We start from the raw sequence: 72,089 nt of genomic DNA, 5'->3' as shown, positions 1-72,089 counted from the left end.
GGGTTACAAATACCGAAATGGAAGAAGATCGGAAGAGCAGTGCAGATGCCACTGTTGCAAGCATGGTTGTCCAAAACCGATTTGCTGAGCTCGAAGGAAAGGAGGAGACGGCAGACCACCAGCAGAGAAGCAAGGGTTCCCCGCCACCAACTATCATGGTGAAATGGCCGGGCTCCTTAAAAGAAGTAGAACAGGCGATCCTAACGGTCGCCAAAAACAACTTTACTACAATGACTACAGAAGCGTTAATGACGTCATTGAAAGCCGTGGTCCAAACTGGTTCACGTAGTCGTCGGAACCTACAAAGACGCTGAACTTAGTCTTGCGCTGTCTGCCCTTCAGTATGGGCCCCAGTACCTCAAGGAGCTTCTTGAGGCCCGAGGGGTACACCATAAGGTCAGTATCCAGGATGATGTCTGCGAATAACGCAGACACATGGCTCTTCCAGGTCATACTGGGTGACACACCAGAGAATCTTTCATGAAACGAGAGTGGGAAGTGTCAGCGGGGCCACAGTTGAAAAACTGAGGAGGCATAGAGGCCTGCTTCAATGCTTCAACTGCCGGGGAATCCACAACCTGGCAAAATACTTCACAATGTCCCCACGTTGCCTAAAGTGTGGTGAGGAACACCTGAGCCGGAAATGTCCCTTCCCGATGAAGAAGACACCCACGTGCGGCAACTGCAATGAAGAACAATTCGCCAACCTCTGCGGCTACAAAGCCTTCAAAAAAGCTGCAAAAGGGTGGCAGGCACCAGCGATTTCAGCCGGGAAGAAAATACGTTACTGCAGCATCAGCGGCAACCGCAGCAGTGGCCGCATGGGAAACGCCTGCAATACGGCAAAACGCTGAGCAGGCGTGGTATGGGGAGCGGCCTACGCGGGTAGTGGAAGGCTTTCCCCGACCGCCACGAGAGGAGCAGAGACGCCGGGCAGGGTTAGTCGGATACGTGGGCGTGGAGGAGGGAGGCCGCCATAGCACCCCCCCCCCCCCCCAATACCACCACCTACGCCCGCCCCACCACCTCCGATCACTGTGAGTTCGCAGAACTACGAGAGATGCCACTGGATTTCAAACAGCTGCTACTCCAACTACCGCAGGTGAACGTGTCTGCACTGATGCGGCCAACCAGGGCAACATCACAAGAGAAGCCAACAACACCCAAGATGCCTAATCACTTCATAGATCTCACCGTCTTCGTATCGAACGCAAACAGCATAAGTCAGCAGGAGGGCGAATTTAGGCAGTTTTCACGCGATGAATCCGTGGATGAGTGCTTCGTGTGTGAGACACGGCTAAAGACTGGCGTAAACGAGAGGGCACCAAACTTTTTTTTTTCACTAGCTGCTTATTTTTTATGACCCACCGACTAATTTATTATGGTAGGTCGTATGTTGCCACTTAGCTTCTGTGACTGGATCCGAGGTCCTGAATGACTGAAAGTAACACCACCCCGGCTCCCGTCCCCACCCACATCGTTCCCCTTGGAGGCGGGCTCTGTTTGTTTACATCAATTTGGTATCTTTTTTGCAGCATTACAAAAACAAGTGAGATATAGATAAACAAAACGAAATTAAATATTTAGAAAGAAAGAAGGAAGGGAACTGAATAGAGAAGAGATAGGTATAATATTGCCCGTGACGTGGTTGTGGACGGCTAATGAAAGGGTACTTGCGGTAATGGTAATGACGCTAATGGTTTGTGTTGAGCCCACTAGTACAGTACATCAGGCGCAAGCACCTCCCGGCCATGCCGACAGCACGACCTGAACGGTGATTTTACCATAGGTATAGTTCGGGTTGGGCTCAAAAGAGAGGGACCACAGTTATGATACTTCCATCCAGATAGTGCGCTGCCACTTAACGGAAGGCGTAGGTCCTTTGAAGAGGTATTAGTCATGGAGGTACTGTTAACTATTTACATATTTACATATAAGGAGCAATCTGTTTTTAGGACTGTGTATGACTTGTGCACCTATTCTCTGTTGTTCCAGACTTCTTTGAAGTGGACTTGGTTGTCACTATGTATCATCCGGGCTGGACGCTTCAATATCTGTGTTGGTGCCCTGGTCTCTACCTGTTTCTTCTTCATCACTCATGGTGCTAATGATGTCTGTGTTCCCCTGAGCATCATGATGTCTGTTGCGCAAATGTTCTATTTGTTGGGTCTTCGAGAATTCGTCAGTTAGTTTGTTGAGTTCAGTCCACCTTTCCGGGGCGCGTATTATAGCATGTAGTTCGTTCAGGCGATTTATGTGTACTGTGTGTCTTGTGTTCGTGCGTTGTCCGCAGAAGAAGACAGTATGTTCAGGGGAACCTTCTCATCCGCATGTGCATCTATTACTCCGCTACAGACTCACGCGGTACTGGTGCGTGGGATAAGGGCTCCTAACTATAGGTTCCATCGTGACAATAGACAAACAGCATGCGGCGGAGCTGCGGCCTACGTAAGAAGAACTCTGCAACACCTCCAAATCCAGCTACCAAAGCCGACGCCACTAGATGAAACAGGCGTCGCAGTGAGCACGTAAGAGGGTCATGTGACATCGGCATCATCGGAGGGGTGACCTACGACGCAGTCGCAAAGACACATGTCGCCCTGTCCTCAGATCACCCGCCAGTGATCTTCGATCTGACCAGGGATGGGGCCGCACTACCTGAATGACGCAAGACCTATTTCAACACCGACTGGGAACACTTCCGAGTGCACCTGGCAGAGACGCTCTCCGCTGTGCCGGATCCTGATGTTGAAGGCGTGGACGCCACACTAGCAGCATTCGCGCATCTCGCGAACAGCGTTGCTGATGCAGCGGCGCAGCATAGACGTCAGAAGCCGCGGGATTTCTCCCGTCAGCTAGGGCCGGACATGCTGCAGATGATTCGGGAGAAGAACCAGCTGGTCCGAGAGTGGTACGTCACCCGCCAGGCGGCGACGAAAAATCGGATCAACCGAATGCGCCGCGCCATACATACAGTACGTGGTCGCAGAACAAAGGAACAGGGACTCGGCTGGGAGAATAGCGACCCTGAACACCGCAGGCAACACTGCTTGGCATGCAACCAAAGGGAGAGGAGGCAATGAGTCCCGCCGCTACAAGTAGGACAGCATGCAGTGGCCGAGACTAATGCCAAAGATGGGGTACTGGTCGATAACTTTGGGGCCAACTTCAAGCTAATTGAAGGAAAAGTCGATAACGACCATATGCGAATGGTGGAGGTTAGGTTCCGTATGTACCTCGTGGCAGAAGACCCTGAAGACTCCATCGAACCCACAACGGAAGAAGAAGTTCAACGGCAGCTACGGGACCATGACGCGCGCAAAGCGGTTTGGTACGACAACGTCGGCGGCGCAATCCCCAAGGAGCCGGCCGGTGTGGCCGTGCGGTTCTAGGCGCTTCAGTGTGGAACCGCTTGACCCCTACGGTCGTAGGTTCGAATCCTGCCTCAGGCATGGATGTCCTTAGGTTAGTTAGGTTTAAGTAGTTCTAACTTCAGGGGGACTGATGACCATAGATGTTAAGTCCCACAGCCATTTCAATCCCCAAGGACGTCGCCCTAGAGGCTGTGAAGCTACTCACGATTAAGTTCAACGGCAGCCTTAGGATCGACCATTGTGCCCCAGCCTGGAAACATGCGGAGGTGGTGGTGATCTCTAAGGTTGGCAAAGATAACAGACTGGCGCAAAATTACCAGCCCATCAGCCTACTACCTGCAGTCTCAAATGTATTTGAGCGAATGTATGTCAGGAGACTGCGCCATCACGACAGAGAAGAAGGCCTGCTTTCTAAAGAGCAGTTCGGCTTAAGGAGGGGGCACGGGACAACACACCAAATGCTGTGACTAGTGGAGCGGGCGATGGGAGCGCTGGAGAAGAGGGAGTGCCTTGAGGCGGTACTTCTAGAAGTCTCCCGTGTCTTCGACAGCGTACAGGACGGCGGACTCGTCTTGAAGTTACTAGTACAGAGAGTTCCGGTGTCACACGCCCACCTGATCCACTCCTACCTGGCGGTACGTAAATTCCATGTTAAGATAGAAGACGGGACCTCAACAGCACGTGAAATAGCCTCCGGAGTCCCGCAGGTTTCAGTATTGGGGCCCCTCTTTTATACCTTATTCACGGCAGACATGCCGCGAACATAACGGTTGAAGACAGGCCTGTATGCCGACGACACAGCCCTGTAAGCTAAGAGAATCAACCCACATCTGATGTGAGGAAGACTACAAATGGCCTGCAACGACGTGGGAGGTTGGGCCGCCAAGTCCGGCTGTGTTGTTCACGAGGAAACGTATACCTGAAGCTCTGGGACCAATCCACATCACGGGAGGACCCATCCCCTTGTCGAACACCGGCCGCTACCTGAGCGTCACACTTGATCGGCGCCTTACGTGGAAGACGGACGTCACCGAAATACGGGGTAAGGCGTTTGGCAGACTGTTCCTCCTCTACTCCTTCCTCAATCGTACGACAACACTGTCTCCACACTGTCACTTATCAGGCCCGTGCTGGAATACGCTGCCGTGGTGTGGGGGAATGCCACCGAGACTCATATCAGCAGTACAGAAACGAATGACACTATACACACATAAAATTTTATTTTTTATACCTCAAAAAACAGTTCTAAATCTACACTCCTGGAAATGGAAAAAAGAACACATTGACACCAGTGTGTCAGACCCACCATACTTGCTCCGGACACTGCGAGAGGGCTGTACAAGCAATGATCACACGCACGGCACAGCGGACACACCAGGAACCGCGGTGTTGGCAGTCGAATGGCGCTAGCTGCGCAGCATTTGTGCACCGCCGCCGTCAGTGTCAGCCAGTTTGCCGTGGCATACGGAGCTCCATCGCAGTCTTTAACACTGGTAGCATGCCGCGACAGCGTGGACGTGAACCGTATGTGCAGTTGACGGACTTTGAACGAGGGCGTATAGTGGGCATGCGGGAGGCCGGGTGGACGTACCGCCGAATTGCTCAACACGTGGGGCGTGAGGTCTCCACAGTACATCGATGTTGTCGCCAGTGGTCGGCGGAAGGTGAACGTGCCCTTCGACCTGGGACTAGACCGCAGCGATGCACGGATGCACGCCAAGACCGTAGGATCCTACGTAGTGCCGTAGGTGACCGCACCGCCACTTCCCAGCAAATTAGGGACACTGTTGCTCCTGGGGTATCGGCGAGGACCATTCGCAACCGTCTCCATGAAGCTGGGCTACGGTCCCGCACACCGTTAGGCCGTCTTCCGCTCACGCCCCTTCATCGTGCAGCCCGCCTCCAGTGGTGTCGCGACAGGCGTGAATGGAGGGACGAATGGAGACGTGTCGTCTTCAGCGATGAGAGTCGCTTCTGCCTTGGTGCCAATGATGGTCGTATGCGTGTTTGGCGCCGTGCAGGTGAGCGCCACAATCAGGACTGCATACGACCGAGGCACACACGGCCAACACCCGGCATCATTGTGTGGGGAGCGATCTCCTACACTGGCTGTACACCTCTGGTGATCGTCGAAGGGACACTGAATGGTGCACGGTACATCCAAACCGTCATCGAACCTATCGTTCTACCATTCCTAGACCGGCAAGGGAACTTGCTGTTCCAACAGGACAATGCACGTCCGCATGTATCCCGTGCCACCCAACGTGCTCTAGAAGGTGTAAGTCAACTACCCTGGCCAGCAAGATCTCCGGATCTGTCCCCCATTTGAGCATGTTTGGGATTGGATGAAGCGTCGTCTCACGCGGTCTGCACGTCCAGCACGAACGCTGGTCCAACTGAGGCGCCAGGTGGAAATGGCATGGCAAGCCGTTCCACAGGACTACATCCAGCATTTCTACGATCGTCTCCATGGGAGAATAGCAGCCTGCATTGCTGCGAAAGGTGGATATACACTGTACTAGTGCCGACATTGTGCATGCTCTGTTGCCTGTGTCTATGTGCCTGTGGTTCTGTCAGTGTGATGTATCTGACCCCAGGAATGTGTCAATAAAGTTTCCCCTTCCTGGGACAATGAATTCACGGTGTTCTTAATTCAGTTTCCAGGAGTGTATAACCGACAAGTGCAAACGGTAACCTGTATGCTGAAGATGCCTAGTAATTAAGGCAAAACGTGTCTGACTGCATAAGATAAATAAAAATACGTAATATCCAACATTCAAATGGCTTTATTATATTGAAGAACTGTAATTGAAAAATGATAGCACCCTATGCCATCACAGCCATGCGATGGACAACAGTACACCATAGTTTGGCACAACCAAAATCCTCACGTCCTTACCGTGTTTTCATAGAACAACAAACTGAATAAAGCCAGCTTCAACTACACAGGCGAACACCGCAGCGCTACAATCCACTTGATTAAACTCTGGCAACTACCTCTGTTTACCAGTACCAAATGTGCCACACAAAGGCATACGTCGCATTCTTCTTTGCACTGTCTTAATGTAAGAAGATATACTCGGTGTACCGAAGCAGCTTAAACCAATAAAGGCCAGATCTCCTGTCGACATTCTATACCAATCAGATTACTTTCAGCATATGCTGATACAATAACTCCATATTTAGCCATTGCATACAACCGCTCTCCAGTCGAAAGATCCGTACCTAAGGACTGAGAAGTTGGACAAGTCACGCTAATACTCAGGAAAGGAAGTAGGAACAATCCACCGAATTAGACCCATATCACTAACGTCGATTTGCAGTAGGATTTTGGAACATGTACTACGTTAGAACGTTATTAATTACCTCGAAGAAAACGATTTGCTGAAGAATAATCAGCACGTATGCATAAAATATCGTTCTTATTAAATCCAGCTAGCTCCTCCTTTTCAAGAAGTAATGAGTACTATCGACTGCGGATGTCAAACTGATTTCATATTTTCAGGGTTCCAGAAGGTCTTCTACACGATTCCTCACATGCGTTTTCGAATAAAATTGCGTGCCTACTAAGTTAAACGGCTGGTCTCGTGAATTCCTTTCACTAAGGTTCTTATAAGCGACCAAAAGTCATCGAGGTAAGGAGAAGAAGTATATATCTCCGCGTCTCATCTACATAAACGGCGTAGGAGACCATCTGAGCAGCGCTCTTTTTTTGTTTTTTTTTTCTTTTAATTGTTCGTTTCGTTTGGTCTAGGTGGACGTCACATGACATCTGTTCAAGTTGATCGTTGATACCTTCGCAGTTTTTTTTTTTTTTTTTTTTTTTTTTTTTTTTTTTTTTTTTTTACTACAGAGGACAATTTGCCCTATGACCGAACACGCTGTGCTACCGTGCCGGCGCCCTCTTAGATTGCCGAGCGAGTAGGCGCAGTGGTTAATACACTTGACTCGCATTTGGGAGGGCGACTGTTCAAAGCCGTGTCCGGGCTTCTGGTTTAGGTTTTCCGTGATTTCCCTAAATCGCTTCGGGTAAGTGCCAGGTTGGTTCCTTTGCAAGGGCACGGCCGTCTTCCTTCCTTTTCCTTCCCTAATTCTATGCGACTAATGACTTCGCGATTTCTGGATCCGAGCGACCGCTACGGTCGCAGGTTCGAATTCTGCCTCGGGCATGGATGTGTGTGATGTTCTTAGGTTCAAGCAGTTCTAAGTTCTCGGGGACTAATGACCTCAGATATTAAGTCCCATAGAGCCATTTGAACCATTTGATGAATTCACTGTTTTTCCCCTCCCACAAATCAATCAACTAACCCTCTTAGATATTTTCTAGTCTTCTAAGGTCAACTCTCACTGTCTTATAAGGTCATCAGAAGATCACAACCAAATGCAAAAAGATCTAGACAAGATATATGCGTAGTGCGAAAAGTGCCATTTGACTGAAAATACTTGCTTAAGTTTCGTTTAATTCACGTTTATGGTCAGAAACTTTTGTTAACAGATTAGCGATTTCGGCCGATAATGACCATCATCAGATCTGCCGCAAAATTTGGAAAAACAGAAACATACGAGCAGATTGTCTACAGCTTAAAAACAATACATACACCACAATCAAATGTACTAATGACTAATATATGCATTTGTGCGCTTTTAACTACGAAGAGGCTTACCTGTTTTATAAAATCAAACTCCTAATGTACTGCATCCATAGTGGCACCGTCAAATGTTAAATGCAGAATCAGCACCAGCATCGTCAAATATATATAAATTACGTCACATGCACGACTCATGTTGTGAGTAGCACTACTGTTCAAAACAAGCTGCCACAAGAGTAGCCACAAGATGTTTGTGTTGTAATTTCACCAGATGTTACTGATGTTGGCATACACTAGTTTTCAATAATTAACTGCACAGTGCAAATAAAAGGGGATACAATAGTTGATGTCTGTAATGAGCTTATAACGTATATAAGCCATTAAAGTAATAAAAAGCAATGAAAAAAACACGACAAGAGTAAGATTGTTAAAAACAGGAACAGTTAAGAAACAGTAGTTGACATATACTCTAGTGCCAATATTCTAGATAATGGCATAAATAATATACACCATTGATACTGCAGCGGATAAAATAAAACAACCATATAACAAATTGCTTGGTCTGTTCCTCCATAAGATTCACAGCGCCGTAGATAACGGCGCTCAGGTTGAAGCCGTGTTCGTTGACTTCAGGAACGCATCTAACACCGTCCCGCAGTGCAGTTAAGAGAAGAAGTACGAGGCTCTCGAGCATCGGAACAGATTTGTGAGTGGATTCAAGACTTTCTTGCAGATATAACTCAACACGTCGCATTTAACTGGAAAAAAAGTCGACAGATGTTAAGATAATTTCTGGAGTACCCCAACGAAGTTCGATAGGACCAATACTGTTTACAATATATATAAATGAACTTTGATTTTATCCATACTGGATGAGAGGTCGTGGTTGTGAATGTCAATGTTAAAAAATATGTCGGCTCTACCACTTGTTTATTGTGTAAAACACTAAGATAGATGCGTCTCGGAGGTCAAGCTTCCATCATCAGAATAATAAAAAGTAGAAGAACCTGTTAAAACTCGCTAAAGTGGGTAATTCACCAGGCACAATAAAATTGATAATAAAATTAAAACGTCGTGGCTACTTCCCTTGATGAAGCAGTGTCTTCCAAGGTTCATCTCTACATAGTCTTCAAAATATAACAAAAACTCTGAAAGGGTGTCGCCTATGGACGATCAAGTTAGAAGTAATCGTATTAAGAAGGGTGTAAGACAAGGCTGTAGCCTTTCGCCCCTACTCTTCAATCTGTACATCGAGGAAGCAATGATGGAAATAAAAGAAAGGTTCAGGAGTGGAATTAAAATACAAGGTGAAATGATATCAATGATACGATTCGCTGATGACATTGCTATCCTGAGTGAAAGTGAGGAAGAAATAAATGATCTGCTGAACGGAATGAACAGTCTAATGAGTAGACAGTATGGTTTGAGAGTAAATCGGAGAAAGACAAAGGTAATGAGAAGTAGTAGAAATGAGAACAGCGAGAAACTTAACATCAGGATTGATGATCACGAAGTCAATGAACTTAAGGAATTCTGCTACCTAGGCATTAAAATAACCAATGACGGACGGAGCAAGGAGGACATCAAAAACAGACTCGCTATGGCAAAAAAGCCATTTCTGGCCAAGAGAAGTCTACTAATATCAAATACCGGCCTTAATTTGAGGAAGAAATTTCTGAGGATGTACGTCTGGAGTATAGCATTGTATGGTAGGGAAACATGGACTGTAGGAAAACCGGAACAGAAGAGAATCGAAGCATTTGAGATGTGGTGCTATAGGCGAATGTTGAAAATTAGGTGGACTGATAAGATAAGGAATGAGGAGGTTCTACGCAGAATGGGAGAGGCAAGGAATATGTGGAAAACACTGATAAGGGGAAGGGACAGGGTGATAGGACTTCTGCTAAGACATGAAGGAATGACTTCCATGGTACTAGAGGGAGCTGTAGATGGCAAAAACTGTAGAGGATGACAGAGATTGGAATACGTCAAGCAAATAATTGAGGACGTAGGTTGCAAGTGCTACTCTGAGATGAAGAGGTTAGCACAGGAAAGGAATTCGTGGCGGGCCGCATCAAACCGGTCAGTAGACTGATGACCAAAAAAAAATTGTGTGCAACATCTAACCACATGAATCTCTCCTTTATCGTCGTAAACCGCCCGTGCGTCTTCGTTGATACCACACACCACGTAGCCAAAAACGACACTGAAACGCGAGTGAGCTCACGCGCAAGTATACAAGGAAGTCAAAGAGATGTCTATACCAACAGATAACGTATACAAGTTCGAATGACCTGATGAAATGATGGTATCCTGCCAATTGCTAAAAATATAATTACGGAAAGAAACCAGTTAAATGTTTGAAAAAGTTATGTGTATCACCAGCTAGCTGTTCAATCAGTGTGTTCTGATCATCCACGCTATGTATCGTAATTTACAGCTGTTCTGGTAGATCCAGCTTCTTGCCTTTGTCCTGTCCATTATAATAACGAGATCCTGATCTATTCCTAACATAGGATGTCCCGTTTCCCAAATATGCGTGGCTACACCTGACGTTTCGAAATTATTGAGCCGGAAAGCATCGCTATGTTCTTTGTAACATACTTTAAAGGACCTACCAGTTTGGCATACATAGCTTGCCTTGCACGTGTTACACTGAATTTTTTTGACCCCAGACCTCTTATATTTATCGCCTTCCTGCTGTAAATTATTTCTTAGTTTAAACCGCAGCGTATTATTGGTCTGAAAGGGGTATCAACTTTAAAATGTTTGAATATATTAGCCACGTTTTTCGAAATATCACCGAGCTATGGTATTGTGACTCTCGTAATATTATTTGCGGTATTCTTACTTCCATCCGCGCGCTGTTTCTGTCGTATTAATTTGTTGGCAACGTTTTGGTCATATCCTTAAGCTGTGGCTAGTTGTTTCACGATGTTCACCTCAGTCATTCTCTCTTCTTCATTCATAGGGACTCTAAAATTTCTATCTATCAAAGATCTAACAGCAAAAAGTTTTTGGCTTTTAGGATGGCAGGAATTGTTTTGTATCAACACATCAGATGTGGTTGCTTTCCTAAATATTTTAAAAACATGCCTACCATTTTGTATCCTAATACTCAGGTCGATAAATTGCCGTTCACCATTTTTCTCTTCTTCCATAGTGATTTCAATTTTACCGCGTAACTCGTTAAGTTTATTTACTATTTCTGCAACTCAATAAGAAGCAGCGTAGCATCTACATATCGTTTGTAATATACAACATTTTCCACGGGATGTTGCGGGTTAACGAGGAGTCTTTTTTCCAAATGATTTATAAAGATGTCTGGTATGGTTCCAGATATACTGGAACCCATAGGCAGTCCACCTTTTTGGGTATAAAATTTATTGTTAAAAGAAAAATAATTATATTACAGAACGAATTCCAACAGTTCGATGAATTCGACTATTTCTTGCTGAGACAGTCTTTTGTACTTAACCAAATTTTCTTTGATGACCTTAACGGCCTCATGCTAGAAAGCGTAGGATGCTCGTTACAGCTGTTGATGCCGTTGTCTATAACAAAGTAACAATTCCTGAAGATTGTAATGATTTCCTGAATGACCTCCAGAGAACTGATGAGTGGTACAGGCTCTGGCAGTTGACCATGAACGAAAATAAACTTAACATGTTACGCATACATAGGAAAAGAAATCCATTACTGTACAGATACACTGCTGATGACAAACAACTGGCAAACGCAACAGGTCCAGTAAAGAGACTGCTCATACCACACTTTTCCTTAATGGTCTGGATAATTATCTATTGGTGTGAAATACGTATCACAGGCGGCTAACGGAGACATCAAGAACTTCCAAGAAGGGAATATCATTTTGTGCTATCGCAAAATAGGGTAGAGAGTGCGTCGGACATGGTACGTGATCTGTGTATTAAAGTAAAGGTCTTTTGTTGCGGCTGTTTTTCCCATGAAATTTTAATTACCAACTATCTCCTCCAATTGCGAAAATATTCTGTTGGCGTCCACCTACGTATATACGGGGATAAATGCGATGCTTGCACAGAAAGATTTCAGTGCTCGTTTTTCCCACTCGTCGTTCGAGAGTGAAGCGATTGAAGAACAGCTTGACGGTGTTTCGTCGAACAGACACTTAATAATGGAGATGCAGATGTAACCAACTTTTACAGAGTTCGTCTTCACTGACTGTGACATGCTGTCTTCTCCTGGACACCAACAGGATGACACCATCCACTACCTCAGATCAATATGTCCATATTAAAGTTGAAGCTTTCCTCCACCCGCGCTGCACATTTCAGCAATCCTCTGCTGCTGTCGCGCTCCTCGCAATTACTCAACGCTCTCTTCCTCAGGGTTTGTCTATTTTTGGTGCCCTTCTGAGGGCTCAGCCACGGTGGCACTTTCACGAAATGACTGCGGCCAGCGCCTTTGCCACCCACGCCGATCCAAAGACAAGACGGTCCAGCGTGCCAGCAGCACCCCATGAACAGTCGGTCTCCGACGACAGCGGCATCATTCAGGTGGTGGCACAAGACGATGCGGCCGGGCCCGCTCGTTACCGCTGACTATCACTTTTACTGTTGACTGTCTCAGGCACGACAGCTTGTACCGACCACGTCAGCGGCCGAGTGCCCTACAGGACTAAGGCGCCGCTAAGCAAGTTGTCAGTCAGCCGCTGCCCACTGCGGCGTCCGGCCCTGGCCCAAATCCATGCCGCCGCTTAATTTCGGCACCGCAGACCTTCCACTCTGTCCCCTGTTGTGTCATATCACCACATTACGTCTCTTTGCGGTGCTGCCTCTACCACCAGTCCCCACGCGCGTTTCACAGCAAGATTTGAGTGCCAGACTCACGATGACGTGACTGCCAGGACGCGAGGGAAGAGAATCATGCTACGATATTTCATTTTCATGGCACAGTATGAGATAAACCGCTTCACATAATTACGGTGTACTCTAACGTTAATATGGAGTCACATATTTTCTCAAAAGACTGTTCCGTAACGTACTGATAATCAGAACATAGAGCAGAGACAAGTGCTTCGAAAGATGAGACCGGTAACATGACTGAAGTGCCAAATAAACTAACAAGTTTCCTAAATGGGATGATTTCCAGTCATTTCCACTTTTCTTTCTATTTTACATGCAATGGACAGAAGGAAGTTACCTTACTTAACCGTTGATTCACTTACACGCTGTCCAGTCTCATTAATGGGATCATCTCTCAAAAGCCTGAGTAACCACGTTTGCAAGAAGAGTCACAGATGTTCTGCAAGGTACCGGATGGATGTGAACCAATACGGACTACAGCTTTTGTCGTTATGTAGATATATCGATACTTTTCCCAAAGGATGTCGATAACATAAGCGATATTTTTCCCCATATATGTCTGTATCAGAATGACAATATCGGGTACCGATATTTTTTCTTTATATTGTATATTATCACAGTTATCCATAAATATTTGAAGTAGTTCTTTTGAAATTTTAGTAGAACACAATTTTATTTTCGGTTTGTGAAGAAGTTTTACTAAATTTGGAGCTTTGAAGCGGGAAAACGAGTACTGAAAACTTTCTGTGCAAGCTTTGATTTTAACAAAATGATTGTATCTCCTTGTATATGTAGATGGGCGCCAACAGAATATTTTTCACCATCGTAGGAGATAGTTGGGGACTAAAATTTCATGGAAAGTAACTGCATCAACAGAAAGCACCTTTGTTTTAATGCACAGGTCACGTATCATGTCCGACGCACTCTCTATCCTTTATTTCGACGGTACAAAAGGATCTGCCAGTCTTTCTCTTTGAATAGCACACCATTTGCGTTAATAAACAACTTTTAACGCAACTAGTGTGCTGTTTCTTCACATCGTCAATCCTCAAAAACAGTTACGGAAAATTATGAACAAAAGTCTAAATGAGAAGGTTGTTTTTTGCGGTGGACGGAAGGAAAATGCAGACGTAATTGGCGCTCAGGTTTACGAACAGAAACTGCAAGGTTTAACTTCACCATGCAAATTTGACACTACTGCTGCTATGTCACTGGCATTGGCAAAAATTAAAAAAAGAACAGGGAAATCGACATGAAGTGTTTCGTATGAATCCGATATGATACGAAACCGAACGACAGACTTATCGGAAACCTCTTATTATGCCACTTTGATGCAGTTTGCAATGTTAGCAAAGTTGTTATCGACAAGTTGGAATGTGAGTCGTTTTACCATCAACTGTTGCTCTGAGCTGGATAGGCAGGCTACTAGCTTACTCTTAGAACCAAGCATGAGCGCTGCGGGGTGTGTTTTATGTTGCACTGTCCTGCTGGAAGAGTACAACCTGCCGAGGAGCAACAAACTGTATGTAGGGGTGGACATGGTCCCCAAGGGCAGATGCATACTTGTGTTGACCCACTGTGCCTTCCACAATGAGGAGATCACCCGAGGGATTCCACGAAGACCAAAACGCTCCCTCCCGATTGCTGGATGGCTGCTTTCAGGCGTTTCACGCCGTACACGGCAACGTCCATCTCTCCGATAGCTCGTAAAACAAGGTTCATCTGAAAAGCCCATCGGTCGCCACTCAGAGGACGTCGGTTTGTGGTCCACGAAACTGGGACTTGCTACGTACGCCCATGCACACCAACATTCGCGGAATAGTCACTGAGGATATATTGTTGGTATTCTAGCCTCTTGGTCAATTTGGGGGTATCAGCTGCTCAACAGCCGCACGTCTTTTCGCCCGTACACATCTCCGCAACCGTCCTTGTCCCCTGATATCAACGGCCTGCGATGCACCACAACTGTCTCGTCACAGGGTTTTCGACAGCCCCTTTTTGCAACGCGAGGCATATTTTAAAAGTGGCGGGATGCATTTAGTTTACGAACTTGGCCGTTTCGGAAATGCTTCCACCCTTGACCCGAAATACAGTGATCATCCCCTTTTGGTTGTCGGATAAAGTGCTAGGTTTCCCCATGATGATTAACGTCTGCATTGTTTTCCGCGTTTCCCAGCACACTTTATATATCATGCATTGCTGGTGCTGCCACCTGCCGATTGTCAGTTGTTATGGTGATCTGAAGTCGAATATAGGCGGTGGTTACATTAGCGTTACTGATCTTCTACACCATTTTAATGGGCACCTGTCTTTTACTGACCTACTGAAAGAGGTTTTCCTGCTAGATCCTTTACAAATATTGAATCAGTGCCCTACCGAAAATCTTGCTAATAGTTTTCATGAAGTGATTCGCCTGAACTCATTTATTTCAGTGACCTTAGAAGGATGTCTGTTTCACGACATCGTCAAGGATGTTCTAGGCAATCTGTCACTTCTGTAAGTGTGCAAATTCCTGGCACTCTTGCTTCCTCAACGCGATCATTGACGCTTATTAACCAATCTAGAATCGGTTAACTTTTTACTGTCACTGCAGAATCTCTTTCTTGACAATCTAAAGGTATGTGAAGTTACTGACGCTAATTGAACACTGCTTTTGAGTTTAATTTGGTCGCAGTTACACCAATTTCGAGAGCTTCAGTGCTTCATCCTCTCCATCATATTTGCTTGCTTGTTAACCAATCTGCAATCTGTTAACTTAACATTGTCACTGCAGAATTTCATTCTTAACAATTTAAAGGTACGTGAAATTATTGAGACTAATAGAACACTACTTGTGTATTAAATCTTGTTGCCATTGTACCAGTTACGATAACTTAAATGCTTCATCTCTCCAATATATTCGCTTTGTTTTCAATGTCCTAGTAAACAACACGACAGTTCATTAAAAATTGCGACGGTTCCCAAAGGTTACGTTTGGCGCATGGCCAGCTGTACTTGCATGTAAAGTCTCATCTGTATATTCTTATCTCGTAGAGTATCTACGTTTCGCACAACATGTCCTTGTAATTATTGGTTCAGAATATTTTCATGCTCGACAATGGCAATGCAAGGATGTCCCTTCGCCACATGATACGTTTGCTTCTATTAACGCTAGCAACATCAAGGCCTTTTCCATAACGCGGATGACGTAGGGGGGACGGTTTAATTTAGGCGCACCTCCAAAAAAATTTAAAACAAAATATCATTCATTTTTGTTGCATTATATTAACAACTTCTTTTTAAATAGGTACTTGTGCGTACGTAGGTTCCAGAATCTAAAAATACCTTTTAGCACACTCTTAGCAATATCAACCCGCTTTTAGTAAGATGTACTACCTCTTTTATGACCACCACAAAAAAATTAAAAATGCAAATATCTTTCTTTGTTGTTGACTTTTACTACTAACATACCTTTTTAAGAGACACTGATGTGCAGGTAATACTGAATGCGACATTCCGTGGGGAAAGTGACGTCTACTACTGAGACTTAAATGTTTTGGTAGGATTTAATAAGGAATTTAAATAATGAAACATGGTAGAAGACGTCATACAAACAATAAATATTATTCCATAAGTTTAAAATATATACAAACCAGTTAATTTATAATAGTTTCAGAAGGGTGGCGTAAGTACCACCCGGTATTAGGAAGATTGTCTTATACGCGGATCTTGCAAAATGAAATTTTGCTGCCGCCTATAAATCATGCCACTAGTGCGACAAACCACCATGCTTACTAGGGGAACCGTTGGCCACGAAAACAGCTTTGAGTCGCCTCGGAATGGGTAGATACAGCTCATTGCATGGTTTTCAAGGGAATCTTATACCATTCTTCCTGCCAAACGGTGGCATTGTATCAGGTAACGGTTACTGAGGCCGATAGCGATCTCGTACTCTTCCCTCCAAAGTAGACCACATAGATTCAATAATACTGAGATGTAGTCACTGTAGTGGCCGGGCTAAAAGCGATAGTTCATCCTCGTGCTCACGAAACGAGTCATGGACGATCTCAGCTGCGAGAAACTGGGTCATGTCATCTTGGAACCAACCAACACAAATATTGCAGAGCAACTGTTGGACTGGATCCCACGGAACACAACGATATTGCTACCAAAAACTGTTCCGAAGTCCGCCAAGTTTCACTTTTAGGACATGAAGCTTGAAAATGTGTATACGAGACTCATCCGACCAAATGACATTCTACTTTTGCTCCACATTTCAGTTTTCATGGCTTCGTCTCCTCGTTTTCCTGTTACGGGAATCTGCATCAAAGATGAGTAGATTTGGAATTCCAGATCCCCTTAAATTGTCAATATTTACAGCTAACTTTGTGTTCTTTTGGCAGCGACAGGGTTCGCCAATGCGACATTCAGTTCTGCAGTGACATTTGCAGCCTTAATCCTCTTTCGTTTCGTCACAATCCTCCCCAACGACAGTTCGCCACGATCAACCAACACAAAATTTCGTCCGCGTTTTGACTTAGCGGATTACGTTTATTCGCTTTCCCTGTTGCAGTATAAAGGTCCGATACGATGTCTCTTGAATCACCAAACACCTCGACTAGCTTTGTTATAGAAACGCCCAGCATATGAACACCAACATTTTGCCCACATTCAAATTCACTTAGCTCCGACGTACTGCGCTCACAGCTACACAGAACACTGTTCCGATCACAAGTGGTTCTTGCAGCGCATTGAGGAAAATAAGCAGTTCCATTCGTGGTGAAATACAACAGGACAACCTAGAGGCTGCGCTACCGCCTGCGTTTGCGTTTAAGCGTGCATTTCTCCCGGTGTTTTCCCCGTAAACTATCGGACCAAATGTTTGCTGTTCGTTTCCTCATATGGCGAGAATTGGGAAAACTGAAGCACCCAGGAACACTGACGAACATGACTGTTTCGGAAGTCCAGGTGCTGCATGCGCATAGCGAAAAATATTTTTAAGACAGTAACCTCACCAGTCAGCGTTATTGTACGCTGTCCTTGTTTTGCAAGAGCGACTCTTCAGGGATACACTTGGCCCTGACTTCACTCTTGTGAATGCAAATGCTCGACAACATCGAACAGAGCACGTGGAAGAGCTCTTGGAACGAGAGAATATTTGGCCAATGTGGCGACTTCACGTTCAACTGATTTAGGTCCCACCGAGCATGTATGCGCTGCATTGGGCAGACGTATCGCATCACGTTCACATGCAGAAACGACCGCCCATCAATTGCCACTCGCGCTAATGAAGGAATGGAACATCCTACCACGAGAACACTCTCCCAACCTTTTAGCCATCTCTGCAGTACGTCGTAGAGCCTGATTCTGAAATAGTCAGGGGATCACCATGAATCTCGGTGACTTTAGTGTCATAATTGTTTTTGAATAAGAGTGTCATTTCTATTCATCTCACTGTGCATTGAGAGGTGGTAAAAATTGCTGTCTTGAAGAGCGCGCCGTAGCGCGTAGTTTGAAGCAGTCGTCGTCCGTTTCTGGCGGTGGCGCCGCTGTGTCAACCGTGGCATTGGTGTCTCCCTCTCGTAGGAAAGGGGAAAGGTTCCCTGTTCGCTTGTATTTAAGGAGCTTGATGAGCTCGCCAGTAAGTCTGGAGTCAGTCTGAGCCAGTGAGCCTTGGTCAGTCTCTCGTCCCCCAGCTTGCTTGTCTGTCTCTCGTCCGCATTTGTTAGGCAGTTAGTGTCTGTCTGTCGGTTGGAGTGCTAGTATGTCTCTCGTTCGGATCAACCTTTAAGGTCCGCAAAATGAGAGTCTTTCCGCTTCGCCTGTAAGAGAACTCAGCGAGTGGTCGCCCGGTCGGTGCTGAGTTCCTGCATCTGAGTCTGCGCGTTAGGCCGCCAGTCTTCTCGAGTTTGCTCAGGCAATGGTCATTGCCGGTTGGATCGATCGGTTGGTCGGTCGCGCACTGAGACATAAGATCGTCCTCGGCCGCAGCATATAGCGACATGTCGACACGAGAGTAGCCCACGACATCAGTCTGGCAGGTGCGAACTGCGACGCCGTGAGACGGGAGATCGGCGCGCCTTCCTGCGTCAATTGAAGCGGCTGGTAGCGGACGGTTCGGGAGAGCGATTTGGGGTGATGCGCGAAGCCTTCTCGAGAAACCGCAGTTTATTAGTGATTTACTCTTGTTACATTCTACTTGTTTTCTTGGCCAGTCTCTCGTCCCCAGCTTGCTCGTTTGTCTCTCATCCACATTTGTTAGGCAATTAGTGTCTCTCTGTCGTTCGGAGCTGCCTCTGTCATGCTTGTCGTATTCGGTGTATTAACGAATTTATTGTTTGGAGTGTAACGGCCTAATTCCTGAAATATGTTTTTAACTTGCTTATCGTCTTGAGAGGCGGTATCTGTGGACTGTAGAGCATGTTAACTTGTTTAAATTTATTTATGGTTGCATTTCATGGGTTTTTATTGAAATGAAATTTCAATTTTATTGAATCATTTTAGTATATATATAGTTGCCGCCCTTCCACCTTAATACTTTTCTTAGAAGTTAAAATCAAGTTGCACCTTCGGTGGTTCAAATGGTTCAAATGGCTCTGAGCACTATGCGACTTAACATCTGTGGTCATCAGTCGCCTAGAGCTTAGAACTAATTAAACCTAACTAATCTAAGGACATCACACACATCCATGCCCGAGGCAGGATTCGAACCTGCGACCGTAGCAGTCGCGCCGATCCGGACTGAGCGCCTAGGACCGCGAGACCACCGCGGCCGGCGCACCTTCGGTGGCAAAGTTAATATTTTAATTTTAGTGTTTTGTACCATTTTCATCCCTCCTACGGTGGTGCATAGTTTGCGTGCTTGTGTAAATTGCTAAAAACTTTTAGTTTAAATTAATCTGGTGTGTTGCAGATTTGCACCAGTGTAGTCTTTCAGAGGCTGTTGTGAGCGGTCGTACCTACAGCCGTGTGAAAAGCGAGCGGCAAGGCTCTCAGCCCAAAATCTCATACAGTAAAAAATTTGTTTCTTTCTGCCTCTGAATAAATTGTTACTTGTTTTTTAGAGGATGCTTTCTGATTACAATTTTAAATCAGTTTCTTTCAAGAAATGCTTTAGGCACCATTAAAGTGAATAAATTACCATTTGTAAAAAAGGAATTTGCTTACGATTTCGTCAGTTACTCTCTGGCAACTACTTCCACGCTCACATAGTGTGATTAAATGTGTTAATGTTATTGATGAATCGCTAGTAAATGAAATAAATTCTTAAGAACATTTATGAATATAAATTCACGGTTGATGTATGTTTTTCAATTACCTTTAGCTCTATATCGTAGTTGTTATTTCTGTGTATCATCCTACATTCATCGAGCTTTGTGAATGTACCTCTGCGAAATTTACTTTTGTCCGTAAGTTTTGCACAGCAGTTTATCACGCCAGTACCAGCGAGAATTTGTTCTTCTTGTCAATGTTATAAATAATTCCTACTAAAGGAGTAATTATCAAAAGGAAGTCTAATTAAGTTCTTCCCCCTATCTGCGACACCACGTTCCCTCTCTTGCCTTTTTGTTCTCGGTTGAGCACTCTGGCACTAAAAATAAACCTTACAAGTCTAAAAGGATGGATAGTGATGGTAACAGAATTTTATTAGGAAATTTTAAATCTAGCTTATCCTATGAGTATGCTTAAATCAAGGGGGCTATTTCTAAAGAATAGTATTATCCATAAATCTGGCAGCACCAGTCAAACCAGTTAGCACACCCCATACATATGTACAAAAAATTCCTTACATTTCACGTAAATACGAAGCGTCAGGCACGCGTCTCTTTTGCGCATTGCTGCAGTGCAGACGGAACGAGGTGTCTGCCTCAGGACTTTCCGCAAGCACTACACAGAATTGCTTTCGCCTGCTAAGGTGCGGCGGATGCAGTTGAATAGGCTGCGCGCGGCTTTGGCGCACTTCACCTCGCTCGTGGCAGCTCCTTTCCGCAGCTCGGAGAAATGTCACAAGGTCAGAATCCTCCGGAGAAGGGCAGCTCCATCTGGAAATGCCGCACAGGGCAGGGCTTAACATCGGCTGGGGCTTGTTACCCCGGGGACGTGTAAAGCGCATGCCGAGGGAGTGGAAAGTAGGAAAACGTTTCTGTAGTATCTCTATACTATGTCGATGCTGCTCTAAACTTATGCTTTTCAGCTGACAATGTATTGGGTAGATGATATCAGCGATGGTCGCAATAACACGGTAATACCTAAAGGAAACCAAAGGAGACTGCACAAGATGGTCAGGAATGTTTCACAAGTTATATATGAGACCTGGTACCAAGAAAGGCAGGATTAAGTTACGATTGTGGACGGGGCCGTAATCAATTACTGTTGGTTAGTTTATTTTTCAATCACGTACATTTTATTAGGAAACAACAGCAAATAAAAGGTGACAATAAATTAAGAAGTGCTCCACGACTGAAGGCCTTAGTGACAACAAATTCAAACTATTTCTCTGCTGAAGGCCCCAATAGTGATAATTTAAAAACTGGTTCATGGCTGACGCCCTGAATAGCAACCTTAAGAAGCATTTAAGCTACTTCAAGCTGCAATTACAGTTGTTAAAATATTTTTGAAAGAACAAACATCAAAAGCTCACTGCTAGAATACAATTGTCTTATTACAATTTGAGGACAAGTAACACCTACGGCTGAAGGCCTTAATGACAACAAATTGAAACCATTTCTCGACTGAAGGCCCCAGTAGTAATAATTTAACAGCTGTTTCGCGGCTGAAGGCCTGAATACCAATCCTTTAAGAACCACTTAACTTCTTCTATTTTCAATTATAGTTGTTAAAATATTTTTAAAAGGACAATTATCGAAGTAACACTGCTAGAATACAATTAAAATAATCAAATTAAAATCTTAAGACTAGTAACACTCACGGCTTAAGGCCTTAATGACAGCCAATTCAACTATTTCTCGGCTGAAGGCGGCAATAGTAATAATTTAAGAAACTGTTTTACGGCTGAACCAGTTAAACATCTTCAAAATTGAAATTAGAGTTATTAAAATATTATTTTAAAAAAATCATCAAATCTGGGCGAACCAAGGGGGAGGAGTGGGACGCAGATGTTGCTCCAACGATCGACCATGGAAAGTCCCTCAAAACTTTGCAAGCGATGAGATAGGCAGTCGAGACTTGCAATCACTTCACGAGAGGATAACTCAGACTAGTGGCAGTTTAAACACATGATCAATAATCATTTACCAAATCTGCCTGACGTCCGATGACCAATGCAGCGATGTAATAACACCCAAGCAGGAACCGAAGGTCAACAATACGTCTTCAGACTCCAGTGTTTAGAGCATCCAGAAGCAGCAAGGAACCTCAACTACCAGAGTAGGGAAGAAAAGAAACACCACCCGGCCCACAAATGAAGCAAGCTATCGAAATACACGCCCTACCGGACAGCAGCGACAAGACGAGAGAAAGTACGCTCCGTAACATACACTAAGCTCCAGGGCAGGTAACTGAGGCGTTAGCGGCCACTAGGCAGGAAAAATACCACTGGTTGAACATCACAAATAATAACACTGCGAGCAGCAACACGAAAGCAAATGGAGAGGTGGAGGTACCACTATTTGAATTAAGGTCCACTCAACTTAAACTTCCTGGGTCCGGTTGTCAACGAGGTTGTACCCCTCGCGACTACAGCCCCTCCATACGGCACTGCATGCGGGCCACCAGTGGTCCCGGACCTGGCTGCTCGTCCGTCCCCAACCGCACTGCAGACTCAAACGGCACGGGAACACCACCACGTACCCCAAGGATAACACCACCGTGACTTCATATCGATAACCGCCGCCACTGCCACTAGCGGTCAGACAATGCTTGCAAACGGAGTGGCGACAACGAACACAGGAAGAAGACGACAACCCTAACTATACGAAATAAACGATGCCAACCTATCAACGCCACCAACGCGAGCTGCAGCACGGCTCAATATATGACATGTTTCTTCTCTGACACAGGTCCAAAAGAACAGACTCCAATTTGATTCCTCAGTCTCTATGCATCAAGGCACCGTGGGAATTAATTTTTATTAATATGGCAAGTTGAAGGAGTGGGATTCGAACCAGGGTCTTTTGCTTACTAGGCAGTTGAGCTGACCACTATGCCGTCCAGACTCAGTGGTCAACACAACCACACAGACTACCCCAGCACGTCTGCTCAGAGATCCGAATCCTCAACTGATATCACACACTGCTGATGTAGTGCCACGCTCATTAGCCTCATTTCTCGTGACATGTGGAAAAGAACAGACACCACGTATACACTATTAGCCATTAAAATTGCTACATCCCGAAGATGACGTGCTACAGACGCGAAATTTAACCGACTGGAAGAAGATGCTGCGAAATGCAAATGATTAACTCTTTAGAGCATTCTCACGAAGTTGGCGCCGGTGGATATACCTACAACGTGCTGACATGAGGAAAGTGTCCCACCGATTTCTCATACACAAACAGCAGTTGACCGGCGTGGCCTGGAGAAACATTGTTACGGTGACTCTTGTAAGGAGGAGAAATGCGTACCATCACGTTTCCAACTTTCATAAAGCTCGGATTGTTGCCTGTCGCGATTGCGGTTAATCTTATCGCGACATTGCTGCTCGCGTTGGTCGAGATTCAATGACTGTTAAAAGAATATGGAATCGGTGAGTTCAGGACGGTAATACGGAAAGCCGTGCTGGACCCCAACGGCCTCGTATCACTAGCAGTCGAGATGACAGACGTCTTATCCGCATGGGTGTAAGTGATGGTCTCGATCCCTGAGTCAACAGATGGGGACGTTTGCAAGACAATAACAATCTGCACATACAGTTCAACGACGTTTGCAGCAGCATGAACTATCAGCTCGGAGACCATGGTTGCGGTTACCCTTGACGCTGCATCACAGTCAGGAGCGCCTGCAATGGGTACTCAACGACGAACCTGGGTGCACGAATGGCAAAACGTCATTTTTTCGGATGAATCCAGGTTCTATTTACAGTATCACAACGGTCGTGGAAGCGTGTATTAGTCATAGCTATTCTGGCGTATCAGTCAGCGTGATGGTATGGGGTGCCATTGCTTACACGTGTCAGTCACCTCTTGTTGCATTGACGGTACTTTGAACAGTGAACGTTACATTTCAGATGTGTTACGACCCGTAGCTCTACCCTTCATACGATCCCTACGAACCCCACTTTTCCGCAAGATAATGCACGACCGCATGTCGTAGGACCGGTACTGGCCTTTCTGGATATAGAAAATGTTCGACTGCTGCCATGACCAGCACATTCTCCAGATGTCTCACCAAATTAAATCGTGTGGTCAATGGTGGCCGAGCAACTAACTCGTCACAATACGGCAGTCACTATTCTTGATGAACTGTGGTATCGTGTTGAAGCTGCATGGACAGCTGTACCTGTACACGCCGTCCAAGCTCTGTTTGACTCAATGCCCAGGCGTATCAAGGCCGTTATTACGGCCATAGGTGGTTGTTTGAGGTAGTGATTTCTCAGGATCTATGCACCCAAACTGCGTGAAAATGTAATCAGATGTCAGTTCTAGTATGATATAGTTGCCGAACGAATACCCGTTTATCATCTGCCTTTCTTCTTGGAGTAGCAATTTTAATGGCCAGTAGTGTATAATTAAGGCGATGACAACCAGTGAACCTCTCAGTGCAGATGCAAACCAGACTCTAACTCTAATTCTTACGGGAATCAGCGAGATGTCGCGAGTTGTGAGGGTAATGAGCAGCACTACTATATCAGTAGTGTGTGGTACTATTTGAGAATTTGGGTCTGACACGAGACGTTCCAGGGTATAAGTACGGTTTCGATGACCACTCTGTCTGGATGGCGTAGTAGTCAGAGCAGTGGTCTAGTGAGTAAGACACCCAGGTTCGAATCCTGGTGCGGCACAAATTTTCAACTCATCCCGTTGATATACGTCAGTGCCCACAGGTCAATGTCTTCAGTTCCTTCGTGTCTTGATTCATAATGCCTGCAAGATCAAATTGGTTTCTGTTCTTTTGGAAATGACCGAATGAACAGACACCACATATATAATTAAGGTGATGATGGCCAGTTATATCTTCAGTGCAGATACCCACTAAGCTCGATCTCTTATGGGAATCGGCCAGATGTCGCTACTAATGAGGCTAAGAAGCAGTAATGAGTGTGCTACCAGTCGAAGATTTGCGTCTGACAGGAGGCGTACCGAGGTAGGCCGTGTGGTTGTGCTCACCGCTGCTTCCAGCCGGCCTAGTGTGAGCGCAGCTGCCTAGTAAGCATGGCACCTGCATTCGAATCCCAGTCGGAACAAATTTTCAGTTTGTCCCATTTATAGAAATCAATGATCGCTGCAGGTGATGTCATTGACATAACTGAGGTCTGTTCATGTAGCTTAATGTGCAGGTTGAGAGACAGGGAGGTGAGAGAGATCCGGATGGAAACGGCCCGGCGGATTAATGAGTGGTTTTTAGCTTGTGTTCCACGCTGGCTTAAGCGAATACTGGGCTGCTGTGAAATTAATGCCTAATAAAGTATGACACACAACAAGTTAAAATACGATAGCAAACAGAACAAAGGGTATACAGTTTGCAAACAAATGGTGCACTCGACTTCATTGCTTTAAGTGACGATTGTTGCCATAGGAAGGGTATGCTGTGAAAGCCTTGAAATAAAAGTAAAATTAAGCAAAAGATAAGCTGTATCCCTATGCTGGGACAAACAATTGGTAACGATATTTACAATACTGTGCAATACGTCACATGTCCTACTGTATGGGCAGGATGATTATCTGGCGTTTCCAGCGTTGCGTTTTGCTGACTTATCTACATCTACATCTGTACACCTTAAGCCACCTGACGGAGTGTGGTGGAGGGTAACTTCAGTACCTCTATCTGTTCTCCCTTCTATTCCAGTCTCGTATTGTTCGTGAAAAGAAATATTGTCGGTATGCCGCCGTGTGGGCTCTAATCTGCCTGGTTTTATCGTCATGATCTCTTCGCGAGATATACGTAGAAGGGAAAAACACACTGCTCGACTCCTCAGTGAAGGTATGTCCTCGAAACTTCAAGAAAAGTAGTACTGAGCTACTGAGCATCTCTCTTGCAGAGTCTTCCGGTGCAGTCTGTCAATCATCTCCGTAACGCCTTCGCGATTACTAAATGATCCTGTCACGAAGCGCGCTGCTCTCCGTTGGATCTTCTCTATCTCTTCTATCAACAATATCTGGTATGTACCCACAACAGGTGAGTACTATTCAACCAGTGGGTGAGCAAGTGTACTGTAACCTACTTCGTTTTTTTTTTCAAACTGCATTTCCTTAGGGTCCCTCCAGACACTCTCAGTCTGGCATCTGCTTTAGCGATGATTAATTTTATATTGTCAACTATCATTGTGTCTCTCACCTGGTACCAGCGTCCTCGAATAATATTGGCTAAGCAAAGCACCACCAAATAGAGCGTCTCTGTTTTAACTTTGAACTAGTAAATACCTCGAAAAATACGTATGGTACGAAGAAAATGTTTCAGATGAAAATTCAGTACTTTTAAAGGGGGAACTGTGATCTAAAATTGGCCACCCCCAAGCCCTCCCTACATGGAATGGGCCAACATTTTATTTAGAATGGGAACCAAGATACAGGTCTACGCCAAAAACTACCTATGGCTTACCGAAAACGTTTTTTCCATTCCTGGCTGATGCCGCTGTAATCGATGAAATGCAATTTTCCCTCTGTGTTTACCATTAAGAACCAACTACTTTCACTCTAAATTACATTTACGATAAAATGTAAACTTTTTTGTACTAAACAGTTTATATTCATGTTAAAAACTGAATTTACTTTGACGGATTTTATTGTACAGAACCGTACAGCAATTTGTTGCTGTTTCCAGTAACCGGTGCTCCATGAGTTCTTTTTCTAGACGCAAGACTTCCTTTAGTAGTAGCTTGTTTTCCAACACAATAAGCAGTTCTACTCATAAGTGTAACCAGGATTTTGTCAAAGGGGTGGGGGTCCGCTTTATTAAAAATTGCTTTGAAAAACCTAATCAGCTGATATTTTTATTCTATTGTGGAAAGACATTTATTTATTTATTTTGTGTACATAATTTGCTTTCGGGGAACGGTCATAGAAAGAGCATTTGCTCCATTAAATTAAGCTGGAAAATATTTTCTTAAAAAAGGTATAACATATAAAGAAGTATCCAACTGCGCAATTAAATATTTCTTTCTTAAAATAAAGAACAACCGCCTTTAGTCACAATGGCGATTTTATTTCAATGCCAATGCATTTCGAGTCCTGAGGTCTTATCTCGAGGTGTTTTAACACTCCACATTACTTTTTTTCGTTTCTGAGATTTATGTTAAATCTGATCCTGATAAGATTACAGTGGTATATTACAGTGTGGCATATTGTGAATCCAAATTTAGAAAACAAAGACAAATCGAAAGATACCTTATTATTTCCATTAATGGATACATGGTTTTTAACCGCAGTGTGCGTAAACATATTTATGTGTAAATATACGCATATATACTTGAGTGTGTTAATGCATTTAAACATGTGTACTCATACTGTGCTTCAAATCCATATATCCACTACTGGAAACAGGAAGTTATTTCCCGATTTATCTTAGTTTTGGAAACGTACATTCACATTGTGCCACTTTGAAATAAACTACTGTAATCTTACAAGAACCAGAATTAACCTAAGTCAGAGAAAATAAAAAAAATCTATGTAGCCTGTTATACAACCTGAAGATAAAACCTCAGGACTCGAATGGATTCTGCATTGTAATGAAATCGCGATTGTGACTGAACCTAAACGGATTGGTCCTTTTCTCTACGACTTTCATTACGCGGACAGGGGGTTACGCGTGGCTACACCTTATTTGTATTAGATCGTAGCCGTCAGCAAAACGTTCGATATAAGGAGAAACTGCAGCGTCCAGTTTCCCTTGCGGCTTTAGATAAAATAAAATAATTTCCATTTCCTCTTCTAAATATAAAACATGCATTATTTCAAACGTGCCAGAAATGTCTTCGGAAATGAGTGGTGCCTATTCGCTTGGCGTTCGACGCTATAAATTGTCCGGCGTTACAGGCGGGTGCACTAATCGGTTGGATATGATAGTCACTCGATCTGGTGCCCCTGGTAGATGTCCCTCTCACTATTATTATCGATATTTTTCCTTACAGTGCTTGCGGATTGTATTCCTTCGATAGGCGCGTACTCACCAACGCGAGATTTATGGAAGAAGAACACACCGAAATCAGTCAGCCTGATGGTGAGATTCGAGACGACTAGCCAAAATAAAGCTTTCGGATGTTTTGAAGACTCATAAAACTTGCATCGAAAGTAACAGAAAATGAATTTATGTTAAAAAGTAAATGATTTGTCGGATTTTGAAATGCCTACACGTGGAAGTTTTACTGTACAGTCTAAAGTGCAAACTAAATTAAACTTTTATCGAAAATATCTGCTATCTAGGACAAAAATGTTCACATTTTTTTCGTAATTACAATGTAGAAGGAACTGAGTCGGTCCTTAAATGAAAAACGTAGGAAGAACTAATTTTGTCGATTATAGAGCCATCTACTAGGAATAAAAAGGAATGATCCTGATAAAGCGTAGGTATTTTTGGACTTAGAATCAGGATCTGCGGCAAAATATTGGTGAGAAGAGAGGAAAATGAGAAGTTGTCAACCCGCAAGGTGTGTTAAGGCGTGTCCTGTTTTAACCCAGACAGATTTCCATTTCGAAAGTATTAACTTTTCATCTGGAATAGGTTTGTCGTACGGTGCGTATTTTTCGAGATATCCAGTCGTTCCCAGTTAAAACAAACTCGCTGTGTAGCATCACGAAACTTCCTTTGCTGTGAATGTCCACGACTCTTGAGGCCGAATCTCGCTTATGTCTTCAATACCAGTAGCGAGTGCTAAGGCAGCCACAGTGATCAGTCCTAAGTAGCAAGCTATGTTGTAAGTATGTACATTTGCTGCAAAAATACCATTAAACGTTGGTTAAGGAGAATGTCGGGGTGACAAACAAATTAAACTGTCGCGGTTGTGACGGCAACGGCCAGTTGTTACGGTATGTCACATTATTAAACGGTGAAGATTGTAGCGCAGTAGTCATTTGTTATGATATATCATATTCACGTTATTAAACATGTTGCGATTGAAAACGAATGTTGTGGCCAAAGTTAAACGCCGCCTCGCAGAATGAATTCTGACTGAAGTATAGCGAAGGTGAATCTTATTAGTACAAAGTGCTGTTATGCTTTGTTGTATTGATGTAGCAGCAGATGATGCGACAGAGTGTAATGAAAGAACGCAGAAATAACGTGGTGCTGTTGCAAGAGTTATTGATAATAATATAACATGGCATATCTTAATATAAATTATGTGCACTTAATTGCAGATTAGTTCCTAACTTCCGTAGAATTTTTTACTTAACAGCACTACAATATCTCGACGAGACCACGAAGTGGTGTTGTCATCTGTTGCGAGAGGAACAGTCTTAGAAGACGTGAAATGTATTCGTAGTTGAGAAGAGAGACCACCTACAGCTGTATAGTGGAAGGACGACAGTGAAAATCTGTGACTCACCGGGACTTCAACACGGCTTTCCCCGTTATCACGGAGCGGTTTCTTTACCATTAGGCTACTTTGTTGTGACTAACGGGCAGGCCCAACCTTCCATATGTCGCGAACCATGTGTCTAAAATCTGCACTCTTAGAGTCATTATGTATATGTTCTTGCAGGGGAGACACTTTTCAGTTGTAAGTCAGTTGCCCAGTGTCGGCGGATAAATACGATGCTGCAGTGCATAGTTTGTTCAGAAGTGAGATGCAATGTTCCTTCGGACACGCATGCACGTGGAACGCAGTATCGTACTAACGTCCATATATCCTCATCTACGTATCGTACCTGTATTCGTACATCCAGCAAATGTTACTAGTACCGCCTGGTGTCGAAAGTCGATCAGTGGACATCATCCGTGTGTGATATGATCCACTTAAAAATTTTTAGGAAATTTTAGAGGTGTATTGACACATAGCAAATGCTGCATTGTTACTTTGAATATCGTTGAATTAACTCTTGGATTTCTCCTTTATTGTTCCATTATTTGAAGTAAGTCTTTGATACAGTGCGCTGAAAAAATAAATGTGACAACGGAAAGTGAATGCCATTGTACTGCATAAAGTAATCTCAGATGCGAAATGATTTGCTTTAGGAAATCTGTACAGTAAATTCATCAAACCACAATTATAACTTTCAAAATCATTTCGAATTACGTGCAGTGCACATTGAAAAATGTGAACGTCCACATTGTTGCTATCATTTTGTCTGCACAAAAATTATGTCTCTCTAGCTCCTTGTCTTTTAGTACGACCCGTTATTGCAGAAATGCAGGCGAAATAACGAGGGCAATATACAACGCTATTTACAGACATTGTTACCACTATATTTTCATTTTCACTCCTGAATACATCGTTGACGTAGCTAAAAAAAGGCTCAGATGGCTCTGAAAACTAAGGGACAACATCTGAGGTCATCAGTCCCCTAGAACGTAGAACTTCTTAAACCTATCTAACCTAAGGACATCACACACATCAATGCCCGAGGCAGGCTTCGAACCTGCGACCGTAGCGGCGTGCGGTTACAGACTCAAGCACCTAGAAACGCTCGGCCACAGCGGCCGGCTTGTTGACGTAGTTGTTGTCGCATTGTAAATGCTTGTATGCGTGTGTTACTGCACGTGAACAATGAAAGCGTGAAAGTCTTTCGAATGTGTCATAACTAGACGTTGTTACTGTTTTGTGTCATTTCTACCACAGCATCTGATCGCTACGCACGGTAGCACTTCAATTTTCAATGACCGCTATTTCGAGATATTAATGCGCGATAGAGAAGGTATCATCAGAGTTATGAACATGAAAGCATCTACGTCCTTTTACCACTCTTAACGGCTACGTACACAGATGACTTCTTTTGTGCACATATGTGACTAAATATCGGTACTTCAATATTCGTTTTCACATATAAGTATTGTCATTCCTGTACAAGGGAGACATTTTATTTGTAAGTCGCTCGCCCGATATCGACCGATCAATAAGAAATTGCATAGCCTGGGTCGTTCATACCGTATCGTTCTCAGAAAATTCAACATAGGAGTCTTCTAGAGAATCTTTGTGAGATGTGACAGGTGCACTCATCTCAAAACACAGCTCTTGTCTTTACAGTCTGTCTGTCTGTTGCAAACGACAAGGTGAGTGTTGTAAGGAGACGCGGAGCCACTGACTTATTGAACGACTAAAGATGTTTTCTAAATGTCAAGTTATATCACTCTTCCTTTAATCGTGGTAGACAATCGGATATCATTACAAACTGTCAGTGGCTGGAACGAAGGTTATAGAAATCAAAGTTATGCCTAACGTGGCTCTACAAAATAAGGAAAGAAGTTGTCACACCTTCGTCACACGTAATTCGCAACTCTTTGCTCCAGCCTTTCAGCTGGACAGCATTTTCGGTTAGGAGTACGAATTCAAAAGCAATATCTGTCTAGGCATCTGTGAAATTAGCATATGTGGTAGGCTTGAGCTGAGTTCCGCCCTCGGTAAAACACAGTGAGGACTCCGAGAACAGGGACAACGAAACGAGTTATCGTTTTAGTGGTGAATTCCTTTGGCAATCGTCAGTTTCATTTTCCTCGCGGTTACACGGAGTATACAGTAATTGGTAAAATACATGGCTTCAAGTGTAAGGTAAAGTCAGTAAAACCATTGTACTAAACATGCGCCACGGTCTAGTCGTTGGAGAGATAGTAGACAATGTGTGGTTACGGGTCTGCACTACACCTACATCTGCATCTACTTCTGTATGACTCCTGTGCCCCACTTCGCGCTTAACTGGCAAGCAGAGGGTTCGCTGAACCACTTTCACATTATTCCCGTATCGGTCCACTCTCGAACAGTGCGCGCGAAAAACGAACACTTAAATAGCTCCGTGCGAGGTTACATTTCTCTCATTACGATGATCATTTCTCCCTATGTAGATGGGTGGCAAAAAAGTATTGTACGGAGGAGGAAATTGATGATTAATATTTCGTGAAACATAATCGTCGAAAAATACCTTTGTTTTAATGATTTCCACTCGTACTCGCTTGTCGTATCCGTGGCACTCTATTTGGTAATCATAAAAAAGAGATACCCTTCTTTGATTTTTTCGATGTTGTCTGTCAGTCACACCTGATACAGCTCCCATACCATACAGCAATACTCCAGAAGAGGATGGACAAGTTTAGTGTAGGCGTTCTTTGTTGCATCTTCCAAGTGTTCTGCTATCAAAACGCAGTCTGTGGTTCGCCTTCCCAAGGACATTTTCTCTATGATAACTCGGAGTTGAGTTGTTCGTTATTGTAATTCCTAAATATTCAGTTCAACTGCCAGCTTTCAGATCTATGTGATTTTTTTGTGTAATCGAAACTTTATTACTCATTTGGCTGACCTAACGCTCTCTATTGTTTGTAGTCAATCCTTGCTTTCCGTACCATACAGATAGGTTCTCCAAATTATATTGAAACTGGTTTTGAACTTCCGATAGGATTACTAGATGGGAAACGACAGAATCATCTGCAAATAATCTAGAGAGGTTGGTATGATTGTCTCCCAAATCGCCTGCATAGATTGAGAACAACAGAGACTCTACATCAATTCTTTGGGGAACGACAGGTATGACTTGTGTTTCACTCGATTACTTTCCATCGATCCATCGATTACTACCCACTGTATTACCTTTCTAAAAAATGGTTAAAATGGCTCTGAGCACTATGGGACTTAACTTCTGAGGTCGTCAGTCCCCTAGAACTTAGAACTACTTAAACCTAACCAACCTAAGGACATCACACACATCCATGCCCGAGGCAGGATTCGAACCTGCGACCATAGCGGTCGCGCGGGGCGAGACTCTAGCGCCTAGAACCGCTCGGCCATTCCGGCCGGCGTATTACGTTTCTAATAGGATATCAAATATCTAATTGTGCAACTGAAACAATACGTAAAAGGCACGCAATTTGTTTAGGAGCAGCTTGCGAAAACCGGTGTCAACAGCTTCCAAAAAATCAAGAAATATCGAATCACGTTCAAGTCTCCCATAGACAGTACACATTACTTCCTCAGAATAAACACGTTGTTGTGTTTAACAAAATCTGTATCTTCTGAGTCTGTCCTGAATATGTGTCAATGGATTACTTCTATTTCCTTTCTTGAGCACATTTTTCATCGAGCAAGCGGTTACATACGGTTGCTAGCAATACGGTAAACAGGAGACACCCACAAATGAATTCGACAGATCAGGAATATATAATCTCACATGCAATACTTGCCAGTCACTATGCATAGGACAAACGCGCAGGAGCTTCGAAATAAGATACTCAGAACATCTCAGAGATCTAAGAAGTAACAGCAGTCATATCATATTTGCTGACCACCTAATAGCCCATAACCACCGTCCAACTACAATAGCAACAGATTTAAAAACACAGAAATCCAGCCACAGCGTACATCATCAACTTACAATAGATGAGACCTTCCACGTACAGAAGGCAATAGCAGCAGGCAAACAAGTTTTAAATGAAAACACTACACTCAGTAAAGGTACATTATTTAAGATCATAAAGGAACTTTACATAAAAGGCAACACAATCAGCTAAAAGAAGCTCTCTTTCTCTCTCTCTCTCTCTCTCTCTCTCTCTCACACACACACACACACACTGTCACACACACACACACACACTCACTCACACACACACACACACACACACACACGCACACACACACACACACACACACACACAGGAGCACAAACGCACACACATAGAAAGAGAGGAAAAGTAAACAAAGTTAATATTATTTGCCAAATGCTCTCTCAAACAAATCAACCCCCTAGGGGCTAGCAAACACAACAACATAGAGCTAACAGCTTTTTTCGAAGTAAAAAAGACGTTTGTGTGAACGAAATTAATGAAAGTACATTAATATGTGTGTACAGTGCCCTAAGAACGCAAAAGAAGAAGGATAACTCTCATTAAAACAAGAGTAATAAGCAGTATACATGCAAAACCTTTTGCCACACCTCTTTCAAAAATCCAGGTAAATGTTAAGTTGGCGATTATATTCATATTAACACCGTTTGGTTTGCAGACAACAAGCTATGAGTGCAGGACACTATACAGATAGTCCTGGAAAACCATGTAACGTAAAATCACGGTAAGAAGAAAAACTAACAAAAACTTTCTTTACGTCTCATGCTCTTATGATCAGTTACCACCTATATTTCATTCACCTTTTACAGTTTTCAATAAACAAAACATAACTATGATGGGACAGAGCACCGAAACATATTTCGCTAACACTATAGAAAATAAGCAGTGTTTTTACTTAAAAGGTAGAAACAATATCCAATATTTTAAGCAATATTATGAATTTTCTAGAGAATTTAGTCGTTATAGAAAAATTGAGTCGAATATGCTTTTCTGGCAGTCGTTAATTTTTAAGTGACTTATTCAAGACTGAGGAAATATTTGCTGAACTGGGTAAACCAATTTGCATGCACATATGCTTTAATTTTCTAAATTCATGGTTCAAATATTGTCCTCACCTTTTTAATAAATGAAATCAGTGGCTAAGTCTATAAGGAAGCATTGCAGTCTTGACATTGCTGTCGACGCCCGCAGCCTATATGAACACGTTTCCACCTCCATCCAGCTGCCCCCCCAACCTCACCACCAATGAGCCGTTTTAATGTGAATCCCCCCCACCACCACCACCATTCCTGCAGCCTTCATTCGCTGCCAAACTACAGAACGGCTGACAGTGAAGCTGCCACCACACCTCTTTCATCACCGGTTTACTGTTCAGCGTCTCGCACGCCACACTCTGCTGTAGTTGAGCGCCGCATAGTAGCAATGACTTCTTCATCTCGACAGCACTTAATTACTTGTAGAATTATTACTTTTTAATATTTAGCAATATATTTTCGCCCCTCACACAAAAGAAGAGAATAAAAACTGATTGGACTCTACATTCTCTTCTTATATTAAATTGGTTCAATTCTGCTCGTTCGAACTCACACTGAACCTGTCTGTAACCTCATGATCTGCTGTGGATTCCACGAGTGTCAAGCAGTCCCTTCTGTGTAGGCCCTGGGGTTGTTGTGAACTGAGCTGACTAGTATCTGTAAGGACTGCACTATTTCTACAACCTTGCATCATGTAATTGTAACCGTAGGCTTCCGCGGCCGTTGTCAATGTCAATAAAATTCTTCTGGGTTAGAGACCGCATTGTCATTTATAAAATTCAAACGTTTCGACGTCTGTTGCAAGACGCCGAAACGTTGGAATTTTATAAATGACAATGTGGTCTCTAACCCACAAGAATTTTATTGACCTTGCATCATGTAATCCACGTGACTAACCTACTTGTGACGTCACAATCCAAAATGGTGGTAGTCAGTGCCCCTAGTTTGTCACATGACAAGCCAAGTCCCTTGTTCTATACGACTACGAGAGAAGCCCCTCCGCCTCCTCCTTTCCATACACCCTTCTATCTCTCACCAATCAAAATCTAATATTGTGGAACTAATCCTGTGGTGCTAGTGGAAAACTGAAGTAAATCCAAGGTAGTAGAACTGGCCAGCTATGGTTTGCAAACCCTCCATTATTCCATACCCATGCCCTTCTCATCCCAACATGTTCCAGCACTTTACCTCCGTTAAAATGGAACAACGAATCACAAAGTATGGCTTTGCTCAAAAGTATCTGAACAAGCTGAACTTCTTCATCACACTCAAAAGTATCCAGAGGTTCTGATATTTTTTATGTGAACTGTCTAGGCAGTTACATCTATGAATTTAGATAAAAACTATTTAGAGTTCATGACAGAGTGTGAGAACACGTATAAAATACTCTCTCCATAAACTGTTAAAAATCAACATTTCGCTATGCAACGTAATTAACAAATTAACGATACATAGTTGCCAGAACCTAGTTTCACTTTGGCTGCTGTTCTCCGAAACTTCCACCTGAGACATGAAATCAACTGCTGCCTTATAGTACTGTTACTTGTCACTAACAGATGGGAGCACCTGCAAACGCTAATACTTTGATTAACTTACTGTACGGTGGACGGTACAGCACATCACCAAATAAACAATTTTCCACATGTATGATGCTTGACAAGTGTCTCAAAATTCTTCATAAGCTTAAAATGTCTGCAAAAATACGTCAGCAACGCAAAAATGTTCAATGTTCACGTCAAGTCTCTCAAAATATATTTTCTCCGGTGTCGTCTAGTACTGAGAGCGGCACAAAAAGTACTGACCACCGCAGAGGTACCGCACAGCAAAGCGGTATCAAGAGGTGCCAACGAGGGGTTAGGAAGAAGCCGTGCCTCTCGAAGTTGTGAGGCGCCACCGCCGCACCTCTGCCCTGAAACAGCATTTCCAGAGGCCAGGACGGTTGTTATGTTTAAGGTCGGACCCTGCCCACTTCGCAGGAAGTTCCTCTCGGAGTGATGTCTTTGCTCTGTCTACTGGCCGTGGCACAGCCAGTGTCAACCGTCGGGGAGTGATCTGTGAACTGTGCCTGCACTCCAACGCTGTCAGAACTGTGTCAAAACTGTCTACCGAATTATTACTAACCACGGAACATTTTCCACACTCATATCTGTCAAATGGTGCCTAAGATATTAATTGTGAACACTAAAGTACGTACCATAGAGCTACTTCCAAGCCTAAATTGTTACAAGTAACAGACAGGTGACATTCCCAGTTAGGTCTAAAGGATCGATAATAACTTGAGCAAAATATTCAATGAATACATTAACAAAAAGACAGTCAGAATTACTAGAAGAATTTAATTATTTAGGCCAGTATTTGGTCTAAGTCACAACAGACCATCAAACTGAGTATTTCCATTCCTTAATTGTAACAGTGGTGTCTAAATATGTAAAGGTTCTTGACATTTCAGTCTGATATTGTGTTACAGAATGTAGTGTCTTCACTTAACGTTTTTCGGTAATGTCCCACCACCAGTTTAGGAGAGAAGAACGTAGCGTATCCACAGAAAATGCAATCGATGTTTAAAACTGCTGTTTAACTAGCCATAGTAGAACTTAAGAACGAAACAAGCTGCTGCACTATTTACCAAAGGCTCTGAAAATCTGCAGTTCCTACAGCCAACTATTAAAAAACATCAACATAAATAAAAATGTATTTAAAAACAACATCCTCACATGAATACCATTTTGAGAAGAAAGTGGGAAGGTGTTTTTACTTCAGTGCCTCACTTACACTGGTTTACACCAAAAACATCTGCTTTGGCTAGAGATAACACCAACACAGATGCTGATACAGGCGGAAGATAATCAACGCGATGCTGCATCGAGTCAGAGGTCTAGAAAATTCTGAATCTGTGGCGAAAGAATATGGTATTACCTCGAGGACAAAACACACTTTGTAAGCACAGTGTACCTTAAAATTAAATAGTTCTGCACTTCGTTTGTCAGTATTACTTATTAAAATACACTCAGTGTGCGTATTGGCAATACTCATAAACCTGTTTGGTTTAGCAGCACTTGTTATCACACAAAGCTCGATAGTTGTAACACACTTTGCAAACTCTAAAGAACGCCATATATTTCAGTACTTAAATTACCCGAATAACGTACTGAAATACACACAGCTCGCCTATTGTCGCTATTGAAATGAATTATGTGTTCGACAACGGCTGTAACCAACGACCTTGCAGCGGTGATAGTACCGGTTCCCGTCAGATCACTGACGTTAAACCACGTCGGGGTATGACTCGCACTTGGATGAGTGACCGTCTGGGACTTCTGACTGTTGTTGGCAAGTCGGGTGCGCTCAGCGCTTCTGAGGCGAAATGAAGAGCTACTTAACGGAATAATACCGGTCCCGGTCACGAAAACTGACAGCGACCGCGAGAGCGGTGTGCTGACCACACGACCCTACACATCCCCATCCACTGGCGACTACTGGCTGAGTAGGACACGGCGATCGGTCGGTACTGTTGGGACTTCCGTTTCCTATTGCGACGGAGTTTAGTTTTTTTATAAGACAACTGTAGCTCAGTTTCTGTAAAATGCATTAATTTAATCTAAATACTTAAAATCTGGTTGAGAAACACACATATCTGTTGCAGATGTAACTTACAGCTTAAATTGCACTGAGAATTAGTTAAGTAAACAACGACATATCTTTAGCTTGTAAGCAGTTCAGAATTAATTGTGCTCATATACAAATAGTTATTGAGGCTTTCACTTTGTTTCCCGCAACTTTATGCAATAACTTATGTTCCTCGAAGCCTCTATTCGACAGATATACTTCCACATCATGTGAATAATTGCCCGCAGCTTTCGAACACAGCAAGGAAATTAACTGCTCCATGAATTCATTCCGGTATTCCGGTCACTATTTGCTGACCATTTGTAGTAGACAGTATTTCAGTCGGTAATGTCACTTTCTCTTCATATACATCTTTTCCTTCTATTTCCCCATTATACCTGCCATCATAATCATATCATCATTTTGCTCTCCTTCTTCTTGTTCCTCACCATCTGCTTCCATAAATACATCGTTTTCTTTGGCTTTAACGTCTTGTTCTCTGTCCGCCTTTCACAAGAGCTACCTTAATCTCATTAGCAGTTGAGTAATGGTTCTGAGGGGAAGTTGATGTGTATGATTCTTGAATCCTATATTCTCATTTGCGAAAACCTGGTGAGAGTTAGCCGCATCTGGATCAGGGTCCAAAGCTGAAAATTACATAATGTCTCCATAAGTAATGGTATTTCTAAGGGAATACATAAATGTAGTATTTAACACTCTGTTATATAACGCTTCTTATGTTCGGAATGATTCGAAATTGTTTGACTTTAAAATATTCACTTAATTACTTTAAATCAAGTAATGTTTTCTTAGCTGTAGAGCTATGTGTAACTACAAACGGAAAGTTGAATTTTATTTTTGCCATCGTCCAATATATCGTGTTTTACACATCTGGTAACTTTTCAGCAACAGTTGCTGTTACATCTGTGCCCATTAGTTGATATCTGTGTAATCATTCCTAGCTCTGCCATGGTGGTAAGTTTTAATCATGGTCTTTGACCGAGTGGTGGGTCCATCAACGTCATCCTGATGTGCTCTGAACAGAATGCAAATCCTGTGCCTTTCAACACTAATAAGGATTCCTGTTCCACTCTGCCTTTCGTTCTGTTCAGTTAATGGGTGTTGCGTGTTGTGATAAGAGACGTGGCTTGTCTGAAATATATTGAGAAGGAATCAGAGCGAAGTGTGAGTGCAGAGTGGATTTGTTCATGTGAAATTATAAAGATAATTTATAACGGCATATTTCCCAGCTTACGAGCGGCAAAAATGTAAGATAATATTTGTTGCAAATGTCTGCTTGGTGACCCGCATGCAAGTAAATGATCTTGTCTGGATTTAGCCTTTTGTAATCAGGTGGAACTTGGAGTTTCGATTAATGTAGATCAGTTCTCGTTTTTCTATATTCACTATATACATATTTCTATGTTGTTGTTGTTGTCTTCAGTCCTGGGACTGGTTTGATGCAGCTCTCCATGCTACTCTGTCCTGTGCAAGCCTCTTCATCTCCCAGTACCTACTGCAACATACATCCTTCTGAATCTCCTAAGTGTATTCATCTCTTGGTCTCCCTCTACGATTTTTACCCTCCACGCAGCCCTCCAATGCTAAATATGTGATCCCTTGATGCCTCAGGACATGTCCTACCAACCGATCCCTTCTTCTAGTCAAGTTGTGCTACAAACTTATCTTCTCCCGTATCCTATTCAATACCTCCTCATTAGTTACGTGATCTATCCACCTTATCTCCAGCATTCTTCTGTAGCACCACATTTCGAAAGCTTCTATTCTCTTCTTGTCCAAACTACAGACCGTCCATGTTTCACTTCCATACATGGCTACACTCCATACAAATACTTTCAGAAACGACTTCCTGATATATAAATCTATATTCGATGTTAACAAATTTCTCTTCTTCAGAAACGCTTTCCTTGCCATTGCCAGTCTACATTTTATATCCCCTCTACTTCGACCATCATCAGTTATTTTACCTCCTAAATATCAAAATTCCATTACTACTTTAAGTGTCTCATTTCCTAATCTAATTCCCTTAGCATCACCCGATTTAATTTGACTACATTCCATTATCCTCGTTTTGCTTTTGTTGATGTTCATCTTATATCCGCCTTTCAAGACACTGTCCATTCCGTTCAACTGCTCTTCCAGGTCGTTTGCTGTCTCTGACAGAACTACAATGTCATCGGCGAACCTCTAAGTTTTTACTTCTTCTCCATGAATTTTAATACCTACTCCGAATTTTTCTTTTGTTTCCTATACTTCTTGCTCAATATACAGATTGAATAACATCGGGGAGAGGCTACAACCCTGTCCCACTCCTTTCCCAACCACTGCTTCCCTTTCATGCCCCTCAACTCTTTTAACTGCCATCTGGTTTCTGTACAAATTGTAAATAGCATTTCGCTCCCTGTATTTTACCCCTGCTACCTTCAGAATTTGAAATAGAGTATTCCAGTCAACATTGTCAAAAGCTTTCTCCAAGTCTACAAATGCTAAAAACGTAGGTTTGCCATTTCTTAATCTTTCTTCTAAGATAAGTCGTAAGGTCAGTATTGCCTCACGTGTTCCAACATTTCTACGGAATCAAAACTGATCCTCCCGAGGTCCGCATCTACCAGTTTTTCCATTCGTCTGTAAGGAATTCGCGTTAGTATTTTGCAGCTGTGACTTTTTAAACTCATAGATCGGTAATTTTCACATCTGTCAACACCTGCTTTCTTTGGGATTGGAATTATTATATTCTTCTTGAAGTCTGAGGGTATTTCGCCTGTTACGTACATCTTGTTCACCAGATGGTAGAATTTTGTCAGGACTGGCTCTCCCAAGGCCGTCAGTAGTTCCGATAGAATGTTGTCTACTCCGGTGCCCTTGTTTCGACTCAGGTCTTTCAGTGATCTGTCAAACTCTTCACGCAGTATCTTATCTCCCATTTCGTCTTCATCTACATCCTCTTCCATTTCCATAATATTGTCCTCAGGTACATCGCCCTTCTATAGACCCTCTATATACTCCTTCCACCTTTCTGCTTTCCCTACTTTGTTTAGAACTGGGTTTCCATCTGAGCTCTTGATATTCATACAAGAGGTTCTCTTTTCTCCAAATGTCTCTTTAATTTTCCTGTAGGCAGTATCTATCTTATCCCTAGTGAGATAAGCTTCTACATCCTTACATTTGTCCTCTAGCCATCCCCGCTTAGCCATTTTGCACTTCCTGTCGATCTCATTTTTGAGACATTTGTATTCCTTTTTGCCTGCTTCATTTACTGCATTTTTATATTTTCTCCTTTCATCAATTAAATTCAATATTTCTTCTGTTACCCAAGGATTTCTTCTAGCCTTCGTCTTTTTACCTACTTTATCCTCTGCTGCCTTCACTACTTCATCCCTCAGAGCTACCCATTCTTCTTCTACTGTGTTTCTTTCCCCCATTCCTGTCAATTGTTCCTTTATGCTCTCCCTGAAACTCTGTACAACCTCTGGTTCTTTCAGCTTATCCAGATCCCATGTCCTTAAATTCCCACTTTTTTGCAGTTTATTCAGTTTTAATCTACAGTTCACATAACCAATATATTGTGGTCAGAGGCCACATCTGCCCCTAGAAATGTCCTACAATTTAAAACCTGATTCCTAAATCTCTGTCTTACCATTATATAATCTATCTGATACCTTTCAGTATCTCCAGGATCCTTCCATGTATACAATCATCTTTTATTATTCTTGAACCAAGTGTTAGCTATGATTAAGTTGTGCTCTGTGCAAAATTCTACCAGTCGGCGTCCTCTTTCATTCCTCAGCCCTAATCCATATTCACCCACAATGTTTCCTTCTGTCCCTTTTCCTACTGACGAATCCCATTCACCCATGGCTATTTAATTTTCGTCTCCCTTCACAACCTGAATAATTTATTTTATCTCATCATACATTTCATCAATTTCTTCATCATCTGCGGAGCTAGTTGCCATATAAACTTGTACTACTGTAGTAGGCATGGGCTTTGTGTCTATCTTGGCCACAATAATGCGTTCACTATGCTGTTTGTAGTAGCTTACCCGCACTCCTATTTTTTTTTATTCATTATTAAACCTACTCCTGCATTACCCCTATTTGCTTTTGTATTTATAACCCTGTATTCACCTGACCAAAAGTCTTGTTCCTCCTAGTTTTACAATAATCAAGTGGTGCGAACTCTAGTACGTTTATGTGCCTATCATCACATTATTAAGTTGAGAACACATATTTTTATAACTGTTACTTCTGAGAAGGCGAAGTCCATAGTAACAAGGGGTTACTTGTAAAAGCCTCTCTTGCCAATAAAATCTAAAAATGAGTTACAGGCATTATCATGTACTTCAGCATTATGCATGTGATTACCAAACTGATTTTACAAAAACACGTCAAGTCGTACTGCATAAACCTCTAAAAATATGGCGATTCTGCAAAAACCACACAAGTCTGAACTGTTGCTAGCAAGAGCTCACTAGTCAATGGTGGTTTAGGCAGCTGCCGCGAGAGCGCTCTGCTCAACTCCCAATGAACCACAGATACGCTACACTTCGTTTACAGCCGCCATCGCGCTTCTATGTTATACTCTTGTCCCCAAGTTTTTATATTAATATGGACAAAAGTGGTCCAGGGTGACCTCGAAAGAGAGCAAGAAATGCGAAAAGTGAGGATAATATTCGTGACACCCAAGTTCGTGGTTAAGAGGACATTAATCGCGTCTGGGAGCTGGTACGAGCTCGCATGACTGGAGTGGACTGCATTTTCGTAGCATTATACAGGGTGTAACAAAAAGGTACGGCCAAACTTTCAGGAAACATTCCTCACACACAAAGAAAGAAAATATGTTATGTGGACATGTGTCCGGAAACGCTTACTTTCCATGTTAGAGCTCATTTTATTACTTCTCTTCAAATCACATTAATCATGGAATGGAAACACACAGCAACAAAGCGTACCAGCGTGACTTAAAACACTTTGTTACAGGAAATGTTCAAAATGTCCTCCGTTAGCGAGAATACATGCATCCACACTCCGTCGCATGGATACCCTGATGCAGCCCTGGAGAATACAAGCACGAAGAGTCTCTACATTTGGTACCGGGGTTGCGTAGACAAGAGCTTTCAAATGCCCCTATAAATAAAAATCAAGAGAGTTGAGGTCAGGAGAGCGTGGAGGCCATGGAACTGGTCCGCCTCAACCAATCATCAGTCACCGAATCTGTTGTTGAGAAGCGTACAAACACTTCGACTGAAATGTGCAGGAGCTCCATCGTGCATGAACCACATGTTGTGTCGTACTTGTAAAGGCAGATGTTCTAGCAGCACAGGTAGCGTATCGCGTATGAAACCATGATAACGTGCTCCATTAATCGTAGGTGGAAGAACATACTGACTAAACTAAAATGAGATCTTACATGGAAATTAAGCGTTTCAGGGCACATGTCTGCATAACATCTTTTCTTTATTTGTGTGTGAGGAATGTTTCCTGAAAGTTTGGCCGTACCTTTTTGCAACACCCTGTATATTTGTTGTACTGTCGTTATTCACTGGACTTTTAAAATTCTCAAATTAAGTTGTTGTTGTGGTCTTCAGTCCTGAGACTGGTTTAATGCAGCAATCCATGCTACTCTAACTTCTGCAAGCTTCTTCATCTCCCAGTACCTACTGCAACCTACATCCTTCCGAATCTCCTTAGCGTATTCATCTCTTGGTCTCCCTCTACGATTTTTACCCTCCACGCTGCCCTCTAATACTAAATTGGTGATCCCTTGATGCCTCAGAACATGTCCCACCCACCGATCCCTTCTTCTTGTCAAGTTGTGCCACAAACTTCTCTTCTCTCCAATCCTATTCAATACTTCCTCATTAGTTATGTGAGCTACCAATCTAAACTTCAGCATTCATCTGTAGCACCACATTTCAAAAGCTTCTATTCTCTTCTTGTCCAAACTAGTTATCGTCTATGTTTCACTTCCATACATGGCTACACTCCATACAAATACTTTCAGAAATGACTTCCTGACACTAAAATCTATACTCGATGTTAACAAATTTCTCTTCTTCAGAAACGCTTACCTTGCCATTGCCAGTCTACATTTTATATCCTCTCTACTTCGACCACCATCAGTTATTTTGCTCCCCATATAGCAAAACTCCTTTACTACTTTAATTCTCTCATTTCCTAACGTAATTCCCTCAGCATCACCCGACTTAATTCGACTACATTCTATTATCCTCGTTTTGCTTTTGTTCATATTCATCTTATATCCTCCTTTCAAGACACTATCCATTCTGTTCAACTGCTCTTCCAAGTCCTTTGCTGTCTCTGACAGAATTACGATATCATCGGCGAACCTCAACATTTTTGTTTCTTCTCCATGGATTTTAATACCTACTCCGAATTTTTCTTTTGTCTCCTTCACTGCTTGCTCAATATACAGATTGAATAACATCAGGGAGAGACTGCAACCCTGTCTCACTCCCTTCCCACCACTGCTTCCCTTTCATGACCCTCGACTCTTATACCAGCAATCTGGTTTCTGTACAAATTGTAAATAGCCTTTCGCTCTCTGTATTTTACCCCTGCCACCTTCAGAATTTGAAAGAGAGTATTCCAATCAACATTGTCAAAAGCTTTCTCTAAGTCTACAAATACTAAAAACGTAGGTTTGTCTTTCCTTAATCTAGCTTCTAAGATAAGTCGTAGGGTCAGTATTGCCTCTCGTGTTCCAATATTCCTACGGAATCCAAACTGATCTCCCCGAGGTCGGCTTCTACTAGTTTTTCCATTCGTCTGTAAAGAATTCACGTTAGTATCTTGCAGCTGTGACTTATTAAACAGTTCGGTAATTTTCACATCTGTCAACACCTGCTTTCTTTGGGATTGGTATTACTATATTCTTCTTGAAGTCTGAGGGTATTACGCCTGTCTCATTCATCTTGCTCACCAGGTGGTAGAGTTTTGTCAGGACTGGTTCTCCCAAGGCCGTCAGTAGTTCCAATGGAATGTTGTCTTGTTTCGACTCAGGTCTTTCAGTGCTCTGTTAAACTCTTCACTCAGTATCGTATCTCCCATTTCATCTTCATCTACGTCCTCTTCCATTTCCATAATATTGTCCTCAAGTACATTGCCCTTGTATAGACCCTCTATATACTCCTTCCACCTTTCTGCCTTCCCTTGATATTCATAGAAGTGGTTCTCTTATCTCCAAAGGTCTCTTTAATTTTCCTGTAGGCAGTATCTATCTTACCCCGAGTGAGATAAGCCTCTACATCCTTACATTTGTCCTCTAGCCATCCCTGCTTAGCCATTTTGCACTTCCTGTCGATCTCATTTTTGAGACGTTTGTATTCCTTTTTGCCTGCTTCTTTTACTGCATTTTTATATTGTTTCCTTTCATCAATTAAATTCAATATTTCTTCTCTTACCCAATGATTTCTACAAGCCTTCATCTTTTTTCCTACTTGATCCTCTGCTGTCTTCACTACTTCATCCCTCAAAGCTACCCATTCTTCTTCTACCGTATTTCTTTCCCCCATTCCTGTCAATTGCTCTCTTATGCTCTCCCTGAAACTCTGTACAACATCTAGTTTTTTTTAGTTTATCCAGGTCCCATCTCCTTAAATTCCCACCTTTTTCAGTTTCTTTAGTTTTACTCTACAGGTCATAACCAATAGATTGTGGTCAGAGACCACATCTGCCCCTGGAAATGTCTCACAATTTAAAACCTGGTTCCTAAATCTCTGTCTTACCATCATATAATCTATCTGAAACCTGTCAGTATGCCCAGGCTTCTTTCATGTATACAGTATTCTTTTATGGTTCTTGAACCAAGTGTTAACTACGATTAAGTTGTGCTCTGTGGAAAATTCTACCAGACGGCAGACGGCATTTGGGAAACATCAGCTGGAGGGTAAATGGACGCATTTCTACAGCGCACGGGATAGATGCAATAGTGCAAACAGCACGAAACGTCTGTGGCTGCAGAATGTCGCAGTTTGCCAGCCGCATCGCCCACAGCGAGACAGAAATCGGATGGCTGCATCCGCAGTGCTATGAGCCTAGAGAATCAACGGGGCAGTTCACACGGGCTGTTCCGGAGGCGTGCGAAGAGGGGCCAGCTGACGACAATCTGTACTGGGAACGGAGTGGCCAAATGACAGACAGCAAGCAATGTTGCGTCCTCCGTTCAGTGTCTGTGACCGCAGTGTGACTTCTACAATGTGTCTTCCGGACACGGAGAAAAATGACACAGAAATTTTAATAACGGATGTGGAGAAGAGACCTAGAATTTGGAGCGTAACACTCGAGGAATGCGAAGATAAACACAAGGAAGAAATTATTTCCTGATTTCACAGAGCATTCAAGTAAAGGGACAAAATCCGTCAGTAACTTTTTATTTCTTTTCATTCTTTTAATAATACTTTTAGTTAAAGGACCGGTCGGAAATGCAACAGAATTAGCGAATTAGATTTCCCATACTCCTTACGAAGTATTGTTGAGAGATTCGTCAACAGTGATAAGTTTCGAGAAACTCCTACATTTCTCATGTTGATGGCACATTACAACTTGTTTCTTCTGACACAAGGTGGCATAGAGCCTGTTTCAGTTGCAATTATTAAGAAAGCCAACACAGAATTTTTTTAACAAAAACGTGCAACTAAGGACAAGGCAGATCAAATTATTAAGAGAATTTGCCACATTATGATGTATGAATTATTTCCGGTGCGACTGATCGAAGGTTAGATATCGGGAAAATATTTAACAGATCCATTGTCGGTATAAAGGTGAATATTATGTAACCTATAAATCATTTTATTATAAAGCTGGAGAACAAATGCAATGAATGACCAATTAGAATGATATAATTTGCCACCGGATATACTTAAGGATACTCTTCTCATGCTCGTTTCATAAAGAATCGAAAATAATGGTATATATAGTTTCGTATCGCTTGAATTAAGTCACGTGGTCGTCTTGGGATATTACATCTGTAGCAAGACATATACGTACATAACTCCCGGTATATTTAGTCATTCTTTAATGTCGTTAATGGTTTAGAAGTAGATTCTAATTTTCCGTTTCGTGTTCATCTGTTTTAGGCTAAAAGACTCAACCAACGGGGCGCAACTTTAGGGACTGTTATAGGAAATGTACAAAGAACGCTAAAACACCTTGGCACCTGTTCAGTCGTTCAGTCTCAAAATTACAGGAAGACAAAATGTGACACTTGCACTGTTCTTTGGAATTATCCCTGGCAGATGACGACGTTGGAAATCCAGTAACGCCAGATGACGCCGTAACACATCGGAGGATTTCAATAGGCTGATCAGTTTGACAAATGAAAGTGATAGTGAGAAATGGAAACTAAATCGTGCAAATTTCTGGATATTCCTCTAATATATTTCCCGTTCTCTGAGCAAGAAGACAAATTACTTTTCATTTCCTTGTTACCCAGTTTGCGTAAATCTGATACAGATAAGAAACTGAATTCTGTATCAACTTTTTACGTTTACTTCATCGTATCCGAAACGCAATATCACCACCACTTCTTGGTTATTATCACGTGTACGACGTATACCAATGCTTACAGCAAGCGCAGAACATCTATCTTCGAATGTTCCCTACACCAGGAAATATTTACAGGCTTGGTGCAGCTACTCAATCGGGGCAGATGCTATCTCTGAAAAAACTCTCATTTCTATAGAGCAATCGCCTTCTGAGCTGCATAATTTTTGGTTGAGATGATTTTCACCTTAACGTCATGGCCAACATTTCCATTGGAGGTAGAGCTAGTCTCAGAATCGTAAGTTGCTTCTGTAATACGTTTCTAACCATCTGATGTAATTCGTCGAAGTTGTCGAAAAATTTCGATTAACCATCTGACAGCTCATTAAACAAATGAGTAAAAGTTTTTTGTAGTAACCAGGACACTCACTACTGGATGCACACAATACTTTTGCTGTGTTTTTCTCTTTTTCAAAACCATCAACCTTAGGTACGCCACAATTCCACAGTGCCCATCATTGGCGCTACCAGCTGAGTAGACAGAATCGAAAATAAAAATATAGTTCAGTGTACTTGTATGGACCCTTGCAGCTGCGAAGCGAACCATCTTCCTTCTAAGAATATTTCTCACAGTACGAAAATGAACAGTGTATTTTTTTTTTCTTTCGTGCTTTGAATTTATATTGTCACTTGGACGCAAGGCGAACTGTTGTAAGTTCGGCTTTGATTATCGTTTTCTTTTTTTTTTTTTTTTACTTTGTTAACAGCAGTAGTTACTAAATATTTCGTGAATAAAACAGTGCAGATAAGGAAAAGCATACAGCATTCAGACATTGCCCCTGGATATGAGAATGGCTATCACTAGTTTTAAAATGAAATCCACTCTTACTGCAATGTTAACTTAAACAGCGACTGCAACTAGCTTCATGAACCACACACAAAATCACGAGGCATAAGTCAACACACTGGTGGGCCATAGTCACTAGTGTGGCACGTTATGGTCCCGTGCAGCCAAATGCTCTAGTGTTCCGGTGACCTCCTTTGAAAATCTTAGGCTTCCAGAGAGATCCGTAACTGGGCACTGTGCTGTGTCTGTTCTTCCTAATACTCACTTCAAAAATGGTTCAAATGGCTCTGAGCACTATGGGACTTAACGTATGAGGTCATAAGTACCCTAGAACGTAGAACTACTTGAACCTAACTACCCTACGAACATCACACATATCCATACCCGAGGCAGGATTCGAGTCTGCGACCGTAGCGATCGCGCTCTTCCAGATTTAAGTGCCTGGAACTAATTGGCCACACTGGCCAGCTATACTCGCTTCAAACACCATCGTCAGTATGTGATCTATGTGTGTCGAGATAGCGCGCATGCTCCCAGTACTTACGAAGTTCTTCAACAGTTTTCGGCTCAGGTTAGGTTGCGTGTGTAGTGTACTCTTCAGAATGTCATCATATTCATGTTATCTGACATGAAAAATGGATGGTACGAACCTGTCCATGGTGGTGAAATATTAGAAAAAATATATGTGAAACTTTCTTCATAAGCCAATATCTACCAATATAACATTCTATTTCCCAACATCTTGATCTTGTCCAAAGTCTGCCCGTTTTAGTAGACACTTTTAGCCAATTTAGAGTCTTCTGAGTTCCGAGTTGAGGCTCAAGAGCTTAGGCAAGAAGAGCATTCGTAGTGGTTCACCGCAGAACAGCCAAATAACACCTTATCACTTTATATTAGCATCTGTTAGTCATTTGTAGGAGAGTATCAGTGGCAGAATCATAGCAAACTCAACCGTAGTCAATAAATGACGTGTAACCGAATATACAGCGTGGTCCATTGATCGTGACCGGGACAAATATCTCACGAAATAAACATCAAACGAAAAACTACAAGGAACGAAACTTGTCTAGCTTGAAGGGGGAAACTAGATTGCGATATGGCTGGCCCCCTAGATGGCTCCGCCATAGGTCAAACGGATATCAACTGTTTTTTTGTTAAATAGGAACCCCCATTTTTATTACATATTGGTGTAGTACGTAAAGAAATATAAATGTTTTAGTTGGATCACTTTTTTCGCATTGTGGTAAAGGGTGCTGCACTAGTCACAAACATGTAGCTCTCAGTTGGTAGCAGGTAGGTTCTTTAAATTAAAATACAGAACCTAGGTACGTTTGAACATGTTATTTCGGTTCTTTCAATGTGATACATGTACCAGTGCGAACTTATCACTTCTGAGAACTCCTGCTGCTATAGCGTAATTACCTGTAAATACCACATTAATGCAATAAATGCTCAAAATGATGTCCGTCAACCTCAATGAATTAAACGAATAGTTCGACTTCCGTAATGTTCTCACATGCATTGACAATGCGCTGACGCATATTGTATGGCGTTGTCGGTGGACCACGATAGCAAATATCCTTCAACTTTCCCCAAAGAAAGAAACCCGTGGACGTCAGATCCGGTGAACGTGCGGGCCATGGTATGGCGCTTCGGCGACCAAACCACCTGTCCTGAAATACGCTATTCAATACCGCTTCAACCGCACGCGTGCTATGTGCCAGACGTCAATTATGCTGGAAGTACATCGCCATTCTGTCATGCAGTGAAACATCTTGTAGTAAAATCGGTAGAACATTACGTAGGAAATCAGCATACATTGCACCATTTAGATTTCCATCGATAAAATGGGGGCCAATTATCTTTCCTCCCACAATGCCGCCCCTTCATTAACCCGCACAGGTCGCTGATATTCCACTTGTCGCAGCCATCGCGGATTTTCCGTTGCCAGTTCACGTTACCGCTGTTGGTGAATGACGGTTGGTCGCTAAATAGAACGCGTGCAAAAATCTGTCATCGTCCCGTAATTTCTCTCGAGCCCAGTGGCAAAACTGTACACGACGTTCAAATTCGTCGCCATGTAATTTCTGGTGCATAGAAATATGGTACGGGTGCAATCGATGTTGATGTAGCGTTCTCCACACCAACGTTTTTGACATTCCCGATTTTTGCGCATTTTGTCTGCTACTGATGTGCGGATTAGCCGCGACAGCAGCTAAAACACCTACTTGGGCATTATCATTTGTTGCATGTCGTGGTTGACGTTTCACATGTGGCTGAACACTTCCCGTTTCATTAAATGAAAAGGGAGGTCAGCGTTGGTCGTAATATTGATGTTTTATTAATAGCAGAATCGATTTTCGATGACATAGTGATCATCTTCGATGCTGTGCATATTAAACTCAGATACTGGTATCTAGTTATCAATAACCAAAACTGAGAATCGATCACAATCACTTTTGGGTATTGATAACTTGATACTAGTGGCTGAGTGTAATGTGCACAGCACCGAAGATGATCACTATGTGATCGCAAATCGATTCTGCTATTAATTATAACATCAATATTACGACCAACGTTAACCTTCCTTTTAATTTAACATACATGGTCGTGGCACACACAGCACTCCATGGAGTCGCCAATCAACTTCCTGTTTCCTCTGCACTAGCGGAATGTTACGTCATACCGTGTACTTATACGTTTGTTACTATCACAGCGCCATATATCACAAAGCGAGAAAAGTGATCCAACTAAAAAATTCATATTTCTTTACGTACTACACGCATATGTTATAAACAATGGGCGTTCCTCTTTAAAAAAAAAAAAACATTTGATATCCGTTTGACTTATAGCAGCGCCATCTAGCGGGCCAACCATAGCGCTATCTGGTTTCGCCCATCAAGCTAGATGAGTTTTGTTCTTTGTAGTTTTTTGGTTTGATGCTTATTTCGTGAGATATTTGGCTCAGTCGCTATCAATGGACCCCCCTGTATCACATGAATTACTTTTTCACTTTGTTATTTTGGAGGCCTAGGTATTTGACAACTTCTTGAACTGGTGCCCATAACATCGTTCTTGGTGCGTGTCACCTGTCACGTGAAAATGCAATCCGTGGATTCGGTTGGCGAAATTTCCACGGATTTCTAAACTTTTACTTTGCATATTGTGGGACATATGAAGTGGACATTCACAAGCTTCATGCTTGTAGTGAAGCAGCAAAAATCTTGTGCGTATGATATATACCGGTCGTCTGGATAGAATGGCTCGCACACGTCATATTACAGTTAGATCCTCCGATGTGAACGAAGAAACTTCGGCAGAGCAAACAAATTAGTGACACACAAATATTCACAGTACTGCGCTGCGATGGTTAACCAAAGCTGTGACAGAGCGAGGTGGCACAGTGGTTAGCATTCTGGAGGACGACGGTCCAATCCCGCGTCTGGCTATCCTGATGTAGGCTTTCCGTGATTCCTCTAAATCGCTCCAGGCTAATGCCGGCATTGTTCCTTTGATAAGGCACGGCCGACTTCCTTCTCCGTCCATCCCTAATCTGATGACACCGATGACGTCGCTGTTTGGTCTCTTTCCCTAGACAACCAAACCCAACCCACTCCAACTAAAGCTGTAGAGCAACTCATTGGATATGCTTGCATTCAGATACAACTAAGCAGAGACCTGTCGAGGCATGCGTTAATGAATACAGTATCGACAACTGTTCAACTGTGTGTGAATTCTTATGGGACTTAACTGCTTAAGTCATCAATCCATAAGCTTACACACTACTTAACCTAAATTATCCTAAGAACATACACACACACCCATGCCCAAGGGAGGACTCGAACCTTCCCAGGGACTAGCAGAGTATCGAGAAGACTATATCCATACCGGACGACGCACTACAAATCACTGCAGTACACACTTGACCCTGTGGGAAAGGCTACATGCGACTCAATTTGTAGATTAAGTCTCGCAGACTGATCTTCACTACGAACTGTAGCTATGGACTGCAAAGCCTGAAACTCCGTACCAGCACTGTGTTACGCTAACGCCAGCAATTAACAGCCTGCTGCTACCTGGGGCCGGCGCTTACCACAACTCGTTAAGACCACCTCACTGGCGGCGATGCGGAGAGTGATCAATTGGCCGCGCTTGCGGTTGGCGGCGATCTTCAAAGCGCCTCCCGTGGCGCCAGATGAAAACCGCACCAATGCGCCAGCCCCGGTGTCGTCCATTCGTGAGGACACAACAGTAAATGAATGTAGATACGCAAGTGTAATAATTAAATAATAGCCTCTATAAGATCGAATAGTGCGACAAACCTTTGCTCTTATGGCGTGCCCCAAAGAATCCCTCATTCTATTGTATAATTAATACTTGTTGCTCCTTACGTTTCATATAGCACAGATAAGTATACTAGGCATTCCAAAGTTCCTCAATTGCTGCAGTAATCGTGGAATCAGGACGCAGTAATGTGCTTTGTTGTGTCTCGTATAAACAGTCAGCAGATACGTTTCGTCACTAAGTCAAACTTCGATATCAGTAACTGAGGCCATCAAATGCGTCCTGATCTTTTTTGAAGCCGTACCAACCGTTTGAAAGAAGTCTGACTGTGAGTTTCTGCTTCCCTTAGATTACCAAGCGGAATCCGCACTTTTAATTCACTGAAAATTCTTCGAAAAACCGGGACGGAGTTATTCAACTTTGATGTATTGTACTAAATATGATCAGTAACGGAAAGATAAATACCTCATCCTCAGTGTACGATGGGAGCCGTACAATTTAAAACATGCAACTATACTTAACTACTAGTTTCCATGGAACCATTTGAGAATAATTGTCTCTAAAATACATGGTCTGTTATTGTAATACCACAAGTAAATCATTTCCAGATAAACTGCTTCAGTAACTTCGGCAAACTTGCTTTGTTTCCTTGCAGTACCTTCTTTCAGCAGCTCAGCAGATGACACGACATTCAGACTTCTGCCATGTTTCAATCAACCGTGCACAGAGACAAGTTACGTTGCATGGCAGGGCGAAGAAGTCTGATATGAAAAGTCCACAACAAGGATTAATTTCGGCAACTGATTTGCGTTACAGTGCGTGCTAAGCTGCACAAGACGAGTGCTGTAATACCAGATAAACATGTTCATTTTGAGTGTTATTTATTTTTGCTACTATTTCAGCCACCTCAGCCAGCCTTCGATGCATGTTGAATCACACATGTACCCTTGATTCTATTTTATTTTATAAAAACAATATTCCAACAGCTGTTATTCATGTACCTTTTTTCGACTCCTCAATGAAGTCATCTTCAGGCTCTGTAGGATGAACGACAGAAAGCATCCAGTCGTAAATGTACACAGGGTGTTTCTGTAAAAAGCGTGTGAAAATGTAAAGAGCGTGGATAATGTTCTACTGAACAATTTGAGGTAAGGAACCTGTGGTCGGAGAAGGCAGCTTCTGCCTTGTTTAAACATTACTGTTTTTCCTAATTATTTGCCATAACTGTGTAGAAACTTACACGTACTGTGCTGTTTATTTACATGTATATTCTTTATTTCCTGCAAGGAAATGAGGAGGACGGACCTCATTACTAAGAAGTAGTTCCTGGTCACTGTATTGGAGGGGGAGGTACTATTCCATGGCCTGCTAGGTCACTTGACCTGATTCCTATTGATTTTATCCTATGGGGATATCTGAAGTCACTTGGGTATGAGATCACAATGGATGTCGAGAAGGAATTAGTTGCCAGAACGGTAGCTGCCTATGATGCGATTCGAAACATACTAGATATATTTGTCAGGCTGCATCAGTATCATGTTTGCCGATGTCATGTTTGCATCAAGGTTGACTGCCATCAGCAGATTTTCTGAGATGCAGTGGAAACTGTAAGTTCCGTGTGTCAGTCATGGTATTTGAAGTTAACTGTATTTAATGTAAGTAAAGAAGTCGACTGTACTGTGATTTTATTCCTATTATCTCCTTAAGCTGGCTCCTCCAACCCCAGGTTCCCTACCTCATTTGTTCAGTGGAGCGTCCTCTATGACCTGTTAAATTTTTGCATGCTCTTACGGAAACACCGTGCATAATAGGGAACCAACACTGGTGCCTGGTTTCAGAATAAGATTTCACGAGCAAAATATGACCTTCACACATGTAACAACCAGCCCCTGAGCAGTCTAAATAAGAAGCTATAAAAATAATGGCTGTTGGAATATTATTTTTACAATTCATCGGGAGACGCAGTCCCACACTTCATAATAGCAGTCCGTGTAAGTGTGTCCAGTCACACACTACACCAAATAACAGCCAGCTCCAACCTTATAGATATTTCAAGGACGTGTCCTTCACGTGTCAACCACAGACACTGTTCTATTCTATTACACTGCCATTGCTTGCTACACAAGGTGAGTTCATTCTTACAATTTATTTGCATATTTTTCATAACACTAATCAATCTCTTTTACTATTAATTAGTTAGCTTTACAGCATACAACAGGTTTCACTGTCACTTCAGATCCTGCTTGTACACGAATTTGTATATCTTTTTAAATTAATGTTGGTGGACCATTTCCAATAAAACAACAACTTTGTACTTATAATATTACCAGGGTTCTATACATACTAGTTACCCAAATAACTTTGTATCTTAATTACATCATACTTCTCTGTTTTTTATGTCAGTGTTAGCTTTGTCACATTAGGTATTTTCTTCACTAATCGGCGGATAGAATTGTTACAGCACTCATGGCTTGATATCTATTACGGAAAATGTTTCTATTGCAAAGAAGGAGTCGAAACTTAGGTGGATAGGAAAGATGAAGATAGAGTGAGACCTGAAATGGGAAAGAAGATCTCACTCAGCTGGGACTGCACAGCTGCCACACTGCGTAGAGGTTACAGAACAGCCTCCTCCCTACAGAATTCATCCACTACCTATGAACTTCTTTAGGTCGATAACGTTCCTGAGACCGAATAGTTTTTTACTCTTACGGTACTCCAGCCTATATGCATTGGCATGTGGTTCTCCTATGATCCTGAAAGGTCCTTGGTATACGAACATGAATTTCTTTGTTTCTGCATTTATTTCTTTGATTTTTCCTTGGTTTTGACAAGGAATAACTGGCCTATTTCAAAATTGTGGGTACAGCTTTTGCGTTACTAAGATTAACACCTTCGTCCAAATATCTCCTATTTTTCAGAACTCGTATAGGCAGCTCCCAAGATTCAACATTAATTACTACATGTTTATAAATAAAAGGTACCGTAATTACTCCGGTTATCGGCAAGACCAATTTTAACTGGCTTCTTTCAAAGTCAACAACATTCTGATATTTAAACAAGAAACCTGTGCCAATTAAAACCTCAATACTGCGATTCTTTACAATTAAGCATGGATGAGCAATTAAATTACCATTAATATCTAAGGGCAGTAAACCTTCTTGCTTAACCGTTTTTGACACCTTGCCAGTAGCGCCAATTATTCTTAGTCCTGATACCCTCATTACTGTAAGCTTGTCTTTACCAGGTAATGCATCAAAGAAGGACTGAGATATCGCACTCACCTCACTTCCACTGTCTAAGAGATAACGTACGTTGATACCCAACATATTCACTATTATTATAGGGTGGCTTATTCTAGGTTGTACAGTTGGTTCCTCAAACTCATCCAGTAGTTCTTTTTGGATTTGTCTGCAACTAAAGTGATCGACATCTGTCTTCATTACATTTAGGTCAAAGTGTGTTCGGATTTCCTGAACTACATTTTTAGCTGCTTTTTCCAGTAGTGAAGGCAGCAGAGGATAAAGTAGGTAAAAAGACGAGGGCTGCTAGAAATCCTTGGGTAACAGAAGAAATATTGAATTTAATTGATGAAAGGAGAAATATAAAAATGCAGTAAATGAAGCAGGCAAAAAGGAATACAAACGTCTCAAAAATGAGATCGACAGGAAGTGCAAAATGGCTAAACAGGGATGGCTAGAGGACAAATGTAAGGATGTAGAAGCTTATCTCACTAGGGGTAAGATAGATACTGCCTACAGGAAAATTAGAGAGACCTTTGGAGAGAAGAGAACCACGTGTATGAATATCAAGAGCTCAGATGGCAATCTCGTTCTAAGCAAAGAAGGGAAAGCAGAAAGGTGGAAGGAGTATTTAGAGGGTTTATACAAGGGCGATGTACTTGAGGACAATATTATTGAAAGGGGAGAGGATGTAGATGAAGATGAAATGGGAGATACGATACTGAGTGAAGAGTTTCACAGAGCACTGAAAGGCCAGAGTCGAAACAAGGCCCCTGGAGTAGACAACATTCCATTAGAACTACTGACGGCCTTGGGAGAGCCAGTCACGACAAAACTCTACTAGCTGGTGAGCAAGATGTATGAGACAGGCGAAATACCCTCTGACTTCAAGAAGAATATAATAATTCCAATCCCAAAGAAAGCAGATGCTGATAGGTGTGAAAATTACCGAACTATCAGTTTAATAAGTCACAGCTACAAAATACTAAAGCGAATTCTTTACTGACGAATGGAAAAACTGGTAGATGCGGACCTCGGGGAGGATCAGTTTGGATTCCGTCGAAATGTTGGAACACGTGAGGCAATACTGACCTTACGACTTATCTTAGAAGAAAGATTAAGAAAAGGCAAACCTACGTTTCTAGCATTTGTAGACTTAGAGAAAGCTTTTGACAATGTTGACTGGAAAACTCTTTTTCAAATTCTAAAGGTGGCGGGGGTAAAATACAGGGAGCGAAAGGCTATTTACAATTTGTACAGAAACCAGATGGCAGTCATAAGAGTGGAGGGGCATGAAAGGGAAGCAGTGGTTGGGAAAGGAGTGAGACAGGGGTGTAGCCTCTCCCCGATGTTATTCAATCTGTATATTGAGCAAGCGTAAAAGAAACAAAAGAAAAATTTGGAGTAGGTATTAAAATTCATGGAGACGAAGTAAAAACTTTGAGGTTCGCCGATGACATCGTAATTCTGTCGGAGACGGCAAAGGACTTGGAAGAGCAGTTGAACGGAATGGACAGTGTCTTGAAAGGAGGATATAAGATGAACATCAACAAAAGCAAAACGAGGATAATGGAATGTAGTCCAATTAAATCGGGTGATGCTGAGGGAATTAGATTAAGAAATGAGACACTTAAAGTAGTAAAGGAGTTTTGCTATTTAGGAAGTAAAATAACTGATGATGGTCGAAGTAGAGAGGATATAAAATGTAGACTGGCAATGGCAAGGAAAGCGTTTCTGAAGAAGAGAAATTTGTTAACATCGAATATAGATTTAAGTGTCAGGAAGTCATTTCTGAAAATATTTGTTTGGAGTGTAGCCATGTATGGAAGTGAAACATGGACGATAACTAGTTTGGACAAGAAGAGAATAGAAGCTTTCGAAATGTGGTGCTACAGAAGAATACTGAAGATAAGGTGGATAGATCATGTAACTAATGAGGAGGTATTGAATAGGATTGTGGAGAAGAGAAGTTTGTGGCACAACTTGACTAGAAGAAGGGATCGGTTGGTAGCACATGTTTTGAGGCATCAAGGGATCACAAATTTAGCATTGGAGGGCAGTGTGGAGGGTAAAAATCGTAGAGGGAGACCGAGAGATGAGTACACTAAGTAGATTCAGAAGGATGTAGGTTGCAGTAGGTACTGGGAGATGAAGAAGCTTGCACAGGATAGAGTAGCATGGAGAGCTGCATCAAACCAGTCTCTGGACTGAAGACCACAACAACATTTTCCAGTCGGTCTATTAATTTCAAATCGAAACACTGCACGACTTCATTACATTTAGTTTGCTGAACATGACTCAAATTACTGTAGTCTGAGCGATTCTGCTCCTCCAGACCGGGCATTACACTAGTTACTGCTAAACCCTCTTTCACTGTTATCGTCAGGTTCCTTCTCAAGTGACAACTGGTTACAGCTACTGGGTTCATCGACCCCCAACAGGCTATCCTCTACATTCTCACTTACCTCCAGTCCTAAATCTATTAGTACAGTATCAACATCCTGCACAGGCACTTTAGAGAAGAGCACATCATCCTCATTGTAAATATAAGATTGAATTTCTTCTGCTTCTTCACCTGACAATTCAGTATTTTGTAGCTCTTCCGAGCTGTTACACTGCTGCACCTTCTCTTTCTCTTCCCACTTAGAAAGCGTCGCTAACACGGTATCTATCAAATACTGAGTGGTTTAATATTTCTGCAGTTACATTGGATGCTAACGACCCACAATCCGAATCCTCAGTTTCAGTATTCTGATCTGTCATATTAATTACTGTAATTACTGGCTTCGGAAAAGCAACCGCCTGGTGAGCGTCAGTATCCTCATAGACGGGAACTAGTTTTCCAGCATCTGTCGTCACTGTTACCTTTATTTGCATTATAGTTAACTGGCACAGCATTGGTTTCAACACTGTTGTTCATTTGAACATTTTTGTTAGGAACAAAATTACTATCATTTGGATGCCATTGTTGGTTCTGGTAATTATTTCTCCAATTCATACCTTTCTTAGGATGGCGAACACCTACTGTTCTGATCTTTACTCTGCCATTCTGCTCGTTATTAAAATTGCTACTAGTGTTATTAGCATTTCTGATATTACGTGCTTGCTCCTCATCGGCAGCCACACGCTCTACGCATTCCAAATATTCAATGAAACTATCCAGATTGTCTCTAGGGGCAGATACAATTCTAGTTTGCCAATAGCATGGCAGTTTGGCTTCAAGACCTAATATTATCATTTCAGGTTTTAGCTTTTCGGCCAAATGTGGTAAACGTTAGATCCATGACCTGGCAAACTCTTTAATAGATTCCTTACCTGCATTGAAGCGTTTTCCACTCCCAAATTCTCTCAACACTTCATTTTGCTTATTGCTAGACCAATATCATTAATGAAAGCTGTTTTAAATTCCGCTAATGTTTTACACTTCAACATAACATCAGCTCACCAACGCATGGCGTCACCCGGTAAATGGCTTGTAATAAATGAGATTTTCTCTAGTTCAGACCACGATGGTGGAATCACATCTTCAAAATCTTTCCAGAAATCTAGCGGGTGGATATTTTTATCTGAATCGAACCGCAAGAACTGCAGACACCCGATAAAAGCGGCGTTTGCAGCTACAACTTGTTGCATACTACCATTACCAGAAGTTACGGAAGCTACTTTACTCTCAATGTTAGCAACGTTAGTACTAATATTTTCTACTCTCATTTCAACATTACCTACCCTTTGCACAATATTAGTAGTATCAGTTTCAGTTGCGTCTACTTCTGCTTGACATATGTTTACTTTTATATTAACATCTTTAAACCTATCTGAGCACACTTCAGATTCCCCCACGATCTTTTCTGTTAACTTGTGCTCCAGCTTCGCATCTTCCATTTGGAAGTCTTTGCGAACATCAGCAACTTCAGATTTTACTGTTTTACACATATCAGATAACTGTTGAGCAACCTTTTCCTTAATATCCTCATGGTTGTAATCAATTTTATAATTTAAACTGTCCAGATCCTCTTTCAACTCATTGCAGTCAGTCTAGAAGGAAGTTTCTAATGCAGCTTTATTGGATTCTAATTTAGTGTCCATTGCCTCAAACCGTTTATTAAAATTGGTTAGGCTGGCCACAATCCTGTTATTTACCTCAATTATATCAGATTTTAACTCAGCTGTCGTTCTAGCATTACTGGCTGACACTTTTGCATTACTGGCAGCTATTACTTGTAACATTACATTTAAACCAATAGCCCCAGTATCTCTGGGTTGCTCACTAGCTGGCTTTTTATCACACTCAGGTGACGAAAAACTAGCTCCTACACCAGAATCACCCAAACTAAATGAAACTTCTGATTGATCAGTCATATCTAACTTCTCCTGTTTAAACTCTACCATCTCTGATGACTGTTTCATTTGTAATTCATCAGAGAAAGTATCATGCAATAATTTAGCACTCTCTGATTTCTGCTTTACTACAGAGGTCTCTACTATTGAATAGTTGCCTGTCAGGAGACACTAGTTCGGATTTCACTTTAACATTACTATTTTCATGCATATTTACACTTGAACCGTTGTCTGGATTTACAGTTCTTCAACAGACATAGGTCCGGATTTAGGTTTAACTTCGGTTTCTTTTTGCAGTTCCATCGCCGACAGACTTTTAGTGCAGGTTAGTAAATGTTTTAACAGCTTTTCGCTTAACTTTGTTCCTTATGCACGACGTATGGCGTTGCCGGCGTGGCGTACCAGGATTACTGATGTGACGCGGGGCGTTGAACTGCAGACGATACCTCGACAACTGCTGTGTTGTGGGCGTAGCCCGCAACAGCAGACGCGGCTCCGGTCGCTCCGACGGATGACTTCGGAGCGGCGAGACTGACTTCTCGCGATGACAGCAGTGCAGCTAGACTCAGAACCACCTCCGTCAACCCAGATGCGTTGTTAATTCAATTGTGTCGTCCACATGCACATGTAATAGTCTATCACTGTTCCATTGCTCAGTTGCGTGTCGCATTTCACTTCCAAATCCGAATATTTAAAATCACTTTCACTTTTACTCAGTTTGTTTCCTGGCCGATTAGCAACACATGTGGGACGGCGGGTGAAATAATAGAATAAATGATTTGTATTTATGCTGTTTGCCGATCTCAACACTGGTTCTCTACCTACAATATTGGCAACCAGTAAGTATTTAGCAAAACGTGAAGCCTGTAATTAGAATTCCTAGCGCCCACTTCATCTGAGAAATACATTTATAGTTACAGCTTATAGCTCTGGGGAACTAGGAGATTGTCTGGGATTCATAATCAAAAACCATTCTCTCTAAAATGTTCACTGTACTCTGAAAATCACAGATCAAAAGGAATCCACACAATCCAACTACCAGAGCAGTTCAGAGTCTAATAATGGTAGAATGTCTGTTCTGCGGCGGCACGTTAAAATACGACATACCCAAACTAAAGAGAGATCATTAACGTCATCCTAAAATTAACACTTTACTCGAAAACGATTTCATGGTTACGCGTATCCCAAGTAACTTATTACTGCATCCGAAGCTGTTTATGTCAACGATACCGACGCGACGCGACTCCCGGCACAGGTGGTGTTCTGATCAGCGTGTGGAGAGAACTGGGGCCTTTCTTCTTCTCGCACAGCATTCTTACCTATAAAGCCGCGGTGCGGACGGCTAGGGGAAAGCCTGATCGAATCTGCTCTGCCGACTAGCCGCTGGGCTAGTAATGCACCACATTAAGTTATCGAATAAATATTTACTTCCTTTGCTGATGGCCGATCAAGCTTTCAATTTAATTGTGCAATCAGCACACAAGTAAGAAATCATAATAAAAATCTGATGTGGCTAAGTCAAATATCTTGGGCCAGAGAATTAATTTAATTACACTACACGCAGTAGACGAGCTCTGAACTTGCTCTTTGGAGATACGCTATAGCTATAGTTTATAGTTATTCTGTTGAAACTTCTCACTTTTTAATGATTGTAGCGGACCTTCTTTCTACAAAAATCCAAACATCCTAGCTTTATTTATTCGCCTACTTAATTTATCTTGGTTCCTTAATTTCTAAGCCAAAAACCAGAAAATCATGAATTTTAACTAAAATTTTAATTTGTGATATCCAAAATACAGTTCCTACTAAATTATTATGTAAAAGGAATCTAAATATAAATTTTTAATTTTCTAGCTCTCTTCTGTTGCGCCAAGGACTTTTACTGAAAAACATCCACATTTCGGAAATGGTTAAAGTTATTGAACTGATATTCAGCACATATTGTTTTAGTATTACTCCTGACATGCTAGAAACGGTTCAGGTTATTTTATTGATTTTTAAAATATTGCGCAACGTTTATGACGTCAGATCTAGTTACAACGGACTGGGTGGCACACAATTGAAAGACTGATGTGAATTTTATAAGGCATTAGTAGACTGCCTCCCTACACTTGAACCTAACTAACCAGAATGAGATTTTCACTCTGCAACGGAGTGTGCGCTGATATAAAACTTCCTGGCAGATTAAGACTGTGTGCCCGACCGAGACTCGAACATGGGACCTTTGCCTTTCGCGGGCAAGTGCTCTACCATCTGAGCAACCGAAGCACGACTCACGCCCGCTACTCACAGCTTTACTTCCGCCAGTATCTCGGCTCCTACCTTCCAAACGTTACATAAGCTCTTCTGCGAACCTTGCAGAACTAGCACTCCTGAAAGAAGGGATACTGCGGAGACGTGGCTTACCACTGTGTGGGGATGTTTCAGTAATGAGATTTTCAGTGTGCGCTGATATGAAACTTCCTGGCAGATTAAAACTGTGTGCCCGACCGAGACTCGAACTCGGGACCTTTGCCTTTCGCGCCCAAGTGCTCTACCCTCTGAGCAACCGAAGCTCGACTCACGCGCGGTACTCACAGCTTTACTTCTGCCAGTATCTCGTCTCCTAGCTTCTAAACTTTATATGTCTCCGCAGTATCTTTCTTTCATGAGTGCTAGTTCTGCAAGGTTCGCAGAAGTGTTTCTGTAATGTTTGGAAGGTAGGAGACGAGATACTGGCAGAAGTAAATCTCTGAGTACCGGGCGAGAGTCGTGCTTCGGTTCGTCAGATGGTAGAGCACTTGTCCGTGAAAGGCAAAGGTCCCGAGTTCGAGTCTCGGTCGGGCACACAGTTTTAATCTGCCAGGAAGTTTCATATCAGCGCACACTCCGCTGCAGAGTGAAAATCTCATTCTGGAAATATCCCCCTGGCTGTGGTAAGCCACGTCTCCGCAATATCCTTTCATTCAGGACTGCTAGTTCTGAAAGGTTCCCAGAAGAGCTTCTGTAAAGTTTGGAAGATAGGAGACGAGATACTGGCAGAAGTAAAGCTGTGAGTACCTGGCGTGAGTCTTGCTTCGGTTGCTCAGATGGTAGAACACTTGCCCGCGAAAGGCAAAGGTCCCGAGTTCAAGTCTCGGTCGGGCACACAGTTTTAATCTGTCAGAAAGTTTCATAACCTAAGGACATCACACACATACATGCCTGAGGTTGGATTCGAACGTGGGACGTGTCGCGGTTAAGGACTGAAGTTCCAAGAACCACTCGACCCTTGCGGCCGGCTGAGGGAGAAAGGAAAGGAAAGGAATTACCAATTTCAGTCTCATCGGGACATTACGCGGAATCAGTGCAAAATCTGTACCGGAGTGGAATTCGAACCAGGGATCTCCCCCTTACTATCATTTTTTTAATCAAATTTTTTTCGTTGTAGGCCAGCCACTGTGGCCGAGCGGTTCTAGGCGCTACCGTCTGTAACCCCCCGACCGCTACGGTTGCAGGTTCGAACGATGCCCCGCGCATGGATGCGTGTGATGTTCTTAGGTTAGTTAGGTTTAAGTAGTTCTAAGTTCTAGGGGACTAGGGACTGATGACCTCAGACGTTAAGTCTCATGGTGCTCAGAGCCATTTCAATATTTGTTCGTTGCATTTGTTCGTTGCGGCCGTCCCATGACACCCGCTCAAGTTCGTTGTTGATTCATACACTCAGCTTTTTAATACAGAGGGCAGTTAACCCTCTGACCGAGCTTACTAGATAGGTGTGTTAATCACTACGCCATCCGGGACACAGCTTTATCGCACCTGCAGGAAATATCTCGACACGCCTCCTGGCTGACCCACTTTCTCACTGAGCGCCACCTGTCGGCAGAAGCTGTCCATTTCCACCACGCTCGTTACTCAGATATTCCTACACGAGGTCGGGAGGTTGGACGTACTTGCAAATCGACAATGAAGAAAGTGGATCCATTGCCCATCCAGGTCAATCAGTTATATCAATTGTATGAAATGTCCGAAAGAACAAATACGACGCATTCATATACTTCGTTGGGGATGTGGGTCGGCTGTGAGGCGTAGTCAGCGCAATTGTTATAAAATTGTGTTGCATATGGCGCATTAGATAACGTCTCTTCCTACTTATCAGAAGATCCTGGACTTGAATCCCGTCAGGTACAAATTTTCGCTCTTTGTCATTGATTTTGTATAATGACACGATGCAGCTGACACCAGTAATTCCTTCCGTTTCATTTCCTTACGCCTCACATTCCACCTTCAATTTACACTTTATGTATCACAGCTGCCGATTCCACGTAGTATCTCTTCTTTCGAACATATCCGAAAGAGCAGGCACCACGCATTCATACAACTAAAAATTGTTCAGTAATTGCATCTTATACTAGACTTTTCACTGAAGCAGGATTATCTTCTCAATAAGAATAGATTTTCGTGTGGTGCAGCCATTTCGATAGTGTGAGGTCGCACGCAACATTTTTAGGTGGGTCTGATAGGATCCAGAATATGAGTTTCTGTCGAGATCTTCGGAAGAGTGCTTAGTATGACACGTGCCACGAAAATTCAACGTTGTCTGGTTATTTTCTAGGAATGTTTTCTAAACTACAGTGTGAACCAACCATGCTATGTACACTTCTTTGCCTGCAAGGTGGAATATAGAAAACGTTTGTCTAAGTTCTCTGATTAGTTCTCTTGTTAATGGACTAACACATTACACACAAATAAGTAATTCACATGCTCAGTTGAACAACAATAACGCTTAGTAAATTTGTCTGTGTTAAGTTATTCGTGAAATGGGGTCAGAATGCGTTGCAATAGCATTTTATTTAGTTAGTATTCATGGAGAAAAGGGGGCATTTTATCAGACCAGGTATTTGTGGTATTTCAAAGTGCACTACCCTCAGTTCTATAATACCAATAGGCAGCTTATAAGGGGGGTGAGACGGTGACGTCCTAGAAAGAGTGCGTCACAGGTAAGGTACTACCCGTCGTGTAATACACTGAGGTGCGAAGGGAACTGGCAAAGGCATTGGTATATAAATACAGAGATATGTAAATAGGCAGAATACGGGCCATCGCCTATATAAGACAACAAGTGTCAGGCGCAGTTGTCAGATCGGTTAATGCTGCTACAGTGGCAGGTTGTCAAGATTTAAGTGAGTTTGAACATGGTGTTAGAACCGGCGCACGAGCGATGGGTCACATCTCGGAGACAGAGACCAATCGGGGAATTGCCCTTACGACCATTTCACGAGTGTACCGTGAATATCAGGAATCCGGTAAAACATCAAATGTACGATATCGCTGCGGCCGAAAAAAGATCCTGCGAGAAAGGGACCAACGACAACTGAAAAGAACCGTTCAACAGGACAGAAGTGCAACCCATCCACATAGTGCTTCAGATCTCAGTGATGGGCCATCAGCTAGTGTCAGCGTCCGAAACATTCAACGAAACATCATCGACATGGGTTTTCGGAGCCGAATGCTCACTCGTGTACCATTGATTACACGACACAAAGATTTACGCCTCGTCTGGTCCCGTCAACACCGACACTGCACCGTTGAAGACTGGAAACATGTTGCCTGGTTGGAACATCGTTTCAAATTGTAGGGACTGGATGAATATGTATGGGTATGGAAACAACCTCATAAATCCATGGACCCTGCATGTCAGCAGGGGACTGAATGTGAATATCGTGGGACGGGGGCCTCCCGTCGGGTAGACCGTTCGTTGGGTGCACGTCTTTCGATTTGATGCCACTGCGGCGACTTGAGCGTCGACGGGGAGGAGATGATGATGATTAGGACAACACGACACCCAGTCCCTGAGCGGAGAAAATCTCCGACGAAGCCTGGAATCGAACCCGGTCCCTTAGGACTGACATTCTGTCGCGACGATCACTCAGCTAGGGGGGGGCGGACAGCAGGGGACGGTTGAAGCTGATGAAGGCTCCGTAATGATGTGGGGCGTGTGCAGTTCAAAAGATGTGGGACCTCCGATATGTCTGGATACGACTCTGAAAGGTAACATGTAAGAAAGGATCCTGTCTGATCACCTGCATTCTTTCATTTGCACTGTGCGTTCCGTAAGACTTCGGCAATACCAGCAGGATAATGCGACACCCCATACGCCCAGAATTGCTACAGAGTGTCTCCAGGCACACTTTTCTAGGTTTACACCCCTCAGCTGGCCACCAAACTCTTCAGATTTCAGCATTTTTGAACATATCTTGGATACCTTGCAACGTGCTGTTCAGAATAGATCTCTATCCCCTCGTACTCTTACGGATTTAGGGACAGCAATGAAGGATTTATGATGTCAGTTCTCTCCAGCACTTCTTCAGACATTAGTCGAATCCGTGCAACATCGTGTTGCGGAATTTCTGCGTGCTCGCGGGGACCCTAACGATATTAGGCTGTGTACCAGTTTCTTTGGCTCTTCGGTGTGTAATGAAAGTGGCGCTGAGTGTCAATAGCTACTCCAATCTGTCCACTGCTGCACTTAGAAAACAGTCAGCCGCATGCAACTAAAACTTTCACACAAAAATTAGCGTATTACATGCTTTCAAGTATCTCTCATGTCTACAGGATCTGGAAGCTTTTTTCCTAAGTCGCGGACATCTCCCACTGCCAGTTTTGTACACTCTGTTATTAATAAAGGTTCGGGGTATGGAGAAACCTTTTGCTTGCAGTGTGTGTAATATTCACCTCTCCAAAAGACCGTTATAGAAAAATAATCGTGCATAAGAAGAGTGAAAATATTCTTACATTCGACAAATGTGGTGAAAACTGTAATTAACTCTTAAGCTCTAAATCAGTTCTTAATAAACGACATAAATATATCCAAACCTTAACCATCACTCTTTTCAGTGACTGTAAACATACGTCACAATAATTATTAAAGGGTAGTAAGTTTTGATTTATCTCATTGTCTTAAGAAACAGATTTCCGTTGGGAAAGGAAACTATCTTCGTGCCATTTATTTTTAGAACAGAGCGGATGTACTATTAAGCCTGGTCGTCCGCAGAAATTCCAATTTTTATATAATCTAGCTGTCCAGTTTCATAACGTAAAAACTATTATATGTGGGGGGACACTAACAATATCCCAGGGAACTGATCCTAATACAATCAGTATATAAATAGAGAGGGTGTTGTTAGCGAGATCCCCCTCTTGCCCCCATCTAAACACCAATGTGAATACGTTACTATGTGACTTTAGGGAATCTGGAAGTGGACATTGTATAAAAATATATGGGAAGAATAAAGGTATTATATTGTAACATAAATAAACTAACTTCATATGTGTCACCAGCATGAGGATGCGGAGAACGATGTTTCTTGGTCATTTGCAAAGAATGAACCCTCAAAGACTTGCTTATGGCATACATTCATCAAATTCAAAAACAAAATCGTATTCAAAATGGGCAAGCCAAGTTAAAAAGCATTTACAGGAAGCTGAAATTTCATTTGATGACATTCACGATCGAGACGTTTTCAGGGAAAAAGTCCAAATTATTAAAAACCTTATTACGCTTTCTACGCCAGTTCCACGACCTGCCTGCAAATGCTCAAAACAAACAAAAGAAGCACAGCCAGCAAAAAAAAAATCTACTGGCAAAAGAGGAAAACACAGTCACGGAAGAGATAAAAATCTCCGTGGTTCATAGGAGGCCTAAACGATAGCAATAAATAAATAAATAAATAAAACATCATATTTGTACCTGACGATGGGGTAACATTCGAAAACAGCTTTGTAATATAATAGATAATGAAAATCATTACAATAATCCCGCGCATTTTTTCATTCATACAATAATTCCCTGTGATTTCACGTCCCCAACTAAAGTTTTCTGTATAAAGATGAGGTGTAAATGCATTGTCAGACATTTTTCATGACCATTACACAATATTTTTTCGCACTTCAGGAAAAGTATACTGGATGGTACATTGGCGTGTAAATCACTTCTATGTTGAACCTTCGTTTTTCTAATCCTTCCAGCCAATGACTTTCTCTGTCACTCTTGTTTGAGAACTGCTATTGTCTTTCATTTATCCGGACAGTTGACCTTGTTTAGCTCTCCTTTTTAATTAATTAACATTTCGATATCATTGTGGAAAAATAGGCAGCCCGCAATACAAAGGTTTGAGCTGGTGCTCTAGTACTGAAACGAACGTTTTAAAGTATATAGTGTGTGAAAGGGTTGAGGCACTAGATTTCCTTTGTAGTAGACACGTGCAATGAGAATAGTCACGGTTGTTATTGTTGTTGTTGTTCTTGTTGTGGTCTTCAGATCAGAGATTTTTTCATGCAGCTCTCCATGCCACTCTATCCTGTGCAAGGTTCTTCATCTCTCAGTACCTACTTCAAACTACATCCTTCTGAATCTCTCCAGTGTATTTATCTCTTGGTCTACCTCTACGATTGTTACCCTCCACGCTGCCCTCCAATACCAAATTGGTGATCGCTTGATGCCTCAGAATATGCCCTATCAACCAATCCCTTCTTATAATCAAGTTGTGCCACAAATATCTCTTCTCTCCAATTCTATTCATTCCTCCTCATTAGTTATGTGATCTACCAATCTAATCTTCAGCAGTCTCATGTAGCACCACATTTCGAAAGCTTCTATTGTCTAAACTGTTTATCGTCCACGTTTCACTTCCAAACATGGTTACACACCATACAAATACTTTCAGAAACAACTTCCTGACATTTAAATCAATACTCCATGTTAACAAATTTCTCTTCTTCAGAAACGCTTTCCTTACCATTGTCAGTCTACATTTTATATCCTCTCTACTTCGACCGTGAGACTGATGCAGTACCGAGGGGAGAAACGAGACCAGAAGCCGAGAGCAGAACCGTGTTAAGCTAGAAGGCACTACGATAAGGGACAGACTGGACACCCACGCAGCCAGCCTACCTGTAAGACTACCACCTGCACGTTTCAGCGTGAGACTTTTTCACGTTTCTGTTACATCAAGGACCACCCCCCAGCCCATGTTGAAAGCTAGAGTCCTCCAGAAAAACAGTATAGATTTTACGATAACGCTAAAAGGACCACACCAGCTGCAGGTTTTAGCGTGAGACTTTTTAGCGTCTCTGTTACGTTGCAAACTTTAAAAACATTGCCCCACCATACGAAAAGTATAATGTTTGTCATTGGACAGACAGAATTTTTGTAGGCGGAGCTTAAGGTTAACATTGAGACCCTGATTGGTTAGATGAAAACACAGCCAGATAGTTTTTTTTAAACCAACTTCGGTAAATTGTAGTAAGGAGAAGTTAGGCAGGAGAATTAGTTCCGAGATGGCGAGGTGTGCGGAGCTGTGCTGCCCGCCGCTGGCCTGACGCTGCCTAAACACCGGCAAGGTAATGAACGCACGCGATGCCGCATTTTTGATCGCATAAGGCTTGACTCATAACTGCAGAAGTCTCATCTGTTACACCCCCTTTTCTTTGCGTAATACTTGTGTCGATCGTTAATTAAACCTCATGGTGTTCACATTTGCCACTTGAAGAACAGAAATGAAACGCGATGATTTTTCTTTTATATAGTTGTGGAGAAGCCACATCAGTCACTGTAATTTACGACAAGTTAGATAAGTAATTAATGATAATTGAGGGTCACTGTAGACCATTTTGATAGTTTTCTCTTTCGTGAAACTTAAATTAAACCTAGATTATAGATGTGATATGGCATAGGTCATCCTTCGATCGATTGTAGAACTTGGAAACCCATTCAGGGAATATTCGTTCACATTTTTGTTGAACGCAGTTGGTTGTTACCATCCTGTATTAAAACATTTCCTTTTATCAATAGTGCAATTTATAAACGATGTTTTGTGAATAGAATAAAATTTCCAATGCTAAACTTAACTGCTTTTTCGACGTTATTTACGAGCTAACTAAAAATAGGAAAGCCTTGAACCCTTTCCACCATATTTAGTTAGTATTAAGATTCTTTTACAGGGAGTGCAGTTGAGCTGACGCTGAGATCATTTAGTATTTGGTTATATCATCTCTAGTCTCACTGAACTCTTCTGAATTCTACATGTCATGTGTGGTCTGGCGTCTCCTTACCAGCAACAGGTCCCAGGTTCAAACTAGTCAATTCCCTAAAAAGCACGCACAGAGCGTCGTTGCGTGAAAGTGGTAGGGAGGCACAATATAGAGCAAACAGACACCACCATAAATGTTTAGACATTATGGAACTGAATATCGTTTTGTAAACTTAATCCATACACGGTTCATCAGTAATGTGATCTTAGGCCCCCAACAAAGAAACCTTAAGTTCACAGAAGGTTAAAATACAGTCACCTCAGGTGAAAACGCTCATGCACAGAGTCAGTATTTTGTGGCGCGATATGCGTTACGATCTAACGGAAAATGTTTCGAATTTTCAGACGTATGCAAGGACTTTTCAACTTTTATAGTTGCCAATGTAAGACACCGAATTTTTGGTGAACGACATACATTTTCTGTGGCACTGGTAAGAGCCTTCGAAGAGGAATCCGACGTAATATTGAAGCAATTGATCAAACAGCAGGTCAACATCCCACGCTAAACAAAAGAAATCTTACAAAAGTATGTTCTACGGCAGCAAACGTACGAAAAGAGGTAGGTGAGGTACGATTATTGTGTTTACCTAGACCATAGAAGCCCGTTAGTAGTTGTTCTGCTTTCTGGCTATGAGACAAACTGATCGTGATCACATTCAGACTCTTACAACGTATACTTTTGTTGTAATCTTCAGTCAGAACGCTGGTTTGATATAACTCTCCAAGCTGGCTTATCGCATACAAATGTCTTCGTCTGTGCATGTCTATGGCAAACCAAAAGTATTTAAACTGCCTTACTGCAGTCAAACGCTTGGTATCCCAGTCGCTAAACATACAATATTTGAACATTGCTATTTGTGAGAATATTTTGCTATGCCTCCCATACAAAGAGGAATTTTAGTACCACATACCGGGATTCATGTGCGGTAATATTTCGGTTTCGCATTCGACGATAGCGCTCCTCGAGCTGAAAAAGATTCCATGACTTATTATTTTTTGAGTCATCAATCTTCTGATAGGTTTGTTGCGGCCCGCCATGAGTACCTCTCCTGTGCCAACCTCTTCATCGCAGAGTAGCGCCTGCAAACTACGTCTTCAATTATTTGTTGGCTGTGTAGAATCTCATTTCCCCTACAGGTTTTGACCTCAACAGCTGCCTGGAGTACAATGGAAGTCATTCCCCGATCTCTTAACAGATGTCCTAGCATCCTGTCCCTTGCCTTTGTCAGTATTTTCCACATATTCCTTTCCTCTACGATTTTGCATAGAGCCTCCTCATTCCTTACCTTACCAGTCCACCTAATTTTCAACAATCGTCTTCAGCGCCACATCTCAAATGGTTTGATTCTCTTCTGCTCTGGTATTCCCACATCCCATGTTTCACTACGATATTATGCTGTGTTCCGAACGGACGTTCTCAAAAATTTCTTCCTCATAGCCAGACCTAAGCTTGACACTAGTAGACTTCACTTGGCCAGGAATGCCTATTTTTGCCAGTGGTAGTCTGCTTTTCATATACTTCTTGCTCCTTCCGTCATTGATTATTTTGCTGCCTAGGTAGTACTTTCCTTAACTTCATCTACTTTGTGGCCATCAGTCCTGTCCTCATATCTGCTACTTCTCATTACATTTGTCTTTCCTCGATTTACTCTCTGTCCATATTCCATACTCATTAGAATGTTGATTCCCTTCAGCAAATCATGCAATTCTTCACTCCCTCTAGGGATGGCAATGTCATCAGTGAATCGAATAATTGATATCCTTTGACCTTAAATTTTCAGTCC

The sequence above is a fragment of the Schistocerca gregaria genome, chromosome 1 (assembly GCF_023897955.1).
Source record: "Schistocerca gregaria isolate iqSchGreg1 chromosome 1, iqSchGreg1.2, whole genome shotgun sequence".
NCBI classification, from domain to species: domain Eukaryota; kingdom Metazoa; phylum Arthropoda; class Insecta; order Orthoptera; family Acrididae; genus Schistocerca; species Schistocerca gregaria.
The sequence above is the reverse complement of the archived record's forward strand: the minus strand, read 5'-3'. Positions refer to the sequence as shown.